The following is a 72,089-nucleotide window of genomic DNA, read 5'->3' on the forward strand; positions in this document are numbered from 1 at the left end:
ATTCTTCCTGAAAAAAAATTTGAGCCAAGAAATTTTGAATCAACAGCTGCCCAGTCTTGGATGGAGAAAGGCAGTCACTGCCTCTATTTGATGTGAGAAACTGATTTTGTCAACAGCTTGGTATTGGGTCCATTCTGACTTCCCAGAAACTATGTGTCTTATCTATCATGCACAGTGTTTGCAAGTGGTCCTGTCCCAGAGATGGGCAAGGCTGTTCAGACCTCATACCCCTGGAGCCTTGGGCATGTCTCAGAAGCACTGTGTCACTGTGGCTCTAGAAGTCAGGAGCCACCAGACATCATTGCCAAAACACGCCATATTTTCCTGTTATGCTGAAAAAGCCCATCCAGTACTGTGCCCATCTCCTGTTCTGAAACTTGTTTATAGAAGATAACTTGTTATCTTGTTGGGTTGTTTTTTTTTTTTCTGAAGACCATCCCCCTTTCCTGACAAAACCAGTACAGTCAAAGGCCTGAAAAAAAAAAAAAAAAGAAATTCTTTTACTCCAGATTTTGAATACAGATGTCTAATTTGGAGTTGAACTGGAAGAGAATGCTTAAATGGACTTCCCTCCCCCACCACTCCTTTCTCTTAAACTTTTCCAAGCCAAGTATTCAGGTATCTGTCTTGGTATTTTGATGGAGGAAAATTTGGTGTGAAAATTTTTATCTATCTGGTAACAGTTTTTAAAATTTCAAGATGGATTTCTCAGGGGAGGGACCAGAACACAAAGCATCTCAGTGAGCATCAGTGCCACTATGAGGTTGCCCTAGCTTACAGTGTAAGATGTAACCAATAGTATGTATTCTATTACCATCTTCACAAGCTGTTAAAGCAGGTGGGGCAGTGTTCATTATCTCCTATCATGACTCATCCCTGATAATTCCCTCCGGAACTGTCTCTGTTTAATGGGCAATCAAGGACCCACCACATGACTCATAGAATTACATCAGCCCATTGTGAGATGCTCCGCCCAGAGGGAGGAGCCAAGCATTCCCACCTAGATATAATCTGGGGTTTAGAACAGCATGAGCAGCTCTTACTTATGGGACTCCCAGAGAGCAAGAGCTACACCACTGGACCTTAAGGTGAAGACCAGATCCTTTTCTACAGGATCACTGCTTCAACAGGACCACTTCATCTGGACTGCTACCACCACCCGGACTAACAGGGTGTCAGGTGATGCCTTTTCTTGGTCTTAAAATCAAGAGTCATACACGGTTAGAAGGGGGAAAGGGATTTAACCTTGGTATTTATTTTAAGGATCCTTAGGTGCACACGTCCAGGTCATACGCATCGAGATGCACCCCGCCGAGTCTGCCCCCAAAGATCGGGTATAACATTATAGGCCTTACTAATTAGCATATCTATCAAAGATTCCCCAATGAGAGGTTCAAGTGAGCCCCCCTCCCCAAGGAACCTTCCCCTGGATGGTTCTATCTTAGTTTACAGAATGTGTTCTGGAGAGGACCTTGGGGTCTGGGGCACACTGATCCCTAGCTATGAAGCTTCTAAAATGTTTAGTCTCTTAGCTGAACAAACAAGTCCAAGAATGTAGGGAAAAAGCACTAGGAATACAGAAGTTGTAAAAAAGGTATAACAGGGATATAAAAGAAAAGGCAAAAAATCTTCATGGCATCAAGGTTGTATCCTGACTCTGACAGTGTTCTTGTACTATTACATTTATTCTAATTTTCCTATTAAATTATAATTCTGACTTGTAATCTCCCACTGGTTTGTTTTCAAACTAGCACAGAGGTAATTGAGACTATAAATGAGCAGTGTTGCTTTTCTGGAATATTCACTTTAGTGATCCTGTTTCAACAGGCAGATCAGGAAGAGGGGTCATTTGAGAATCAGTCATTAAAATCACAGTGGTGGAATTTCCAGATAAGGACAAACTGTAGAGACTGAGCCTCTTATTTTTGGAGAGGCAATGGAGGAGCACTTGTTTGACTGCTTTTACAGGACCAACCCCAGTGTTAGCATAAACACTGCAGTAATTACATGATACTGTTTTTTCCTAGGCACCTTATTGTAGGTTACTGGGGTTCTGGGGTCCAGTCGGGACGGCCGGACGTAGACGGTAACGGATGGAGACGAGAGATCTCTATAGGCAGGTCTCGGGACACAGCCGGTTTATTGTAAAGGGCGTGGGTATTGGGGCACTGCTCAGAGCTGCTAGACTCAGCTCTGAGCAGGCCCAAGAGAGCAAGAGAGTGAACGGGTGAGAGAGAGAGTGTAAGAGCAAGAGTAAGAGCAAGAGTAGAAGTGGAAGAGAGAAGTATGAGAAGGAATGAATAGAAGAGAAGAGAGAATGAGAATGTCTGAAGTCCTGGTTACAATACAATAAATCATCTTCTGTACTGAATATTCTAATTGTCACTAACCAATCTAATACAAGATACAAATCCTATAGCATTTACATACAGCCTATAAGAGTTCTTATATTACCATAGAGTGTTACATCTTAACTTCTAAAAACTACTCTTTGGACCCCTTCTGCTGAGCTAGTAGGGTCTGCTCTGACCCTTGGACCTGCCTGCTAGCAGAGGGTATTGTTCAATCAAGAGGGGATTACTTCAGTGGCCATACCATTGTTTTCTAGTTGTTCAGTAACTAAGACCTGGTATTTCAAAAGTGGCTTTCATTTCGATGTTGCCTGTAGTTTTCATATTCCCAAAATCTTTTGTCAGGCAATCATATTTCCAAGGCTTTCCTGTTTCATCTTCCCCAACACCTTATCTTTTTTAGTACAGATTTAGTAGCTCTTTATTGCCATATTTTTCTGTTTTGTCTCCATATTTTACCTCCTGCAGGCTATTGAAACTACATGCTGCAGGCAGAATTATTTGCTTCTTCCCATGGTGCCTATCTTATGTGAGACCTGTTAATGTCTTGTATTTTTTACATACCCAGCAAATGAATGGGGATCCACTTTGCAAAGAGGGATCTGAGACACAGCTATTAGAGTTTAAAAAAATGCATTAATTTTGAGTACCCAGTTAGAGACACTTTCAACCTTACTTTTTCAAAGCCTTATACAACAAATTCTAACTCAAGCAAAAAATCTGAGTGTTCAGTGCTTTGATGGACCTGATCTCAGAGTTTCATAACACATATCACAGAAAATGAGGAACAATTTTGTTCCCAGATGCTGGGGCTGGATCACCTCAAGTACCTCAGCTGCAGCTGCTGGACTGACTCCTGCCCTGCATGTGTCACCACAGCCCGACTGGGACACCCTGGCCATCATCCCACACCTGCTGATTTGAAGCACAAGATGGGTGCAGCTGAGGTCTTCAGCCTTCTCTGATGCTGTGGGAGAGTCTGATTCCTCCCAATGCCCAGTCTCCTCACACAGTTACCATTTCTGACCTGACTTTCTCTCTCCTACTCCGCCTTTCAGTCTCAGTGTCCCCGCACTGATATTTCCATCCCTGACTCTGGCCAAGCTCATCTGGGGCCAATGAGGCCAGGAATGCCTCTTTCGCTCCGCAGGGAAGGACTCACAGAGACTGGGAGAACTGGCTGAACAGATCAGCTGTTACAGAGTGAATATTCAAAGGAGAAGAACTCATTAAGATACAGTTACCAAGACCCTGAGCCAGAGGGGCTGGATTATAGTTGAGTAATCAAAATTGCATCATAGTGCTGCTCTTAATACTGAACAACAGCTGCTCTTTTTGTATTTTTTGGGTTTTTTCCCTAAATGTTCTCTTCTTTCTCAGAAGTAGCTAATCTATTTTGCCTGAAACCTCTGAAAAAAATTCAGCTTAGGGTGGGCACGTAGCACTGACATTTACAGCCTAAAGCAGTCACGTCTGACAAAGTTAAAAGCAACTGAAAATAGGGTATTGTAATAGGAAATACCAAACTTAATAATAAGAAGCTCTATCACCTCTGCCTATTGTAATGAATGATCCAGAGAAGGTAATTCAAAGGACTCTTGTTTGCCCTTTCTCAGAAGATGAACAAGGCAACATTAAATGAAATGGAAAGGCTAAAGGGAAATACTTCTCACAGAGCATGCTTCACCTGAAATTCACTGTCAAATGATAATGCTGAGAACAAGAGTGCAGCAATTCACAGAAGAGTCGGTTCCACATAATAAGAACATCTGCAATTATTTGATAAGACACATTTATAGAGGACATATTTCTTTATGCTTGAGGACAAATGGCAAGTGCGAACTGCCTGAAGAAGAACCTTTCATAACAGATTATCTGGCCACTGGGATTATCAGATCTGCTTCTCCAAAGTATTCAGCACTGCTGTTGAATATGTTTTGACTATGAAGTATTCAAACCTACCAGTTCATTCATGCCAACCTAAGCAGTCCACTCAGACAGGGATGGTTGGGTGGTGGGGTGGTGTTTTGGGGTTTTTTTTCAATTTAGGAGCAATTTAAAGGGAGATGAGTTGCTCTGTTCAAATGATGAAACACAGATACTCTCATGAATTTAATAATTGCAGCTTTAACATCAACATTCAGTGTTCCCAGTATAGACTGAGAACACAACTATTTATTTAAAATATAAACTCTTTCCTTGATCAGTATCTCACCAGTGCTTTTAATTTGTAACATATGTCCTATTGAGCAGACATTGCATGATATAATACATTTCAAAGGAAGAAAAGTCAAAACCACCTTTCATAACAAGTGTCTAAGGGTAGCACACACTTTAATTGCCAACTTGCCACCAGATATTTGCTGTCACTTATCTAACATACTACTGAATGTTGTCATCAGTGCTTCAGATGTCTATTAATAAAACAAACAGTATGATTTCCCTTAGAAGCTGTTCACCCTGCCTAGTCTGATATGATGGAAATGTACAGGCATTTTATTTAGAACTTACTCTTCAGATACATCTCATTGTACTTGTGCAATAATGAGCTTTGTATAAGCAGCTTCATTTCCTGTGAACCACAACAGCTTACCACACACTAGGTGCGAATTCACAATAAAATCACTCACCATTGTCAAATTGTAACATATATATTTTTGCATATAGGTTTTTTTAATCTAGTAAATCTTTAATTGCAACTAACACTGGCTACAGATAATCCTATTCTTAAAAAAAGAAGTTCTTCTGTGGGTTAGTTTAAATTAGTCTTATCTCAGCAGTTCCAGCTGGGATGGAAGTAATCTGAATAATGAGCTCGTCTCACTAGAATATCTCAGTGTTCTGGTGGGCTTTGAAAATAATACTTGTATGAAACTCAAGTTAGATATAAATCATATAAATATTACAAAATTATCACTTTATTATTGTCATGAGATTTAAAAAAAAAATTAAAAGCACAAATAAACCAAAACCAAAACCACAAGCAAAAAAAGAAAAAAGAAATATCTACATATCTGGGATATTTATCTAGTTTTGGATTTCTCAAACTTTTATGTGTGATATTTGTCAAAAATTGATAGAATAATAAAATATCTTGAGCCGCATGGGACTCACATGAATCACCAAAGCCCAGCTCCTGTCCTTGCACAGGACAACCCCAGGAATTACATCATGTGCCTGAGAGCCTTGTCCAAGCACTTGGTGAACTCTGTGCACTTCAACTCTGGCACTTGTTCCAGTGCTCAGCCACTCTCTGGGTGAAGAACCTCTTCCTAATACCCAATCTAAATCTGTTCTGATTTGGACCCAGCCTTTTTCCCTGGGTCCAAATCAGAACAGTTCATGTGTCTGTCATAGCCTCTGTTTCTCCATGTGCTGGGGCAGAGGGCTCCTTAGTGTAGTGGAAAAACTCCTTCTCTGAGCCAGAAATTGCCTGCTGCTCCTGATTTTGACAAGATATGCAAACAGGATGTAGCAAGCAGAACCAGTGAGTGCTGTGTCTGCATGCCTGCTGCAACCTGGAAATGAAGTGAGCCCTGAAACTGTAGAAGAATGTTGAAACCCCCATAATTATTAATTTAAAGGCACTCCGGGAAAAAAAAAAATTGTTCCATTTATAAGGTCTTCAGAGGACACTTTTTTTTAATGACAGAATCAACTGTTCCAAAAAAGCAAAAAACTTGCCCTATCAATTCTTCCAGCAGGGTTTTCTTGGGGGTTTTATTTGGTTTGGGGTTTTTTTCTGCACTGAATAATCAGTGTAGTAATTCAAGTCGCTTAAACAAAGCTGAGTAAGTGCAGCAAGGGTGCTGAGACTAAAAAAATTCTTCTGCAGGGCTGCATAAGCACCAGCAATATGGGTACCTCTTCACTGCTGAGAGAAAAGTCTGTGAAAAGCAGCTGTAAAGGCAGATAAACTGGGAGAGGACTGAGGCATTCTGGTATTTTGCTACTTCATGTTACCTGGTCTCCCCCTCAAGCCTAAATTATTTGGTATTTTCTTTAACTGGCAGTAAAGTCAATTGAATTTTAAAAATTTTAATTATATTGACATTCAGTTGCTCATTTTAAGGATATGATAAAAAATATCTGGAGGAAAAAGGATGCAGAATTAACTTACAATGCCAATACTGCCAAAAGAAAAAATAATTCTTTTCCTGATGTTTGAAAGGAGAAAGGAGTCATCAATATTTTACAGACAATAGGACTGAGCAGGACATTATATGTATATATATATATACACACATAAACAGTTAGACCTCTCTATCTGTGAATATGTGTGCATATATATGAGCGTATCTATATCTGCATGAGTATGTATATGTCTATACACATAAAATGTATTAAATCACTGGAAAAGAGAGACACTTAATTTAATAAGTGAGAGATACTCTGCCTGTGAAAATCCTTTCCTTCTAACCTACCATGACCAGCAGTCCAGGATAATTATCTGACACTGAAGTGACACCAATGAGAAAAGAGAATTAAAAATTCTCCTCTTCAACTGCAAAAGAAATATGCATAATGATGGATATATTTCCATTTTTCCTGAGGTCCTGGCTAAAGAGGTTCTCATCGCTGATCATTTAGCTCTACTACAACAGACTAATTGCAGCCATTTCAATTAAGGTAGTTCATGTGTTTATGAGGCACACAAAGGCAATAATTTTGGTGAAAAATAACATACCAAGTGCAATTTTTGCATGGATATTACTAACCCAAATTATTCCAGCATTTTGGGCCCTACAGGAACAAGGAGTTGAAGGGAGGAATAAGGTTCATTTTGGCACCAGGATTGCACAGGCACAGAGGGGACCACTGAGGACCACACATATAGGACAGAGTTAAGATCTATAGAACTGAACCAAATGGATTGAAATGGCTTTGCAAGCTCTGAGAGCAGCTGGGAAGCTGAGGGAGGGAGGTGGCAGAGTGTGCAGCAGGCAACAGACACCTTGTCCCTGCTGAGGACTGGTAACTCCTGAGTCCTTTCTCTCCACCAGCCACCTGCCTTTCAGCTACCCAGGGTTGCTCCAGTGTGATTCTAAGCTACATTCAATGAAAACCATTACTGTGTTTGCTTTTGCCCATCATATTCTGGCTGCTAAGCAGACCTCTGGTTATATCAGTTTACAACACCACAGCATCATTAATCAGTTCTGTTGCCTGTGATTTAGAGCAATCCAAGCGAAAAAAGTTCGGAACCCAGTTTGCAAAAGCTTAGGTATCTTCACAGAAAGGGACCTTACAAAGCAGAAATACTGCCCAGTGCCCCAGTGGAAGCTCAGATATCCCTTGCTAATACAGATGATTTGCACTGTAAAAAATGCAAAAAAAAATCTTTTATGGAAGCATCAAGAAAGACTATAGATAAAACTATCCCACTGTGTCACTTCTGAGAAATCTGTACAAGATGTCTTGTTGCTACTTCTGATTTTGTGTAACTTACAGTCAACCCAGTCCTGTTCCATCAGTGATACTTTCGATTCAGCACATCAGTTGGGATCAACCAGCGCAAACTCACTCGCGTCAGTGGAACTGTGGCAATCTGCATTCACCATCTGGCCTAAGGCAGTTACCACGTCTCCTATGTCAACAGTTACAATTTTACTTCTGTTGGCTTTACACATCGGTGACATACCAGCTGCTAGACAGCACAGCTTGTTTTATTTCTGATTCTTACTGCATATGGTGAAGTGCCTGGGTATTTTCGTACAGTTTGACATGCTTTGGAAATGCCAAATGGCCCAGTCTCACACAGTTAGCCCTACTCCAGCAGCCTGCCCAGAAGCATCATCTGAGGTCAGACTCAGCTAAGGAGGTTTGGTTTACTATATGCTGCAAGTCACCTGGATTTGAACAGTTCTCCATAAGTGTAAGCTTCATGCATGACTGCATGGCCAAATGGACTCTACAGTCTTCTGCAAGGTGTAACTTACAGTCAACCCAGTCCTGTTCCAGAAAGTTTCCCCACCACCACCAGCAACATGCCCCTCAGTCCTAAATCCCAGATCAGGCCATCACACAAGATTATCTTGCTGCCCAACTAATACTGACATTCAAAATTGCAACTTTTATGGCAGATGAGAAACCTGAGAAGTGTTTTATCACCATGTTTCATAATGATAATGAAAATATGCTTAAAAATCAGCTGTGTCATTTAAGTGTGGACAGCATTCTTCTTACTTCCTAGGAAATATCTATGACTCAGGACCACCTCCATCTGGAGTATCCTTGTACATGTCTACACCAAGGAAAAAGAAGACCGAGGAACAATCTCTGCAACTGAGGCCAATTTGCCCAGAGCTCTGAGATGTTAAAAGTACCTGAAGTGATGCTGGGGCCATATGGGAGCTTGTCAGACCATATTTATTAGATCAAGCTGAAAGTGTGTGTTGCACTCTCTGGGGTGGGGTGCAAATACAGATGAATGGTTGATGGTTCACCTCAGGAAAAGCTCCTAAAATGCAGAGGATCTCTACATGGATACCCCATCCTCTCATTCAAGTTAACCCATCATTGGGACATAGGAAGGTCTTTGTTATTTCAGTTCTTTGCTGTAATTTCCATAATGAGCTGACATCTTTGAATTTGTAGGTATATTAGCTACTTTCTGTTTATTTTATTGCTTCATTGCAATTTAAGGAATGGGATATAAGAGATAAATCAATCCCCTCTACAAAAGGCCACAATTTGGCTGTGTACCACTCTCCTAGTGCCAGCAAATCCACAAGAGGATGTGAATAATAACAGAAATGTATGAATAATGAGAGAAATAAGGGAAATAGCTTCATTAAGGTAATTTCCCTGGAAACAGTTATTGCTTGAAGCACTGTAACAAATGATATTTTGTGTATACCACAATTTAAGGAAATTATTTAATGATTCCCATGAGGGTTCTCTGACTTTAAAACAAACACATTATGTCTTAGTCTGTGCCCAGAGAGTTAATGGTAAAACAAAGCCGTTTAGCCTGGCTTTCACTGACATTAAAAGCATTTTGTATTGCCCTGCCGGTTTCAAGTAGCCAGACTTCTGCCAGGCTTAAGAATTAGGAATTGTACTTTTGCACATTTGGAAGAAGTCCAGAATGTATCCCAATACCAAGTACATTTTAAGCCGCTTAAGGCGATTTTATGTGATGAGAACAGTGGAAAGGCTCATGAAAGCAAATGACTGCGAGGTACAACAGCTCCACAGATGCTCACTCAGCCCCAAAGTTACAGCAGCATTGTGACATTCTAGTTATTTAGCTATTTTCCAAGATCAGAGGTCCCCTTGGGCACCAATACCAGTGGGACTGACTCAGGTATGGTGTTTGTTACTGCTCCAGAGAGCAAAGAATAATATTTTTGTTACAGAGTGTATTAGCTGCAATAAAAAAAGACTTGGTATTTGGAAGACAGATGTTGGAACCATGAGTTCTGGTGAAAGAGGGATTTTTTCCAGATTTGTGGGGAGTTTCCTGCAAAATAAAGCAGTACAAGGTTCCTTTCAAGAAACTCAGTCCTGTTCATCCCATTTGCAAATTGTAGAGGGTCCCAGGAATGGTTCTGGTCTGGGCCAGCTGGTACCCAATGTCCCCTGGCACGGCTTGGGAGACAGCAGGACCAAGGCCACCTAAAATGGCTGGCAATTTGGATAGTGCTGTCCCTTTTTGGAACACCCCCCATAAGTATTTGATGCTGTGCACATAGACTATTTTAAACTACTTTGTTTTACATGTTTAGACATAAATTGCTTGTACAAATCAAGACAGGTTCCCCCATGCCTCGTATCTGCAGGTCTTATTCTCCCTCCCTCTCCACCTTTGCTGCTTGTCACAGACTGATGTCAGTACCTAGTAAAAGGGTATAGACTTGGAGATTGAAAATAAAACTCCTCCTTTAGGGTATTTTGAAGGAAAGCAGCATTTTTTATTGTAGGTTGTGATAGAAATGGACAGACCCACTCTTCGTCCTGACTGTATACTAGCATCATGCAAAAGTCCTCAAACTGAAAGGACAAATTAGCAATATTATTTTGGAAATGCCTCCCAGAAACAACGAAAACCATAACATACTAAAATAACATACTACAAATAACATACTACAAACTATTCTATTAATACTTTCATGAATATATAATGAATACTTTGAAATCATAACACCAAAACAGATTTAGTAAATAAGAAGCCTTTAAAACACCATAGAAGATTAGAATGATCTTGGAAAATCAGTATCTTTTCCAAAGGACTGAAAATTTGTCTATATTATGTATTGAATGAGTTAGAAACTTTATAACCACAAACCCCACTGTTTTCTTTCAGCCTCTTTGAGACAGAACAGAGCCAATTGCTCAGAAGTGTTTCTCCTGAGCTGTGTTCAAGTGGCAGTGATTTACATTTGAAGTGTCCATGCCTTACACTTCCAAAAATACACATGAATTTAAAACTGAATTTAAGTGGTCATGTCATCTTCTGAATTAGTAATTTTTTTCATTATAGCACCCTTCTCTGCTCAGATGCAAAACAAGTTAGTTGCAGAGTAGCTAACTTTTGCATATGTGGATTGAAATGCAAAAATGCCTGCATGCTCATAAATGTCATGTTCCTGTTTACTTACATTTCCACCTTCTCAGGCTAAATCCTTGTATGTCTCACTGCACAATATGAAGAACTGCTCTTCTACAAAGGGAAGCAGATTTTAATTCTGTAATAATCTGCCTAAACTCTACATCCTTGCATCCAAAAAAAAAAAAAACGCCAAAAACCCCACAGAAAGCCCCCCCAACCTGACACTATACCAAAGGGAATAGAGAATTCCCGGATTAGTGTAAAAGCATGCAAAAAATCTTATGAAAGATGCTTCAGCATAAGAATTACACAGCTTAATCCAGTTTTATTGTATTCTAGACAGTAAGAGAAAAGCTTTGATGAAAAGGGTGTCCTTTGTAAAACTAAAAAAAAATCTTTGTTAGATTTTCTATGTTATTTTGAGAAATTTCTTCTAAATTTTATTCCTACTTTAATTCCTGTGAGAACTTACAGCAGTAACAGGAGCAGGTTGCCCTGTGGAGCGCAGAGAGACCCTTACTCTTTATTACCTCTCCAGCTACATTAATCTGTTGCTCAGGCTAGGGAGAGAGAGAGAGAGAGAGAGAATTATTCCCAATATATCATGGACCTTGTTTAGTCTGCTCTTGGAGGTGACTTGGTACATCCAGGAGAGCTTAACTGGTGATGTATCTCTGTCTCAAATATATATAAGCATTGACACATTTATGGATGTCTGAAGAGACAACCTAGCAGAAGGCTGACTATCTATCTGTATATTCTCAGTAAAAGGACTTTTAACATTTCTCTCAAGATATACAAACACCAAATTTGGGGGTGAAGGAGCTTTGCAGACTCAGTTGTGTGGATTGACTTCTGTAGCCTCTGACTCTGTAGATTCAGAGGTTTTTGTTGGCTCCATGTTGGGCCTTAAGGAATTTCAAAATCAGTCACCTGCCATCCCTGTTGTTACTTCTTTAATGTTTCATGCTAAGGCAGTAACAAATAATAGTTATCTGTAAGGGGCACTCTTGACTAATATTCATGAACTGCCTTAAGGATGGTCTCTTCATAAATTAGCCTCAGAGGAGGATTATTCAAAAGACAGCAGCAAATGAAGCCTAAAACATCCTGAGTAATGAGGGGTTCTGAGTAAAAAGCAAAAATGTTATTAATGGCAAAGTCCATTAACACCTAACCAATATTAAGAGGGACTATCAAATAGTAAGACTTATCCCTCCCTTGAAAGCAATTGCTCTTAGAGGAGCAATGCTACAGCAGGCAAAACATTCCAAAAAGAGATTACACTGCCTTGTAATCACAATATAAACACCCTCACTGAAGGAAGAAGATGTATCATAAAGCAGCCTGAAGTGATGTTTTGCTAAAGTGGTGAAGTCTAGCAAAAAAAACAAAAACAGGCCAGCTGATCTCTTGTGAGATTTAGCTGTTTAGAGCCTTACTCTATCTAATCAGACTATCCTCACTCAACAGCATGACTACAGTAAGTGGCTGGCACTTCAAAACCTGTTTAATCATCAAGAGTCAAGACAAAGGGTGTTTCTGGGGCAGACAGTACAATTTGCTGACAATTTTCCATAGGAAAAGAAAGGGTAGAAAAGCAGCATGGATAACTTCGATAAGGAATAGTGCAGATAAAATTTCTGTCTACTTAGGTGCTTTGAAGTTCATTCTTCTATGTGCCCCTACATGTCACACAGGCATCAGCCTGTGTGTTTTACTGACAGAAGTTAGTGTTATATAAGTTTCCACATAAGTACAGTCAGGCCGACTCTGCACTAAAAAGATTGTCCAGAGGACAGTAATGGCTTTTTTAACTATTCAACACTTCTTCACACTGTTACAATGTCCATCAGCAATCTTCACTTGCTCCTTTTTCAGCTCAAGTTTCATAAACAAAAATATTTGGAGCATCAAAAAAAAAAAAAATGCACCTGCTTCTGACTTGTACTGAAATTTTATTTCCATATTTACTGTCCTCCATCTGGGAATGCAAAAGAAAGGTAGAAAATAAACTGAATCCATAGCATTGGTTAGACTTAGTGGTGTTGAGTAGTTTGGGAGGATATAATTAATTTTATATGGGATTTTGAGGTAACATTGTGCTATGAGGCATGTGTGCTCGCAGACCTTGATCTGCTATTTCAGCATGCAAGGTTCTTCTCAAAAACCTTTGTAGTAAGCTTCCCATTCTCCACCTATGATGCAATCACTAAGTTATATATCCAAGAGATCTTGGTCTCCAACTATCTTCCCACACTTCAAATACAAAACAGTCAAGTCATTCTATCAAGACTGTCTTTGCATCACAGCAGAATCATATTTCTAAATAACAGTGTTTTTTTATCATCAAGGGCTTACTTCTATTTATTTTCTGACTGAATCATTACAAATCAAACTGGCAGTAAATTTACTCCTGTTGAGAAGCCTTTATAGAATCATTCCATTTTCTATAAACATGTTTAATTTCTGTAAGTGATAGCAAATGATTCCTCTGATTATATTTCAACAGTTTTTTCTTTCATTTTTCTGCCTCTCAGAGCTGTTGATTGAAATCTGGAGGCAGGTGAAGAATGACTAGCTCACTCCAAGTGTTTGAAATGCAATATAGGCTCCATGGTGACTCATTAAATTAGGTAAGAATACATGGAGGTTTTCCCAAATTGCAGGAAGCTGTCCTAGTTATTATAAATGATAAATATTGTTATGAAAATAAATGAAAACTAAATCATTGCTTTTATTCCTCAGGATGTTCACAAATCACTCACAGTAATGAGTTAAGATTAAATACCTCTACAGTCTAGCAGATCCAGAGTGTCTAAACTTTAGACATGAAGTACCCATGTTTCTTGTCTGCTGACAGAGACTTTGTCTAGGACAGGATTTCAGGGCTCACTAAATGGCCCTTGCCCACCAAAAGTTTGGATTAAAGTGGTGTTACTTCCATTTGAGAAAAACTGGTACCATTTTTTTCTTCTGAAAAATTGTGCTCCTTAGGGATATGGACTTAAATTGACACTAGGGATCATTGCTGGTGGCCAAAACTTCAGAAATGGGCATGATTTATAGGCAAGCGTGAGAAAGAAAGTTGACAGCTCTGCTAGTCCTAGTCCCAATAGGGATGCTGGCTCTGTGGCACCTCACAGATTTCCCACATGGCACCCATTCAGAGGAAGCTCCACAGGAAATACTTTTATTACTTCACTTTCTGACTCCATTTCTACCTGGTCCATAGGGATGAGATGCACTTTCCTCTCAAATCATTCAGCCAAAAGCTCGATCATGCCCAGCTCGTTCTGATGGCTCCTGACCTGTCCCCTGCCTGGTTGGAGGGTGTCTTAGTAACAGTAACATAGCAGAGCAAATTTATGTGAGCAGAAATTTATCCCTTTTTTTTCCTGCATAATAGAGAGCTGTAAAATTAATATCACTGCTTTTAGCAAGGCAGATAACATCTCTGATGTCCTGCAGCGCTGCAGAGTGCAGTCACTGCATCATTAAACCCTGTGTGGCAAAGGCAGGTGATGGTTCACTGAAAACAGAACAGGACTTTTCCCCTCTTCTGCATCTGAAGCCCCTGGACAACAGACACAGTCTGTAACAACTTCTGTGTGGGGCTGCAATGAATCAGGAGGACTTGGGAACAGTGTCAAAGCAGTGCCCAGGGCTGGCAGTGGGCAAAGGAAAGGAAGGTTTTCCCCTCTAAGGACTGAAAAGGAAGCTAGAAGGGGTTGCCATAGAAAGGGAGACAAACAAGGATGATTTGCCTACAGTTTGTTCCAATAAGATCAAGGACACACTAAAACTTCTCTAACAGGGAATGAAAGAACTGTCAGTGGTTTAAACATTCAAATAAACACCTTTTACAATTTCGGTCACAAGGAATTTTCTGTGACTGGAAAGAGTAAACAGTGGCTCTCACAGAAGATTATTTCTAAGTTTGTGAGCTGAGGCTCATGAGACATTTAAAATACAGAGAGTTTTCCTTTTTTACTCTTCTTCTGAGCCTGGGGGGAAACATATAATGTAAAACCTTTAAGTGCAAAGGTGAAAAGCATGCACACAAAACTTCCAGAAGGCATGGACAGGGGGACTCATATGGAAGTGGACAGTGGCTTTAAATGTCTCCAGCTTCACTGTAACTAGGCAAGTAATTTTTAATTTTGAAGAAGAGAAATTGAAGATTTTAAGAAAACTTCCAGCAAAGGTCCTTGACTATAACTGCCAGAGGTTTGAGGCAAAATCTGGCCCTTCATCTCTGTTACAACCTGCCCCAGAAGGTGAGAGCAATGCAGGCTCTTGTTAATAGATCCCTTGGGGTGGATTAGAGTGAAATGACACTGAATGATCAGTGTTTGTAGAAATATATATGTAGAGTTTATTTTAGAACAATTTGGTTGCAACAGAAGTTTCACAACTGAGCCACTCACAACTTCCATTTCTTTGGGACTGGACTGTGTTTTGAAACTGACCTCAAGTGGGAAGACAGCTTCAGATAAAATTGTCCCAGGTTAAGGAAAGGAAAGAACATAGAGATGGGATAATCCATAAGAAAACAATATTATCTTGATCCTAATTGTTCCAAACATGCCATCAGTCTGCCTTACCCATTACAGGAAAATCATCCAACATCTTTCATGAGTGTTTTGTGGACAGTTTGTCACAGCAGTAACAACGGGGTTTCCTGGAAGTTTTCAGACAGTTTGGAAGCCAGCTGAGTTTCCAACATCCAGTTATATCTAACTGAACAAAACCTCCTTCAGCAGATCCCTGATTTTGCAGAGGTACCAATATTTTTGTCAAAAGCTATGATGTTGATTGACAAAATGAGAAATTTAAAATTAAAAAAAAAGGGGGGAAATAAAAGGGATTAGATGAAGGAGCAAAAATTCACTCTGTGATAAAGTCTGCAGAATCAGTGTGGTCAATTCATCAGAGACAGGAAGCATTCAAATAATTATATAGCGGTAAGCTTCCAACTAAGATTACAAAGAGCATTTCCTAGAAAACAGCAGTGGAGTCTGTATCAGTTAAAGATGCACAGAAGATGCTGGCCAAGAGAAAAACTGGCACACTTAATTGTTTTAGCTTCAGAAGTACTGAAAAGTTTACAACATTTCAAAGAAACTATAGCTGCAGATGAATTAATTGACATTTTGTTCAAAAACACTGACAGAAAGACAAGGAAAGATGACACTTGTATGGATAAAATCAACTGTGAGTTTCTAGCTGCTGACTGAAAGAGAGCTTTGTCAGGGTGACTGACTCCGTGTGTCTCTGTTATTAAAGAAGCACCATGGGGAAAAAATTAGGGAAATAAATGATACAGAGAAGCAAACTGTCATCATAGATTTTTCTATCTGAAATAGAGCAATAAAGAAGATCTATCTAACTTTAACTGTACCAAAATTCATCTTTTAACATTAGAGTATGGTGGAGTTTCTAAACTGCACTGCACCTTAGACTTCAAGCAACTCAGCAACCTCGGATGTTCAAAGCCAGATATCCCTTAGCTTACACCTTTAGTTTATAAAAATGGCACACAAAACTGATCTTAATTTTCAGTAATTAAGGAGGTCATTAACTAGATAAAATTCATCATGGAGAATAATCTGTGGGCCGTTGTCAAGTGGATGGGCCCAGATTCTTCAGTGCTGCCCAACAGCAGGACAAGAGGCAACAATCACAAATTGAAGTTCCATCTAAATACGAGGAAAAACTTCTTTACTGTGAGGATGATAGAGCACTGGAAGAGGCTGCCAGAGACGCTGTGAAATCTCCTTCTCTGGCGGTACTCAAAACTCACCTGGATGTGATCCTGTGCAACCTGCTCCAGGTGAACCTGTTTAGCAGGGGGCCAGGGCTACATGATCTCCAGAAGTCCCTTCCAATCCCAATTATTCTGTGATTCTGTGATTTCTGTCATTCTCTAGATAACTTGGGAAAAATTTGAGCTCTGCTCTGCTTTTGAGGCTCCCATGCCTTTGTCTAAAAACCATATTCTGGAAACTGCTTTCATTGTCCTTCTTTTGTTCAGGGTCTCTTGGATCAAAACATGATTGTTATAGATAACGCTGATGCAACATACAAATACATAATGCAACATCAGTGTGGCAGAGAAGCAGAAGTACTCTAGTACTCAACTTTTTGTGCCAACAGCATCACTAGGATGAACAATATAGAAACCCAGAGAAGCTTTGGCAAAATGATGAATTAACTGACATAAAAGAAGCTGCTTAAGATGTTTGGCCATGACATGGCAAAAGAAGACACTTTTTAAATGCCCTGTATTGAAGCATGAAACATGCTCTGAAAAATGAGAAAGAAAATTGAAGGGAAAGTATCACCTAATAATACAAGAAGAGAATGCACAAAGACAGAAGGAAATTAAATGAACCAATGAAAAGGACACACATCAGAAGGAGGGCTAGCAAGATAGCAGGTCAAACACAGATTTTTTTTTTAAAGGAGAGTTGGGATGAAGCTTTTGCAGCACATTCTCATTTAATGTATGACACAAGAGAAAAGATGACACAGATTAAAAGTCCTCCTTTGGAAGGGGGAAAAGAAATAGCAATTTTAGGCAAATATCAAAGGGTGTAATAGCTCTGTTTATATTGAATGAATAATGTTCTGCAAAGGAGTCCATTTACATAATGTAGAGGCAGTTAGTATGATTTATAGCCCTGCCTTAAAGGCAGTGGAGTGAAAAAAAATGTTGTTAAAACCCCTGAATTTTCTTGAAGGAATAATTAGTGTTGAAGAAGAAACTTGTAAGAACATCATGAGTTTAGAGACTGGGAAAAAGCTTCAGGTGGACATGTGTTATTGCACAGTTAGATGGGGTGCTGCAATGACACTTTTTCCCCAGTACCATTATGGGGAACAGGAGGAAAGCACCTTACAGCCAGAGTCAGATCCCATGAGACCCTGAAGAGGACAGACTTTCCCCCCAGTGCTCTAATGTGTGGTGCATGGATAAGGATATACTCTCCATCTTAAGCAGTAAACTAGCAGCCATGTGCCCTGCTGCATCTCCCCAAGTTGCCTGCCTGCCTGTACTCTAGCTCATGCATCATATTTTGCTTGGTAACTTCCACACCAAAACCAATCTGGATGTAAAAAGTGTTTCTTCATTTCTTTCAGCTCCTGTTGCCAGCCGAACCTGCTTCTTGAGACCTCAGGTCTCAGGTACCAGTAGTGATAGGAGCACAAAGGTGGATGTGGAAAACACATGGCCCAGCAAAGGGACAGGCAGGACTTCTCTTGTGACAGCTGCCCCCGTTTTTGCAGCTTACAGCAGCTGCAGAATGACAGCCTCGTTCCCTGCAGAGATCCCAGTGGGGGAGAGAGCTAAATCAGTGAGCAGCACAAGGCCTGAGATTGTATCAGGATTCAACAGTAAAACAACTTTCTCGTCACATTTAAATTACAGAGGGAGAGGAGAGAAGTGCAGATAACTCAGAAGAGCCTCCTTTACACCAGTGTGACAGGGCAGCCCTAAGTTCATGGTAGGAAAAGCCTGACACAGAGGGTCTGGCAGAGCTTTGAGAAAGAGTTCCCTGCGGGTGAGTTCCCAGCTCTGGGAGCTGTGCTGATCACTGCCTGGGAGCTCAGAGGGTACACATGGCATGAGCACTTGCTGCTGGGTGCCTTTAGGCTGAGCCTAGAGTTACATCTCAGCTTTGCTGCTGGGATCCAGGGCAGTTTTATTCCCAGGCTACCTCTAGCCTTATTTTGCTCTTGAAAAAGGACTGCTTTTCCCACAAAGATATTGCCCCAGCACTCTGTGATTGCTCTCTGTGCTGATCCCTCGGCCCTTCTCCTGTTCTACAGCTCCAAATGCAAGTGAGTTAGCTTCCTATGATTGGCACAGGGATATTCCTGTGAGTTCTGCACAGCATGTGAAATACTCTCCTTTCTGAGAAAAACTGCTCTGCTACTCACCTTCCAGCTGAGATGGAATTCATGGCATGCCTATTTTGTTTTGAATCAAAAGAGGTGATCACGTTTTGATTTGCCCATGGATAATATTTAGTACAGGCTTTTAAAGGGAAGACTTTTTGCTTTGTTCTGCTAGACACTGAGCACTCCCAAATTTTGAGCAGCCTGGTGTAGTGGGAGTTGTCCCTGCCCATGGCAGAGGGGTTGAAACTCGATGATCTTTAAGATCCCTTCCAACCCAAACCATTCTCTGATACTATAATTCAGTGACCTAAATGTGAAATCATAATCCTCTGCACAACAAGGGAACCATCTTGATCATGTTCTGGTGACAGTCACTGAGAAATTAGTAAAAGTTGGAGCTAAGCATTCTTCTTTTCAAATTCAATGTTCTATTTACTTCTTTGAAAATGTGGAGGTTGAGTTTCCTCAACTGAGTGCAAAATAATTTCTGTCAAACAAGTACTTACGGAACATACTTGTTCATGTATTTTTGAGAGGTGTAAAAAAAGAATGAGAACATTTTTGTGAAAATTGCCATAGACAACATTTTACTGTTTACCTTTGAAAAAAACAACATTAAGGTAAAGACTCTACCTCTCATAGTGTCAAGAGTTTCTGCTAGCCACGGGTTAGCAGGTTGGTAGTGCGTGTAAAATCAATACCAGATAACTTAATTGTTGACTAATCTCAATTCACACATTCCTAAGGATAAGTGTACTATAGAGTCTGCTGGGATTTTTATCCTGTTTCGTTAATGAAAAAGGAAAGATTCCAAGATTACCCAGGCTGTTCACTTTATAGACTGTCCTTTAAAGAACACCATTCTGTAAAATTGAGGAAAGAGAAATCTGATACAAATTTGATACAGAAGGTAGTCGGGTAATTCATAAGTTGAGCTCCATTCATAAATGTGTTAGCTTTATAAAGGTAGAAGAATATTGACCCTCTCACACACAATCTAACTCCTTATCTCTGTCTGGTACTGTAGTCAGGGCATTTGTCTTTTGAGCACTATTTAAACAATCTAAACTCATTAGGGACCACAATACCATTACTTATAGGGAGCAACATCTTACATAATGAGCAGTCTCACCAGTCTCACCTATGGAATAAGATACTGGCCAAAATCAGTACAGGTTGTACAGCAAGGTCCTGAGTATGTGGTAGCCACAGAAGAAAGAGCAGTAAAATGTCATGGTATTATTATGTCAGCAGGAAAGGTCTCATTGTTCCCAGTCCAATTCTCTTTATTACTGAACATGTTCCCGTTACACACTTGCTGTGGGATTTTCAGGCTATTTTAGAGTATTTATGACTCAGTTCTGAATCTTCATAAACATGGATCACTGTCAGCATGGGCTCAAGCGAATTCAGCATTTCCAAGGAGAAATAAATAACTATTAAGAAGCACACTTCGCATTTCACACGTCAATTCAAATACTGTCTCACATCGGTCAGATTACGCACTTTAAAACCTGCCCCAAGACACTATGGCTGCACTTGTAAATAGGAGCAGAAGCACTCAACAAGCTGAAAAGGAGTCACTGAAACAGAGGGTATGTCACTGGACACAAAGCTTGGCAGACACTCATAATGGAGCATGACAACATGAAAGCTTTGACTGAATGCAGATCATGTTCATGGTTGTTCATTTGTGGGGTTTTTTAAGGAGAATAATCTTTGCTTCCAGAGTGGTTAAGAGTCTTATTTATTACTTCATTCTGTTCACTGTATAACAGCACTTCACTACTATTTCTTTCTTTGAATCACAGAATCACAGGATCAGTCATGTTGGGAAAGACCTCTGAAATCACTGAGTCCAACCCACGACCCAACACCTGCCAACTAGACCGGGCACTGAATGTCACATCCAGTCTTTCCTTAGACAGCCCCAGGACAGTGACTCCACCACTTCCCTGAGCAGCCCATTCCAATATCTAATCATCCTTTCTGTGAAAAAATTCCTCCTAATGTCCAACCTAAACCTCCCCTGGTGCAGTTTAAGATTATGTCCTCTTGTCCTGTCGCTGGTTGCCTGGGAGAAGAGGCTGATCCACGTCTGGCCACAACCTTCTTTCAGGCAGCTGTGGAGAGTGATAAGGTCAATCCCTCAGACAATACACTTTGGTGCTCTGAGAGAGCATTTCTGCCAAAGGAAACACACCAAAGCTTGGCAATTGTCTTGTAGGAAATGGGTTAGATTTCAGCTGTGTCTCAGTTCATTCTCACTGTCTGCTTCACTCTTCAGTGAAAGAAAAGTGAGTTGCTACATACTTCAGAGGGCTTTGCACCAACAGCCATGAATTTACTGGATGATTACATGGATAAGGATTTGCTTATCTGTCTGAGGCCAGTGTTCCTGTAAATTGTTAGTAAATAACAGCAACCCCATAATTAAGCATTTCTCTTCCTTTGATAAGAATTGCATTTGTAAGAGAACGTACTTCATTTTCAGGACGTAAACCATTAAAAACCAGATGTTTGTATCTTTACATTTGCCTTAGGCTGTGATGCCTAAACCTAAGAGGAAGACAAAAACCAAAACCAAAACCAAAACCAAAACCAATGTAAAGGAATATATAACATATCCTGCATCTATCCCCATGCTGCACAGGTGGGGCCCATAGCATTAATCTAAAAATCTGAAATCCTTTCTGCTACTTCTAATAAATTATGAACTTGGGGAAGATGAGGAGAGGAGTAGTTTTTTGAATCCTGGTATCTGTTACAGAAAAGGTGGTCTTACTTCATCCCTGACAGGAATCTGCAGGGAGTTTCCCAGCTTGCCAATTCCTCTTGATTAGGGCCATTTGGATCAGCTCCAGTGAAAATGTTAATTATTCTATTGAACCAAATACAGGAAGGATAAGATCGATTTGTTGGTTGGAGTAATGACTGCTGCGTTTGTGGAAGGTGCAGAGCCAAAGGCATTAACAAAGAGTGCAAGGCTCAAGAGTGGGAAGGAGATGAGAAGCCAGGGTGAGAAACGTAAGGAGGGCTAGCCGTGGCAGGGGCTCTGTGTGTGCTTTGTGCCCTCATTCTGGCAGTGAAGTGGCAGTCCTGCCCCACTAGAATATGCTTACCTTCCCCATCTTCCCACTTGTTCACGCCTTCAGTGTGCAGTGGATGAACAGCACAAAATACAGAAGCATCTGAGCTGGCAGTGTGCCCTGGTGGCCAAGGCAGCCAATGGAACCCTGGTGTGCATAAGGAAGAGCACTGCCAGCAGCTCAGGGAGGTGATCCTGTCCCACTATGCAGCCCTGGTGGAGCCACATCTCGAGTGCTGTGTCCAGTTCTGGGCTCCTCAGGACAAGAGAGACATGGAGATCCTGGAGTGGGTTCAGTAGAGGTCAACAAAGATGATTAAGGGATTGGAGCATTGTTACAATGCAGATGCTGTAACGCACGTATCAAACAACGAGGCCCGTGGAAAAGAAATATACATGGACTGATTCTTGATAGATGTTTCAGAGATGTTTATTTCTCCAGCTGCATGGCCGGGATCTGCCAAGGAACTCTTACAATCATGGTACCCGAGGGTCCTTGCCCGTGCAGGGGAACACAAAACAACCAATGGGGAATGAGGCTGACCAGGGGCAGGGAAACCCCGTGCCTCCCCCCCAGGGCCCCTCTCCCAGGACCCCACGGCAGGGGGGAAGGGACCCCGACATTTCACCCGTTTATTTTTAACAAAAAGAGATTTAAAACTTAACATTGAAGACAACAAGGACAGTTTCAAAACAAAACAAGCCACCCTCCTGAGTCTTTATATGTCCAAACAGATTCTCTGGAACATCTTAAGGCTGACAGAAGGGAGACAGGACTCTCCGGGCATGCTTTGTGGGAAAACTGAGGCAGGAGAGGGTTTAATTTCTTCCCTCCCCCTTTTCATCCCCCCCTCGGCATCGGAGAGGAGTTGTAGGGAAAGGGAATTGTATAGGGAAGCCATGGGGTGAAAAATGGATTAGGAATAAACTGGGGATGGGGTAAATTTAGGAAAAGTTCATGTTGGGTATAGGGTAAAAGGGGAAAGTGGGATTAGGAAAGGGAGACTGTAGGAGGGGGCTTATAATGGAGATATTGTCTAACATGACTACAATTTTTAGCATATATACTGCCTTTCACAAAAACACCATCAGGCCCAGTGACCTCTGATGCTTGTAACCCTTTTCTACCTTGCACAATTTTGAATTCCACCACCTCTCCATCTCCCAAGCTTGGGATGCATTTTTCAGGGTTATTCTTTTTAATAGCAGTTCTATGAACGAATATGTCTTGCTGGTTGTCACATTTTGTTATAAAACCATAATTTTGTTTAACATTATACCATTTTACAATTCCTAAAACCTTAGCTATGGTGATTTTTTCCTTTTCCCTTTTCCCGAGTGGCTGCTGTTTTCTGTCTCGCTGTGTTTTTGCTTTCTCTTTCACTTTTGCTTGCTCCCATGTTGGAATTGTTGGGGCTGCTCGTGCCTGCATGCTCTTCCCGGGGTCGCATTCGGGGTCACATTTGGGGCTGCGTGGGCCGGGCCGGGCTGCGCCGCTCAGCTGCCTGTGCGCTGTCTCCTCTGCTCTCAGCTGCGCTGCCGCTGCCTGGGGCTGCACCCATGTCTCAGCAGGGCCCCGAGCGATGACTCCCCCACGCCCTGCTCCAGCGCGTGTCTTGGCTGGGCGCGGCTCCGCTCCACCATCGCCGCCAGCTGCCACCTACGTGCCGCCCCTCTCGGTCGGGTGTTCACGGGGCTCGCTCCACCACGCGCTGCGTGGGGCCGGGCAGGCACCACCAGGTCGCCCCACTCCCGCCGCGCCTCGCTCTGCTGCCGACACTGCAGCTCATGCCACTCCGCCCGCGTGCAGGAACTGCCTCGCTGCTGCTCGGACAGCACTCGGTCCACGTGGCCTGGGTCTCACAGACTCTGAGGCAGGCTTCCCTTCGCCAAGACACAGCTGACATTGCTCAACAGTCTCGGTAATTAAATAATATTCACAAAAATATTCTTCCATCAGCATATATTTTGACTCAGAAATTAACTGTGTCCAAACGGTCTTCCAAAAGTCTTTGATAAGAATCAGATCCCAAGAAACACAGAAAAAATTCTTAAACAACCATGCCAGGAAGTGTTTCAGTTCTTTTCGAGCTTGAATTAAGCTAAAATTTACAAACCGTTGTTCAAGAATCTTTTCAAGTTTAAGATAAATGCCCATATGCGGCTCTGAGAGCCAAGAGTCTTTCCACGGTTCCTCCATAGTTTAGATACGGAATAGCAAAACAAAAACAAGAAGAGAAATCCAGAGTTTCTAGGGTTTACTCACAAATCAGTCTCTTAGGGATCGGGGATCGTTCTGCCCGCATTATCCATCATTTTGTTACAGTGCAGATGCTGTAACACGTGTATCAATCAACGAGGCCCGTGGAAAAGAAATATATATGGACTGATTCTTGATAAATGTTTCAGAGATGTTTATTTCTCCAGCCGCATGGCCGGGATCTGCCAAGGAACTGCCACAATCCCGGGACCCGAGGGTTCTTGGCCGCGCAGGGGAACACAAAACAACCAATGGGGAACGAGGCTGACCAGGGGCAGGGAAACCCCGCGTCTCCCCCCCCAGAGCCCCTCTCCCAGGACCCTACGGCAGGGGGGAGGGCCCCAACAGAGCATCTCTCTTAGGAGGAAAGGCTGGGGAAACTGGGCCTGCTCAGCGTCAAGGAGAGATGACTAAAAGGGGACCTCATCAATGTTTATCAGTATCTGAAGGGAGGGTGTCAGAGGATGGAGCCAGGCTCTTCTCAGTGGCGCTGAGCAATAGAACAAGACAACAAAAAGTAAGAATCTTTGAACTCCACTAACAAGTTGATAGGTGATTTCTCAGAGTGGAAAACTTTTGCTCATAGCTTTTTATTGTGGCTTAGTTTATCCTCATGGAAGACTGAATGAGCACCCTTAATAACCATTCTGAGTGAAAGAACAGCTTGGGCAGTGAGGTGAAGTGCCTGCACCTGCTGTGTTGGCCCAGACAAAAAGAGCACTTTGAATTGCCTTTACACACACAGAGCTTACTGTCGAAAAAGGTATTTTCATTTATCAGTTCTCTCACAGAGTTTTCATAATAACATTTTCTAGCTTTTCTGGTTCTTTGGTCTCAAATTAGAGCTATTCAGATGGGAAATGTAGGGTGCCTTCCCATGTATGAATGTCTTGATACTTTTTGGTCTTCAGCTTAGGTAAAGTTTTTATGTCAGAAAAATGGCTGTGGTTAGACATTGGCCAAGAGTGTTCCCAGTGCAGCCTATTGGCGTTAATGGAAAACCCCCCATTTGACTACCAAGGTTTGGAAAAGAACCACAAAATCTGTACTGAGTTTTCAGATGTGGCTGAAAGTTTTACAGCTGTGCTGGGTTGAGTCTGCCTCAAAATTGTTTTAGACACTGTTGGGGACATGGTTTCATTTTACCTTCATTATATTTAACATGCCTGAAATGGTCCATTTGCATTGTACATTACAGAGAGGAGCCTCAACTGTTACTGCTGTTAAATGTCTTATCAGTACTACTGGGTTTTTTTCATCTAAGGGGCAGAATGGTTTTCAGATTTGGATGGCAAAGCATTTAATTATTTCTACTCTTTCTTCCCAAGCGTTTTAAATATTAATATGATATCTGTGTTCTGGCACACCTGAAAGAGCAGAGTGGATTAGGCAGAAAAGTTTAATCTCACAGAAGGTGGGTGAAGGATAGTCTTGTTTTCAGTCACTGCTCAAGCTCCCGGAAAGGATTTTCAGTGTGACAGCATAATTGGTGTGTTACAGATAATTGTTGATAATTCAGAGTCCTCTGATGACTTTCTTCTGTGTGTCCAATACCCTGCCAGCATAGCTGTTTTTCTGAGGCTAGCTAATCTCCTTTACTTTTACTGACAACATCTTTGCAAAATAAATGCCTCCTGAAAATCTTTTCTTTCCTGTCAGATTTGTAAGGTGGAAGTTGAGGACCTCCATGTTCTTCATGTAGTCCACAATGTGTTTATATTGCCTAAGGTTTAAAGTCCTTTGCTAAATAGAAGTGAATAATTTAATTTCAGCAGCAAAGTTACTGACAGCTGGAACAGTTCATTTGCCTTTTCTAGAGCTGCATATCTCATCCAAATTAACAATACAAGTGCACTAGAATAATGGGTAGATTGTGAGGTGGATAAAAAGCACGCCAAAGTTATAAAAAAAGGTACGTGTCCAATGTACATGGGTCCCAAGAAAAGGGATCAAAGCAAAGTGTCACAACTACAGCTCCAGCTGAATGGCTGCAGAGCCATTCCTTGGTAGAGAATCCTCAAAGCATTTGTCAGATGCTTTGTCTTTTCCATATTCACATTTTCACTGAACTTCCAGGATGATACATTCACTTTGTACTTGAATTCTCTTCTCTTCTAACAATGCAGTCTGACAGATAATAGGATTAGTTCCATGAAATGCAGAAAAAGCAATAGTTGTATTGTATCAGAAGCCCCTTATTTGGGATTTCTATGAATAAGATGTTTGCTGAAGCACAATGATATGCTGAGAAAATTATTCAAAAAGTCATTTGTTTTTCACACACTTGTCTGTCTGCCCAGAAAACCAATAATTTGTTTATTCAGTTAAATAAGATGGGACACTGACTTGCCAAGACACAGGAATGAGTGCTTAGAGCTGTCAATACATTCATGAATATATAGTGTTTTACACTGACTTTGATTTGATTTTAGCTGAGGGCTTATGCGTCTTCCTGAAAGATTTTTTCCCCATGGTATTCATGGTGAGAACCATCAGGGCTGTAACTCCAGGGATCTTCCAGCTCTCTTATTTCATGTGGATAACATCCATAGTAGGAAGAACAGCTGTATTTTATTGGAATGACATAACTGAATTGAGGTCCTACTAAATCATATCCATTGGCACATTCTCTACAAACCTTCGGCAGTCTGATTTCTGAGTGAAGTTTAGGAACATGTTTACAAATGTATTCTCCATAGATGGAGTGGGAATTGCACACTGTGCCTTACTTCTTTACAAAGGATCAAGAGCTTTCTTCTCCTGGTTCAGGGCTGACTTTTCCAGTGCACTCACAGTTCTGCATCTCAATTTTGTCTCTCTCTGCAGTTGCCATAAATTCAGAATTGAATTTGCTGAATGCTGTTATGTGTCTTTTTTTTGTGTGTAAATCAAGACAACAAATCACAGAGTTCAGGGAAGTTATGCCATTAGAAAAGCAGTGTGATATCAGAGTTGGCTGTCTGTCTCATTGCAAGCAAAGCTATACTCCAAATCAGACTAAGCTTTACCAATTTCACACTTTCAGGTTCCCTTCTGAAGCAGTATTTTTCTGGGGATAAAAACCCAGTTATTTCAGCATTGCAATTCTATTTCAAATCCTTTTATCCCTCTGTCTTCATTGTAGCTAATCTAATTGCTTGTTGCAAATGATTCATTTCCCCCTTTTTTTTCCTTCATTAGTTTATCCTTCGTTAGATGCTCAGAGAATACCACAATACCATTCTGAACACCCGTCTACCTGTATATTTTCAGAAGTTGTTTATATGAAGCACTCTCCTATTTTGTAACCTTTATTAAACCCAAAGTTTATGAAAGCTTTCATGGAGTCCAAGCACACATGTATTGTCTGACTACCCTTATTTACAGCCTCGCTGACTCCTAACTTAAATAGTATTAGGTTTGAGAGCTATGACTTCCGTCTATGAATGTTGTGTTGATCTTCCCCTACTCTTTGTATTTCTTCACATAGCTACTGATTTTATTTTTTAATATGCTGTCTTCTTCAGACATCAGAAGCCTGGTGTCGGCCCTACAGCACCCTAGCTCCCTCTCCACACTTTATGGACATCAGTGTAACATCTGCACCGCCCTTCCTTCTGCTACCATTTGTCAGAGCAAAGCCACTACTTGGCCAAAAAGCTAGCATTGCCAAATTCATAGGAGGTGTTCTGAGTAAGGGAACTACACTGGCAGATGGCTTTGCTTTCCAGAAAACCCAATTCTTCCCTTGCTTCTCAGACATGCTAACCTGTGCTCTCATATCAAAAATACAGCTGGAGTTAAGCAATTAGGATCAAGTCAGATGCTCTGTTGATATGCAAAGCCACTAAAACGAATCCTGTGAATGGGTGTTGGGGACAGCCCACGAAACTAAAATCAGAGCTAAATTAAACTGAGACAAGAGCAGAAGCTCTGCTCAACTTCTGCCCTTTTCTCTCCCTGCTGTAGGAAGATTCTCCGAATCTGTCGCTTGCTGGCTTCTCGCTCCTGCTGAGGCCGGAGTGCAGCAGAGCGGGGCTCTCGGCCGGCTCTCGGTGGCGGCGGTGTCAGTGCCTGCGGTCGGTGCTGTCGGTGTCGGTGTCGGTGTCTGCGGTCCGTGCTGTCGGTGTCGGTGCCCGGTGGGGCGGCAGCGGCCCCTCACGGCCCCTCACGGCTCCCCACGGCTCCCCCACGGCTCTCTCACGGCTCCCCCGCGGCCCCTCACGGCCCCTCACGGCTCCCCACGGCTCCCTCACGGCCCCTCACGGCCCCTCACGGCTCCCCACGGCTCCCCCACGGCTCCCTCACGGCTCCCCCACGGCTCCCCCACGGCTCCCCACGGCTCCCCCACGGCCCCTCACGGCCCCCACGGCTCCCCCACGGCCCCTCACGGTCCCTCACGGCTCCCCACGGCCCCGCACGGCCCCGCCCGGCAGCGCCGCCGGCTCAGCGCCGCCCTCTGGCGGCCGTGCCCCGCAGCGCCCGGGACAGAGGGGGGCCTCGGGAGGCTCAGCCCCGGGGAGGGGGCGGCGGGGGCGCATCCGACCTACCCCAACAAAGCGCAGAAGGCTTTGTCAAAGCAAAACTGCCCTCAGAGCTTCTGTAAGGGTCCAGGGAGCTCCCTCCTCCAGATAAGTCTCTGGAGCACACTGCGGGGATGCGCCCCTCGGAGAGATTCGCGCATGGCTTAACCCCGAGCATCACCGGGGGCTCGGGGCCTCTTGCTTGTCACAACTACAGCCTCTTCCCCTTGTAACTTAGAAGGCAAATCACTGCCCTTAAATATTTGAGATTTGCTCTCTTTCTCATGTGAGGGAGTATAATAGAAAACAAATCAGATACCAGCTGCAGACAAAAACAATTTGTTTAGAATGATTGTTACTGCATGACTCTACATTACATGATTTTCTTCTTGAAACATCCCTCAAGTACAATACAAAGATGGTAAATGGTAATATTACCTTGCTGTGTTTCTCCAGCACATTTCTTTGTGAGTTATGCCAGCTAGCTTTGGAACCATTTGTTTAGAAAAAAGCTTAAACAACCTTGTTGATGAAGGCCTTCAACATATTTTTCTTCTCTAAAATACATATTTGACACTGAATTGTTTCATTTGTTCCAATCTCCCAGAGTACAATTCTTATTATTAATAATAACAATATTTCCGTTTTTGTGTTTTTCTGTAGGTGGGGAATTGTACCTTCCCATGACAATGAAGATGGAAAAAAAAAGTACATCTTACCTTATAAAAGGAAAAGAACATCATGCATTAAGCAATAATTTATTGCACCACCTACTTGTCAGTGACAACATTGAGAGAAAAAATATTCCAACCCCAGGAGCCCAAGGATGCTGGGATAATGCAGGGAAGGAAGGGAGTGAAACTGGGTGTGAATGCATCAGCACTGCTCAGCCCAAGGAAGGGCTGGCATGTCCTAAATGATACTTCTGCAGGCCAGGGGTCAGGAAGGAAGATTTAGTCTTGTTAAAATGGCACCTATATTTCCTGTGAAGTGACACAGCTGAGATGCTGATGGACACAGGGCTGATGCTCATAATTCTAGGTCTCAGCATAGATCTTCTGGCCCTTAGTATCCTGCCTGACCTCCCTAGAGTTAATATTTGAATAAACTCTCTGGCTGACTCTGCCCAAGTTTCACCCACCAAGTGAAGTCTGAGGTACCTCCTAAAGGTCCCAGTGGAGCTCAGTGCTGTCTGGCAGCAGGTCCTGAAAGGAAAGGTGTTAGTAGGAAGGATTTGTAACCTTGAGGTGGTGTTACAGGCCTGGGGCTGCCTGTTTTGCAGTGTGTATGCCACTCCATGCTCTGCTCTCCTCAGCGGTCTTGCCAGGGAACTGCTTCCACATCCCTGCTAAGGGCCAGCAACTGCAGGGAAGAGCTGGCTCTGCTGATGGCCAAGAGCAGGAGAGCTTTCAGGAAGTGTTTGACCAAAGTGCCATGCTATAAAGTGCCCAATTCAAAGTGCCCTTCAGGAAGAATTAGGAAACTCGGGACAAACATGACTTATGTGCACTTTTCTTGCCCTTCTGATGCTGCTGTCCCCAACCTTCTTGCACCCAGATCCCTTTTTTTCCCCTTTTATCTTGGAAAACAGATGCATGGAAGAAGAGCACCTTCTTTTACAGCTCCAGCCCAGACTTTTAATCTGGATTCATCCCTTCCACTGCACTGAAGTTTCATGCACAAAAGTCTATAATTCTTTAAGACTCCTCTAGCCCAAACTGTGCTACTAGCTTCACCTTACTTGGCCATGTATTACTTAGGATGATGTGTTTGATTTTACATTTAACCCAAAACCTTGGCTTCCCCTGCTTTTCTCATCTGCCTTCTCTTTTTCTGCATGCTTTTTTCCTTCTGCAGGATCTTTGATGGTTTCTTTTTGTCTCCCCTCAGATGTTTTGGGATGATCTTTCCTTTGTACCCTTCCTTGCCCCTCTGAGCTGTCCTTATCCACAAACTTATGTCTCCTTTCCATGCAGATGACTTTCAAATCTCAATGACTTTGCCTCCATCTATCAGGATGGGAATCTCAATCTGCAATATTTCCTGGGGAATTATTTGTTGCCATCATGAGCTCAGCATGGTTAAACGAGACATTAATATTTTCTCTGCACCGAGGTGGCAGCACTCTTCCTGACTGCTTTTCACTCGGTCCTGCTTCCTACTTGTTGCTCTCTCTGCATCCCCAGGTCTTTCTGTCTTGCAGGGTGTAGGTATGGGGAGGTGTGTGTCTGTATAAAGTATGTGAAATAAAACTTTTCCTACCTCTTTTTTAGCTAAGAGTTTTTGCCCATATCTTGCCTGCTACAGCATTCTTTGCTCTCAAAAAATGCATTGTTGCTTCTTGGAGGGCTGCCAAGATCCTTTTCCTTGCATTGGGCTCACATCAACACTCTCTGTGGATCTTTCCCAAATGTGCCCTCCTTGCAAGAGGCTCACACAGGCAGCTCTCTGCATTCTCAAGTCCCTTTTCCTCCCTCATTTACCAGGTACAGCCTGGTTCCTTGCTCCTGCTGGCCCACCCTGCAACCTTTACTCTTTCACTTACTGCATTTTCAGATGTTGTTATGGCTGTGTTACTCTTTCAGCCTGGCGGAATATTCCTGTAAATATATATCTGCATGTGTCTCCTTCAAACACTTCCTTCTCCATGAGCACACATCCAGTGTGTTAGGCATTTCAGACATCCCTTCCAGCCATGTCAGTTTTTGATGACTCTGTGTCATGATGAAGTGCTGGGAATAAGTAAGGGATTTGTGAAGCTAAATAACACACTGAAGGAGTTGTCTAATTTAGGATGAGCAAGCTATTTTCAAAGGCACAGCGAGAGCACTTCACATTGTGTGGCCTGCATCTTCATTTGCACTGTAGGCTGTGCATTAGCAAGGCTGCAGGATGGAGGAAACTTGACAACGCTTCATTTCCATTCTTCCATATGCAAGAAACCAGCACATCGTACCTACTCAGGGGACTTTTATGCTGTGAATTATATTCAGTTCCTTCCCCAGCCCCTCTGACCTCCAGTCATGCAGGTACAAGTACAGATCTTTGCTCAAGAAAAAGTTTATGTAATTTACTCTCTAAAGCCCTGATGTAAATCTGAAGCCTGGAATGAACTGGGTTAGAAAATCACCCTTTTGTGAACAGTTTCTGTTAACTTGGTGACTGAAACAGAGTGGTGAACACAGAGCATGATATGGGCACGTAGGGGTGACAGCAATAAAAATGAAGAATTTGCTTGAAGGCATTATAGGCAGGATGCACGACACTGCTTTGTTCCCTCTGGGAGATGAAGAGTTTGCGAAAGGAGAATATTTGGTAAATCAGCGGATGTTGTGCTTCACAAGCTCAGCAGTGAGTAATCCCTGGTTCACTGGTTCCTAGCCCCAGTAATCCTGTTATCAGGAAACAGCAGAACCCTGAGCACAGGGACTTCTCTCCTGACTCTTGACTGTGGATGCAAGTTTATCCATCTCCTCTGAGATGGGAAGAGGCTGCTAAAAAGGAAAGTCACACAAGCAACCATGACACCGCTAGCAAAGAGCCATGCTCCAAGGAGGTGATTCCCATTGCCCCCACATCCCCTGGGTGCTGGACATGCCTGATGTGGGGGATGCTGCATGGGCTTCCCACGCTGGTGCAGCACGTTGCTCCAGCTCTCTGAGGTGATGGCTGGGCCAGCCTCAGGGTCTGCTGGTGGCCACACCAGCATTCTCTGTCTTCCATCACCAGGTCATCTCCCATGGAACCTCACAGGGCCTCAGAATCCCCTACTGCATTAGATTTTCCAAAGTGGTGCATTTAGATATGTAGAACACATGATCAGTGTCTTTCAAAAGACCTTGGCACACTGGCTGTTTGGGCTTTTTGAAAATCTGCCTGGAGTTGTGACTGCAGCAGCTGCAGCTCTCCAAGAGCCTTTGAAAAGCGGGTCCTCGTGTACTTTTCTCAGTGCAAACTGCATTTGTTTGAAACTCTGGCTCCACTTCTGGGTGGTGAGCTCATAAGCAACGTAGGAGCCTAAATTTCATTACCTTTCATATAGGTTTAAGTGCTTTTGAAAAGTTTGCCCATCAAACTTTTACAAATCTACTTCATTGTGCACAGTCAAGGAGTAAGAAGGTTGTCTTTTTGCAGCTGTCATTTGGAGGTTGGAAAGGTTGAGAGATGAAAAAAAGGCATCTATTGAAAGCATGTGGGGAATCTCTCACTGTCCAACCAAAAACCATTATAATGCAGGACCAGGCTCATGAGCCCTGCATTATTCCATTCACAACTCTGCCAACAGCTTGTTAAGTAACTTTGTGCCAGTCACTTCTGCTTCTTGGAGGTTTTTTTTTGGTTGGTTGGTTGGGTTTTTTTTTTTTTGTTTGTTTGTTTGTTTTAATGCATGCAGGTTACTCCAGTGGTGAAACAGGGGTATTGATGCTTACCTTCCTCTGGAGAAAGGCTTGGGATCTTGAAATGAACACAGAGGTGGCATGCTCATACAAATGCCCAGACATTTTGCCCGCTCAGGGAAGATAAATGCTAGAGTGAAATTATTAAAAAGGTACACTATTTATTATAAACAAAATCTCTCAAATGAAATTTATGACAAGACAAAAACATATCTAGGAAACATCCTCAGCATTTTTAAGTTACTTCTGCGGGACATCTGCAGGCCAGGCAATGGTGAATAAAGCCTGTATCCTTCATCTTCCCTGAAACAGTCTATTTACATTTGACATAAATAATGAATATTTTTAATAATCTAAACTGTTTCAAGCATTATAGAATCTGGTTTTGTTTGGTTTAGGGTTTGGGGTTCTTTTCTTTTTTTTTTTTTTTGTCTTTTCAATTTCTCATTCTCTGTGGTCAAAAGAGTTTGTCCTAAACCTGAAACCTGGATTTGTCAAAAGCAAAAATGAGAAACCTGTAACTTTAGACTTGAAGTGCTTCCTGGAATGCACTATCAACCTTGCAAAGATAAAGGTGAAGTGCACCCTCCTAGAGGTCATGAGAGCCCCTTCCTTCACTGATGGAGACATCTGGGATATGGTGATGTGCCCCATCTCAAAAGCGTGATCAACATCACTGTCTGCTGGAGGATCAGCAGGATTTCCAGCATTGCTTCTCGTTTCTTGCTTTGCTCACCCCACATAGTTTGCCATGTAAAGGGAAGAGAGATTTCAGTGTAGAAGAGTCTAAATGGTGAAGAGTGATGACTTAGTGGCTCTGTTAGAGGATTTTTGTCAAACTGACCACTTTGTTTTCCATCTGGAAAAATAAAATTAAAAAATTTAAATCTGGTGGGTTTACAAATCCCAATGTCAACAAGCCATTTGAATGGGAAGGGAGACAACAAGTCCCCACCTCCTACTCAGGGCAGGTCACTACCAACTACTGATGAGGCTGCTGGGCACAGGGGTCCATCAGGTTTACACCAAATGGCTGCTCACACTTCCAGAGGTGTCCTCTCCACTTTATCCCAATGCTCAGAAGGCAAGGTGTGGGGGGAGGGAGGGGAGAGGTGTGCATCCCTTTGTCAGGCAGTCCCTATCACCAGGCTCCCAGATATGCTGGGGGAAGTCCTGGGAAAGGTGTCCCACCATGGTGTGTGGCAAGGCTGCTTCAGTAGCTCCACAGTTCCTCTCTGTGCCTTTGGTATGTCCTGCTGTGCCAAACAAGGCATTGCCTCCAAATGGCATCCATCCAACCTGGCAGCCTTGCCCAGAGCTGGCCCTGACCAGCAGAAGTGCCCGTGTGCCCCGATCAGAGTGTGCACAATTGCTCTGCGTCCTCTGCTTTTAACGGTGGTAACCTCCAGCCTATTCTTAAAAGCAGGCTTCTGTCTGAAAGGAATACCAGGAAATTTGGCTTCTCCTCTGCACGTTCAAGCTCTCAGCACAGCACTTTCATGGGTGTTTGGCTTGAAAAACTTATGTAAGGAGCCCTACTTAAAGTTAAGGGTACACATAAGTCCTTTGTTGACTTAGAGTGGACAGCAGAAAAACAGCTGAAAACACTGACCCATGTCACAAGAATGAGGCAGAAAAACAACTATTGAAGACTCCTGCTTCAAATCCCACCCTGGGACGCCACTTTCAAACCCCTGGAGATTTTCCAGATTGTGTCCTGAAATGCTTCTTTTATGCAGAAACCAGTGATCAAACTTTAATGCCTGCTTTGAATCACCTCCCCTCTCACTACCAAGTAACTCTAGCAGTTGGTGAAACATTCTTTTGCCTGCAAAAATGAGCAGTGGCAAGAGAAAATATAAATTACAGCTTCATTTAATTCTGCAGGCTGGTTTCCAAATTAACTATGTATCTCTGCAGTCCAGAAAGGCCTTGTATATATTCATGAATAGCCTGTTATAAAGCAGTAAGGCATCAGTAATAATTATATCTTAATTCAGTTCTAAGAAGGAGTTTTTCCAGACTGTTATAAGCCAAGCAAGTTTCTTTCTGTTGCATCTCAACATGCATTATCTGTGGATGCCAATATGATGGGTACCTCATAAATAGAAATTATTGCATAGAGTGGTGAACTTTGTCCCTCAGTATTGTTACGTCCAAATTAAAAAATTAACAAAAAAAGGTGCAGAATTCAGGCTTCCCTGGATAACTTCAGGCTCACACTGCTAGTGTTCATTTGCCTACCTTAACGACGATGTTGGGTTTTATCTTAATTGGCTTTATTAATTTCACTTGTCTAGGGAGGAGAGGGGAAGATGAATTTGGCTTCATATCATCATTCTCTTTCACTGGAACAATTGAATACCGGAGTGCAAGGAAAATAAGTGTGCTTTTAGTGAAGAAGGTGGGATGGCTTTTCTGAACACATTGTTTGCAGTATGAAATTAACTGGGTTGGGCTTTGTTTGGTTGGTTGGTCTGTTTGGGGTAGAGTTGTTTGGTTTTGGTGGGTTTGGGGGTTTTTTGGTTTGTTGGGGGGGCTTGGGGTTTTTTGGGGGGGAGATTTCGTTTTGGGTTTTTTTGGGGGTGAGATTTTGGGGTTGATTGTTTTTCGGGGGAGGGGGTGGGTGGCGAGCCGGTGACGCACGTCAGGAGCCCTAAGTGAGCAGATGTGTATTTTTTCACCTAAAGAGTTAAGGGCGGTGCTGGCCGCCCGCCCTTCCCGCGCGGCGCTGCCCGGAGCATCCAGCAGGCGGCCGGCGCTTCCCGGCGCTTCCCGGCGCTCCCCGCCGCCCCCGCCGCGCTGCCGGCAGCCCGCGCACACCGTGGGAAGCAGCGCAAGGACTGACGTCCAGAACATCCTGCCTATAGGATCCGAGCCGCCAGCCGAACCCCGCTTTCCCCTCTCACTTTAAATCCGGCTGGCGAGGGCAGGCACCGAAAGCGGGAGAGATTGGCAATGCAGCGTGGCAGCAACTCCCGAAAGTTCTTGTTTCTGTAACTCCCTGCTTTCGGGCTCGGAGCTGCCGGGCAGACCTGAGGCCGGGAGTTTAACAAGCCCCGTTTGTGAAAATGCCTGCCACTTGCTGGTCTTTGAATTTGATAATTGGCCTTCCAGAGCTGAGGAATACTTAACAGCAAGACAAGTCAAGGAGGAAAAGGCAAGTTTCACAATTCAACAACGCAAAAACGTGTTCTCCTTTCACCTTATGGAAACAGGACTGTGGAGAAAGCTGCAGGTGCTTTTCAATTTGGTTATTGACAAGATGTGTCACAAAGTAATATGACTTTTAAACTTTTCTGACTGTTTAAAGCCAGCAAGGAGCCACAAAATTAAAGCAAGAAATTAATTTGAGGACTTTCAAAGAAGAAAGCTGTTTTCTAAGAAGAGCAAAGTAGGACGATGGCATCTGGAGAGTGCCTTCTGCTAGACCTAGAAACAGATAACTTCATTTTCTACAACATCTCTGTCAACCAGAGTGCAAACTTCTCCCTCCATGGGGAAGATTGGTTTTACCCAGCGTTCCTCTATGCCATCCCCACGATCTACGGGATCATCATTCTGATAGGTCTTATCGGCAATATCACTTTGATTAAGATCTTCTGTACTGTGAAATCCATGCGAAATGTCCCTAATTTGTTCATTTCCAGTTTGGCTCTGGGAGACCTGCTGCTTTTAGTGACTTGTGTGCCTGTGGATGCCAGCAGGTATCTTGCTGATGAGTGGCTGTTTGGCAGAACTGGATGCAAACTTATCCCCTTCATACAGCTCACCTCTGTAGGGGTGTCAGTCTTTACTCTCACTGCTCTCTCAGCTGACAGGTAAGCTTGGCTGCTATTGCCTTGAAAAGAAGCCTGCATAATTATGACCATAAAATGCACAATTACAAATTCGTATTTTCAGGTAAAATGTTTATTTTTAATGTAATGAGGGAAGAAGAACCACCTCAGGTAATTTCTGGTAATTATTAGCATACATCTTGAGGAGGTTGGAGACTGAACACAGGATACTTTTTCTAAACTAAATGTTTGTGCAATTTAGCTAATAGTCTACATTAGTTCAAATAGAGACAAGAGCAGATCAAGCTAAAGACCAGAGAGAGAAAATACCATTAATGAAGCTCTGCTAAAAGATAGCATGTTCATATTTGCCCAAAAGATAATTGATCCATACTTCATGAAGTGTGAAGGCACTGGAGCAGCAATTTAAAGTGCAGTGAGAATCAATTCTTTCCAGTGGCTTGCTTCCTTAAAGTTAATGATATGTGAGGCAATATTTCGTAAAATATTTTTCAGATATTCAAATGAGTTTGCCTGAAGCCAGGAATCGCAGTTTGCCATAGCCTGTATATTTCACATGGTTAAAATGTTTGCCCCTTAGCCAGTCAAAACTGATCTGTGCTGTTGGTTCAGAAACTTCATCTTCCAATAATGTTTAGTAAAAAATAATGTGTATTAAATATGCTGGTTTATTTTCTGGATGCTTCCAAAAGAAATTAAAGAATACATTGTCACCATGATGAAGTGACACAGAACCAGTGAGTGAAAAATTATTTCAGTTTTGTTTTGATCAAAAAAGACATGGGGGATTGCATCCTTGCTCACAAATAAGTGAAACTAGGATTGCTGTGGGTAGTCCCTTGTATGCCACTGTTTCTTGCTAACCTGCTTTAAAACACCAGACTACTTTTGTTCATATTTCAATTTAGTTCACACACATATTTCAATATAGTATTTGCAGTCTCAACAAAAGCAGATGACTCCTTAGTGTTTCAGAGACAGAATAGTCAATATGTTTGTCCACTCCTCCATGTCAGGATATATATAAAAATAGCACTGTCTGTCCCAGTAGCAGATGACAAACACACCTATGTGCAGATAAAAGTCTTAAAGCAATATGTTTTAAAGTGCTGTGAAAATAGGAAAATACACTAGTGGAGGACCACATGCACTTTTACTCATGAGTTTGATGTGGTGTCTGGATCCCCCCAACCACTCTGAAGAAAATGTTGGGAAAACAATAAGTATCTCTCCAGGAAAATACATCTTTCCAAAGCTGTAATGTAAGTTGTTTTAAGGGGTGTAAGGAACAGAAAAATGCATTGTAAAGAAGATTATGTTAGAGAGATCTATTGCTATCTGATCACATGCTACACAAAGTAAACATTGCAAATGCTTTTACTGAGCAGCATATGAACAGCACTTTTTGCCCGAAGTGATAGAACAGAACAGAAAACAGTAGCTGAGACAGTTTATCTAAGACCTAAAGCTTGGGGTTTGGTGACTTCAAGCTCTGAACTTCAGCTGTATCTGGAACCTGTTAACCATCATGCTGCACGGGTGATCAAATGTTCCAATTTCCAAGTGGTCATTTTACCCTCTTCTAATGCATCTGTGGTCCACTGCAGAATGAGATAATAATGAAACTTGTAACTTTGTTAGGTCTATGAATCTAATATGCTGTGCATTGAAACACAAGTGTCCCTTATCTGTTATGTTTGCTGAAGTTTCTATTTTGATAAATTAACAGCAGTGCTGGGTTAATTTTGTTACAAAATAATACAGTCTATATTTTGTCAGCTCACAGCCCGTTAGTCTATTTACTTAAAACTGTCACCCTGAACTACAGACCCCAGTATTAATCATGTCAGAATCATTAGGGAAATAACCTTAAAATGTAAAGGGAAAGCTTTCAAAATGTGAGTTGAATGTGAATCAACATGGTAATGCCCGTTGGGGGCTGTGGAGGATGTGGAAGCCCAACACCCTGCTGCAGGTGAGTTGCTCAGCCTGGAACGTGGTGTGGTTTCATAGACACCCATTTCTGATGACAGACATGGCACTGCCTGAAGGGAAACACCTGCAGAAGAAAGGGGCATGGTGGTGAGATGGTTAATGTTCGGTGATGTGAACTCCACCTGAGATGCTCACATGAGGCATGTGAATGTCCCTGTTCTCATTAATCAAAGCCATAGATAGACATGTGAGAGAAAAGCCTCCTAAACCTACTCTGAGTAGCATCACATGGCATGGTCTCCAAGGAAAGGGAGACTTGTCAATTTACTACAGACCTTTTGTCTATAATTCATCATCTGCAAAAAATTATCATACAACCCTCTTGGTTTCAGCATCCTTCCATTGACAAAAGCAAGCGGGAACAACTTCTGGCATTACTGACTGTATCATGGTGATGGCTAGAGAGACATCACAGGGAACAGAAGTCTGGTGTGTGAAGAAAAGCATTGGAGTGTGATACAAGAGGGTCATTTCCAGAGACATGACCAATAGAACACAAGGTGTAAAGCAGTGGGTAGGTGTGATGGGCAGATAGAGTATGTGAGAGCGTGAGTCACTTATGCTGCATTACAACAATGGTACAAATCATCCTGGCTGCGTTGGATCACCTTCTGAAAATGAGGAGCCCAGTTTTAATAGGTTTTTGCACTGACATCATTGGTGCAAGAGTATATGCCTTCCTGAGGTATACTTTTAGTCTTTCCATTTCCACTTTCCCCTGTGTTAGGAATCTCTCATCTGCCAGAGATGGCAACCACTTGGCTGAGTGCCAGCCTCCTGCATAGAGCACCTAAAGCTGCTCAGTGGTTTGACCCGCCAGGAACGAGGGATTGTTCTGAAGACTGGCTGTTCACTTGAAGACTTCTCAAGGAGAAACAGAGGGGCAAACTGCTGACCTCAGCTTTTCCTGCAGTGGGAGCCTCCCAGCCTGCAAGTGCTCTGCGTGGACACATATGGACACAGCTGAGCATGCCTGCACAGGTTTGAGCAGGAAGGGACAGCCAGAGGGTCCCTGGGTGCTTAGGATGGCTCTGTGTACAGTCATGAGATTCCATTCAGATTTTATCATTATTTCAGACAATATGTAAGAAAGGGCAAAAAAGAGTTTACAATATTAGAAAAGTATTTCCTGTGGAACCACTCCACTGGCTGCATGGTGCTTTCATCTGTCTGGCTGCATTTGCAGCGGGAGCTTGACACCTGTTTTCCTGCAAGTACATCAAATTTTCAGAGCAGCTAAGAGAGGGTTAAGGCATGTGCTGTGCTTACAGCCACCTTCCATGAGTGATAAGGCACCAGTGCTGAGTATACAAGAGCAGCCCATGCGTGTGCGTGATGTTTGTGTGTTTTAGAAAGACTGTAAATGAGGTTGGCAGGGGGAAGGACATCTGTCTGCCCTGCTGCTCTGCACTGTCAAGGCAGTGGTTTCTTCAGCTACTGCTCAGCTTATCCCAGAAAAAAGGGAGTTTGGGTTCAGCCCTCCTCCTTCACCTCCTCCTCAGTGCAAGGGTAAGGGGTGCGTGAGAGCAGTGACACCTGGGCTTCTAGCCCAGGCAGAACAGCCAAGGCTGTCTCAGCAAGGGACAGGAAATCAAGGAAAATCTTTGCACAGCAAGAGGAAAAGCACCTATTTAATTGCTGATGTCATGGGAGATGTCTTTATTTAATTGACTTTCTCCCGTGACTGACAGGGTTTATACATTTGCATTTGAATTAACCAGGCTGTCAAGCATTGATCATAGCTCCCTACTGTTAGGCCAGCATCGTAAAAGATCGAAATGCCCTGGTGCTCATGCAGCGAAACCTTCCTGAAGCAATGCTGTTTTTACAAGCACACAGCAGAGTAAGTGTAAAATGTAATTGGAGTTTACAAGCAGCATCTTTACTTTAAGCACCTTGGATTATGTGGATTTTAGTACTGGAAAACTGCAGCAGTGCCTGCCAGCCAGAGCTGCCTGCAATCCTGTGGAGGGAGGGAGTGACAGTGTAGTGAGATATGCGGAGTGATGTTACACAGGAGATTAGGTGGTTTACAGTGGTAAAACCAGCTGCAGACAGCAGGATTGCGGTCGTGTGGGAGACCTGAAATGAAGATGTTAGCTTTGGAAATGTGGACTTCAGTGCCTTGGGTGCCTGGATGGATGCAAGGATGCTGCAGGGTTCCCAGCTCTGCTGGGTCTCTTGGAATGCATCACGAACACAACTTTTGATGCTCCTCTGAACTCATACGACAGTTTGTTTATCTAAGACATAAAACTTTCAAACAACACTCCTAAAAATAGCAGCAGTGCAAGAAAAGAAATAAATCCAGAATTTCTAGAAATACACTTTAAAGCATGCAAAATTCTTTGTTTAGTGGACTCATCTCTTCTATGATTTAGATGTCTCCAGCCCCTACTATTAATATTACCTGCAATACTACAGTAGGTGTAATCTCTATTTGCCAGTTCATTTATTTTATTTTACAATCACTGGTTTATATCTCCACTAGAGAACTAAGGGAAGCATGCCATCCTAATGAAAAGCTATGAAAAGTCAACACAGATTTCCATTTAGTTGATTTACAGAGTGACACTTTTTGTTTTAAATACCATCAGTTGCAAAGTGCCAAGTCCATAGTGGTTATGAATTTATTCTGGGCATTCTAGTCACAGTATTCATGAAATACCTTCAGGACACTAAGGCACTATTTTGGAGCATTTTACTTGTGCTGTAATTTACTGTGCAGCCCCAGGAAGGTTTGAGCGGGTGGCAGAAAAAGCCACTCTGAACTACCAAGACAACATCTAATCCAGTCAATGCAAGTTGACAAAATGATACCCCATGTGGAGAGTTTGGGTCCACTGATGTGATCTCAGACAGAACATCAATCCTTCCAAGCCAGGGAAGAAAACTGGAGGGACTTTGAGGCCCAGCCCAAAGCCTTCCCACGCACTGAAGCACCGGGCAGCCCCATGTCCACCCTTGCCATTGGCACAGCGTGTGCTGCTGCCCTCCACATGCTGATTGATGCAGGGTGATACACACATAGCTCCTTCAGCTGACGTATAGGAGTCTTAGATCCTGGTTGCTGGCCACTGTGTCAATATAATCTCAACACTTTTTACACCCATAGTTTTAGCTCTCATTTCCTCAGCCCCTGAATCCATCTGCACCAAGAGCAACTGATCAAACAGCACAAACTTTCTGGGTATCTTGATTAACCAGAGCAGATGGCCAAAACACAATAGATGAACTTCTATAACCAGGAAGATTAGAGCTCCCATTTATAGCAGTGGGACTGGTGCGGAAATCTGAGTTGAGAGTCAGTGCTAATGTGCTGGAGACAGTCAATATTTAAGCAATCAAAAGGAAGAAAAGTCAGATTACCTATTGTTTACATTTCAGTAAAACCTAAAACCCCCAATCAGTTGTCATGGTCTCATAGTACGAGGTGCTGTACACGCTGTTATTAAGGAGAGCAACTCTCTGTGGAGAATTTGCTAGCTGTGTGTCCCAGCAGTGGGCTGGGATTTCCCCATCACTGCAAGGAGATGAGCTTATGGTGGACCCATCAGTTCATGTCTTACTACATGATGTTCAAATGTGGACAATGGCCTGGCTGAGAAAAGTAGGAGGGAGCTGAGCTGAAAAAGGAGAAGCAGGCACAACCATGATGTGAAACATCTAGTAACTGCTTTGCTCATAGACAGCCATTGCAATAACCTGTTTTCCTTTATTTTGGAAAGAGACTTCACCACTGTCCCTATGGAGTCCCCTCACCTTGTTTTTCAGCAGTTTGACACCCAGGTGCCCACCTTACCCAATACAATCTAGGACATCAAGGGCCATGAGCTTGTGTCCATAGCAGGCTCTGCAATCCCCGCCGACCCCCAATGTCTGCTGCGTAGGATCTCAGGCAGAGCAAGGGTTTTCGATGTCCCTGTGCCATGGGGCAGAAAACGGGGACAGTCCATGGCCCCCTCACAGTGCTGAGGCACCTGAAGGCATCCCAGCAGCAAGCCAGTTGCTATGCTGTCGATAGAAGCAGAAAGCTGGAGATCCCTTGCAGAAACTCCCCTCCTGATGCCGGGCTAGTGATCAGTTTAACTGGACTGTAGAAGACTGCGGAGCATCAAAGGGAGAAGCGTGGTCAGGGCTCTGCCCATCCTGTCCTCACTTGCCCTCTGGCTACAGTCAGTTCCTGCAGCTCCTGGGATGGCAGGACAGAAAACAGTACCATGACACCCTGAGAGAAAAAAATGTTTCTTCACACCTTCAGGCAACCCTGAAGCGTGAGACTGAGATGTGAATGCTCAAATGACCTGGGAGAACCAGAGACGTGGATGCAGGACTAGGAGATACTGCACTAGCCATCAATTCAGCAGTATTTCTTGCCCACATCTGTGCACAGAGGCTATTGAATATCTCACAGGATTTGGATTAGAGCAAATGTTTCCAGTGACATGAGGCTGCTTTCTGAGTATTCAGACTAAAGGTGCATATATCACCCTGCCCTCTCTTGTGTGTCTGGCACTCTGTTACCCTCTCTTCTTAGAACTTCTATCATATTTCAAATTGAAATTCATCTGGCCGCTAACCACTGCATAATAACCTAACTCAGAGCAAAACTGGAAGTCTGAGAGCATTGGGGTTGTTCAGTCTGGAGAAGAGAAGGTTATTGCAGTCTTTCAATACTTAAAAGGGTTTATAAGAAAGAGAGAGAGGGACTTTTTAGCAAGGCCTGTAAAGGACAAGGGGCAATCATTTAAAGCTGAAAGACAGTGGGTTTAAGTTAGACATAAGGAAGAAACTTTTTACGATGAGGGTTGTGAGGCACTGGAGGGAGGTTGCCCAGAGAAGTGGTGGATACTCTGCCTCTCAAAGTGTTCAAGGCCAGGTTGGATGGGTCTTTGAGCAGCCTGACTTAGTTGAAGGTGTCCTTGCTTATTGTGAGGGGTTGGGCTTGTTGATCCTTTAAAGGTCCCCTCCTAACCAAGCTATTCTACGTCTCTGTGACTAGAGCAGTCAGGGATAGCAATAGATTGTTCAGCCCCTACATGCTGCTGAAGGTTCATATAGTAGTGATGATGTCTTACGACACCTATGTTTACTGAAGCCACAAAAAGGACTTAAGCATCATATAACTGGCTTAGCTTTATACTGAATTACACTAAAGCCACGACACGATGAGAATCCCACAGGATATCTCATTTTGTCACATGCAGAAGAGTCACTCTAATGTCTTCTCTTATCTTTTCTTTCCTTAACAGAGCACTAGCTTTTTGCATCTCCTGCTCACTTGGCTCCTGTATATAGTATTTTACACATAACTGAGTTAAAATGGTTTCTTTTAGACTATGGCCATTTATCCCAATGAGTCTACAACATTCTCAGTCTGGTTAGCCACTGTGTCACCTGCAAACTTTTCCAGCAAAGGTTTTATAGCCTGCTCAAGGCAGCTGATATGCACAATAAATAACACTGCAGCTAGAGCCTGTTCGCAGGACCCAGGCTACAAATGGTTCCACATACTGCTTTTTACCACCATGCTTGATGCCCTGCTAGGGAAGCATGGGGCTCAGGGTCCCCACCTGGGACTCCCCCTTCCCAGGCCAGGAGTCCTAGTTTTAACCCTTGTCCTGTGGGAGTGGGACAGGGACTGTGTGGATAGGAGAGGGAGAACCACATGTACCCTGGCTCACATGTGCATATCTACGTGCACTGTCACTTGTGCCAACATGCCCATGAAAGCTGCAGCTCCTCTGTACACCAGCATGGCCTACACCCTATTTACATCCCCTATCATGTTGTGACAAGATAAAAAACCTGAAATCTGCTGTGTGTTAAACAAGACAGACTAATATTAATTATCACCTGTTAGCAGGATTAACCTATCTCTTATTCTCTCTACAACTGGCCTTGGGCAGCCCAAATATTTGCAATTTTCTTGATCACACCATCCAGTTTTTCTGAACACCACAACTTTGAAGCCAGTTCTCCACTTCTGAGGAAATTCACCACTTTTTCAAGATCTGTAAAAAAATTAACACCAGTTGTTCCTCAGCTGGTTTCTTTAATACTCCTAGGTGCAAATTATTCAGGCCTGCCGGTGTGAAATTAGTTTATGTTAGCAGATGTTGGCTCACATCTTCTTTAATACAACTCACAAGTTTTCTGCTACGTCTGTAGTACTGTACACATAGTATAGAACCACATATATCTCCTACATATTTGGTCCTGAAGACAAATATCGGGTTATTGCTTTTCACTTTGTCTCATCATTGTTCATATCGTCACCATTTATGTGTATGGCTGACTTACTGATTTTTTTTTATTCCTGATGTATTTAAAAATGCACATTTGTCAATTACAGAGTGACCTTTGATAATTTGTTGGCTCCCTCAGCTTCCCTTATCAGCCACCAACATTTTAAAACTCCAATACTTGCTGTCATTTACTTTTGCTTTTTTCCCATCTGTTGCATATTGATTTTTTTAATTACTTCTTTGAGGTTTTGGCATGACTCCTCATTTTCTGTTATCCAGGGCAGCTTTTTGCCTGCTTTTTTCATGGCAAGGTGGGAGACACCAGGGAGCAGGCTGGAAGTCAGCGACTAATGTATAGTTAGTGTTGCCTCTTTACATTTATGTTCTCAGTCAGTTGATTTGAAAGTTGCTTCTAACTTTAGGAAATGTGCTTCTCTAAAGTTAACAGAATCATAGAAACACAGACTGGTTTGGGTTGGGAGACCTTAATGGTCATCTACTTCCAGCCCCTCAGAAGTGGGCAGGGACACCTTCCAGTAGACCAGGTTGCCCAAAGCCTCATCCAACCTGGCCTTGGTTCTAAATATATACAGCTTTTTATTCTATTTCCACAAAATTAAGGTAAGCACACCACAGCTGCTATAGCTTATGGACGTGCTAATTTTTAGGTCAATGATGAGCTCATCTTTCTCTGTCAAAACAAGGTACAGTATTGATTTATTGTACATCACAGGCAGGACTTTTTGTGTTGAGAAACTGCCATTTTTAGAAACTCTAATGAATTTCTATAACTGGCTCTGTGGGATATCCAGCAGTTATGCCACCTGCTCAGATAACTCAGTGATGCTGTCTTTATGCACCAAAGGTGGTGCTTTCAGGAGAAATATGGCAGATTCTCTAGTGAAATGAGGGGTTCATGTCTGAGGCCCCACCTTTAGTTGCCCTGGTCAGGGTTCAATCCTCAGGCATGCAGATCCCCCACTCCCAAGCTGCTGACATCCCTAGAGACTTGGACTGAGGCAGCAAATCCTTGGATGGAAAGCATCCCTGGGGCTTGCTCCTTCTCATGCCTAGTGGCCCCGGTGCCAGCACCAGTTCTCCCAGCTCCACTCCAGATGCTCACCACATTGAAATCCCAACAACAGCATGTGTTCTGGTATCACATGACACAGAGCAAGCACATCCCTCTGGCTCTACCCAGGCACTGAGCCCATAAAAATGTGTGCAGTGCTTAGCTGGTGCTGGAGAGCTGTGTGGAAGCTTGCTGGTTTTGAAGTTGAAGGATGTTTCTAAACCGTGTCCTGGGGGGCACCAGACATAGCATCGCCAGCTGGGCCAGGGAGGGGTTTGTCCTGCTCTGCTCTGCTCTGCTCTGCACTGGGGCGGCCTCACCTCAAGTCCTGGAGGCAGTTCTGGGCACCACAATGTAAGAAAGATATTAAACGATTAGAGAGTGTCCAGAGGAGGGCCATGAGGATGGTGAAGGGTCTTGAGAGGAAGCCATATGAGGAGTGGCTGAGGTCACTTGGTTTGTTCAGCCTGGAGTAAACTGAGGGGAGGCATCATTGCAGTCTACAACTTCCTCATGAGGGGAAGAGGAGGGGCAGGCACTGATCTCTTCTCTGTGGTGACCAGTGTCAGGACCAGAGGGAATGGCCTGAAGTGGTGTCAGGAGAGGTTTAGGTTGGATATTAGAAAAAGGTTTTTTACCCAGAGGGTGGTTGGGCACTGGAACAGGCTCGCCAGGGAAGTGGTCACAGCATCAAGCCTGACAGACCTCAAGAAGCATTTGGACAATGCTCTCAGGCACAAGGTGTGACTCTTGGGGTGTCTTGTGCAGGGCCAGGGGCTGGACTCAATGATCCTTATGAGTCCCTTCCAATTCAGCATATTCTGTGGTTCTGTAAATGAATGGGTCCCATCCCTGCTTCAGACAGCAGGTCTCACATCTGTTCACAAGGAACTGTGAAGCTGGCCCCACTGAAATCTTTAACCTGGCATCAGGCTGAAGATCACTTTCTGAGAATAAATACCCTGGGTGCAAAGGGGAATTTTCTGGTAAGAAAAGCATCATCCATGCAGCTGTTGTTCTTTATTTCCTGCAGTAACCTTCTAATCCATTGTTTTTCATATGTATAGGTAATTTCTGAAATATTTTAGGCTGTGGATGGTTATGATTAGGAATAACACATGCACTATGAAATGACTAGTGTTTAAGCTCTCCTTCCCCAATATGTAGTGCAGTTCAGTGCTCTCTAAAACACCCTGTCTCAATTCTGAATTTACACATTCCTGGACTGAAATTCTGATTTGTCCATATTCCAGGATGATGTAGCAGTATGCAGGTATACAGATTGAATTTTGAACATATGCTTTAAAAGTAAGAACTATGCCACTTCCATCAATGCCTCCTTTTTCTTTTCATTTATATGTTAATAAAAGAGAATGTAGGCAGTACCTGACAATGTATTTAAGATTTGCCCATTAGAGATGTCTTTGTGCCCATATGCAATTTACTGAAGATTTTAATAACAGATGTTCACTCAAGAATCATGCATAATAATGATAATCTTAACTAAGTATGCAGAAAGCAGATAGACCCAGAATAGGTTGTTGGAGTGTGTTGATGGGTTAGACAGTCTAGCAATTTTGTGGATTTACTGAATTGTCTTCAGAGCTATAAATATTCATAACATCCATGGTGGAAACAATAAGGAAAGTTTGTGGTATTGCATTTGTCATAAATTTCTTTGGATATTTAGTAAGACTTTTTTCTTGCTTTCCAGGTGGAGCATCACACTCAACAGGGCTCCATCTTCTTCATTTATGCAGTTTTTCCATAGCATCAATTTTTCTCTGTTGCCTGAGGCTTTTTTGAATGGTAATTGAGCCAGTCCTTCATATTATGTGGGCAAAACAATAATGTGATGCTAGTAGAACATAATTACAAAATCTCAGTGAAAGGATTTTTGTTCGGTCTGTTCTCGGGCCAGGGCCAGACCAATGTGCTCACATTAACCTTACAAATGGGAACAGATGTTTGGGGATCAGAGGGACTGCAAATTGCACTTTTCTCCCCATTTCAGTTACAAGGGGGAACAGAAGAAGTATGGGGGACATGCTGACTGAGAGGCAGTTCTTCCATCATTACCGCAGGAAGTCGTGGCAATTTCAGGAGCTCGTTTCCTAGAACTGGGAAGAACTCAGTGTTTTCACTTCTCAGCAATCTACATGACTGTTTCTGTAAGACATCACTCCATTCCAGCCAACACCTGCTTTTTAAATTTAATTTTGAGATTCAAATTAGCTCAAATTAGCTTGAGAGATTCTCAAAATATAGCTCAGTTTAAACAGATTCAAAACTTCATAAGCAGATATCTTACTTCAGAGAGAAAACAGAAAGTGTCAGTATGGCACATCTTTCCACCAGCCTGATGCAGTGTAAACAGTGAGACTGGTAATGAAGCAAGGGTGGACAAGGCTTCTGAAATCTTGTTTGAACAGGTTTTAACACACTTGGTTTTTAAAACCATTATAAAAATTCAGGAGTGGGGCACAGGATCTATTTATGTAAATGGTGTAGGACATAGTAACAGATGATACTGTTGGAGGAAACTTTCCTTGACAGTTAGGGACTCCTGCAAATTCATTTTGGAGAGGCAGTGTTCCTTTCCTGTGGAAAAAGGATGGGTAGGCTTTTTTTTCTGTTATATTTCTTGCAGGTGTGAGGTTAAGCTGCAGAAAGATGGACGTGCTTGGAAGGACTGAGATAGAAAAGGGCAGTACTCCGTGGCAGAGCCTCTTTCAGCCATTTTTGCTCCCTACACTCCTGGCTCATGTACATTAGTTTTTTCTTGCTGGCATAAGGGAAGGGAGAAAGGCATTAATACAAAGCAATCATAAAAGAGGAGAGCAAACTGAGGCTGCCTATAGCACCAGCTTCTCCACACAGCAGAAAGTTACTTCCCTAAAAAAAAAAAACAAAATGGGGAGTTAGTCATATGGAGCTAAATTAATTTTAAATCCCAGGAAAACAAATGATTTTCCTCCCCATGTTTTAGTTGTTTTAATTTAATTTTTGTGGCTGTTGTAACAGGCACAAGTAAGTGGATGAAGGTGACAGGAAAAAGCTGTGAAGGAAGCACTGAGGCTGCAGTCTTTATGGATAAGGTCCTTTCTTCCCCAGAGAGCAAAACTGCAGCCCCTCTATGCATAGAAATATATAGGCAGTATGGCTTTGAGGGCAAAGCCTGTTTATGCTTCAGGTGGTGTGTATTTTCTTGGCTCAGCTGAGGAGCACAAAGATGGCTAAAATATTTTTGTACCAACAGAGAAACTACACCTAGGAAACTTTGACATCCATTTGGGGGCATATTTTGGTTGGTATCTTTGGACAGTATATCTGTAACTGTATTTTTCATGCTACACCTTCTTCTGTGTTTATATTCGAAGCTGCAGCTTTGCGGCTAAGTGCATGGTATTAACCAATGTTTGCATACTGTGAGCTTTAGAGTACATTAGGTGATGCTATCATTAGTTACATTATAATTAACACAGGGACAACAACACAGTTTTCCTGTTTCCCTGGCATAGTAACCTCAGCAGGAAAGTATTTACCACACAAAGACCTTGGGTGCATCACATTTTAGTGGTTTATGGTCATTTCAGTAGCTTCAGTTGCGAGAAACAATAACTCAATGAGCACGATAGAGATCCTAAGGGATGTGTAAAAGACATTTTCAAGGATTCAGTGGAGATGCACGTCCTGTGTGGGCTCCTACCAATCCACAATGAATTTTGGGGATTAAGTTAAAAAGTGATCAGGTGTTCCGGGTTGAAGCCACACAATCACCCACTTCCTCTTGAAGACTGACCTGGAGAATAGGGACAGCACCATGGTCACTGTGTCTGGTGTGGGGAGGATTTCCTTAGGGGGGAAATCCTCACGGTGCCTCATGAATTGCAATTGTATTAAGCACACTGAGGATAGCCCCATGAGTAATTTCTGTTTGAGGGCTTCTGTGAGTGAGACTGCAAGACAAGGAGCTGACTGGCATCTATCCTGGCTGGGAGGTCATTGGCAGCTGCAGTGTACATGGCTGCTTCAAGTTGCTGCTTCACAAGTGAGAACAGGGAAATTCAAGCACTAGCAGTAGTAAAGATCAGCATCCTTTTCATATTTCCGATCAGATCAGCAACACAGTCATTTTCATCTGGGCTGTTTGGCATGAGTTCTTCGCTGTGTCTTTTTTTATTCAACTGAATATTCAGAAGGCATATTTTTAAGTTTTGGCCTTTGTTGTAGGGCATGAATTGTACCTCTGGTTTTTAAGCTTTTCCAAAAATTTCTTTAAAAGCTGATAGGGAAAGTTTAGCTGAAAAAAAAATATATATATTTCAAATAATAATTAGAGACTGAATGTGCGAGCAGCGGAGGGGATCAGTTCAGTGCCATGTCTAGATCTACTGCAGACAGTTGAACATGCAATGTGACACATACTCTAAGAGCCCATGTTTCTACCTGGGTTAAAAATAATGCTGTGGCAAGACCTTTGCATGAAAGCTCAGCTCCATGATGTCCATGGCTTCTCTAAGGTGTATAGGTATATTCATCAATGTCCCCTTCAAAGTGGATTGAAATATTCACATGCTGGATGTTAAATATGGGAAAGTTATGTGCCTTAGGCTAGCTCATTGAAAAACAAAATGCAGGGGACAAAGCTGTGGAAAGCTTGAAATATTATTTGACATACAAACTGGAAATACACATGCTGAAAAGCAGAATGAGCTTCTACTCAAACCCAGTCTACCTTGATGAAGTTCTGAAGAAATGTCAAATAAATTATAAAACCCAGGCTTGACCCTGCCAGGAAAGTGGTGTGGAAAAGAAAAGGAGTGAAGGCATTTCTGAGCCCCACTCAGAAGCCAACCAGGAGGTGCAGCTTTTTCACACCCTGAACACCAGCAACAGGAAAATCTAGTGGTGTCTCAGCCCAAGCAGCAGCCTGGGGGGCCATTCCTCATGTGAATCCCCCACCCTCCGTGCCCTTTCCGGGAGCAGCCCCTGCAGCTGCTCTCCAGAGCCCGAGCTGTCGTGGGAGAGTAGAGCAGCTGAAACACAAACTGGGAGAGACCCACTGACACATCAGCAAGGTGACTGGAAATGGGGATTCCTACCAGATCAGTACAGATCAGTCACACATCAATACTCGGAGACTAGCAGAGATTACTGGAGATCTCTGAATAAATTAACCCACAATCAAGGGAGTCACACAGTCAGCAAAATAATTTAATTTGACTGTCAGGCTATTAAGAAAGTATCTACCTGTGCTTCTGCACCTGAGAACTTGTATTTTCAAAGTCTGTTTTCTAGTTTTGTTTCTTCTGTTTTATCTTTCTGTTCTTTCACTCCCGTGTCTTGAGTCTACACTGAACCCCTTGCAATTAAAACCTCTCTCAGATCTTTTACATCTGCTGTAGGAGGTTTTAAAAAGAAACTGAATGCCTAGTAATCAGTGCCAGCATTCCTAAACATTTCTAATTAGGATCTGTCCAAATTAAATTGTTTGTAAATGCCATCTCTAATTAAAATGTGCTAATAACTTGAAATGGAGTAATTTTTTGTCTATTCCAACTCTGTTAATGTTAATAAAAATCAAACAATTTTGCTTTCTCTGTATTCTTTAACTTATCCACGTTCCTGGAAAATAATACTGGAAAATATTCTCTCAACTGTCTATATTTTGTAAGAAAATCCCTGAAATAATCATGCTAACATTTCATGTTGATAAGCATACAGTAGACATCTGCAGAAAGACCTTTGAACCAAATAAATCTGCTAGTACCTTGATATATTATAAATTTCCTTTTGCATTTCTCTTCTTTAAGGTTTACTGAAGATTTTCAGTGAGCTAGTGTTTCTGTCAATAATCTATATCTGGACAATGAGACTATAAATTGAGCTATTTCAACAACACTCCTTTAGTAATCTGCCTAGCACTTCTGTTTTATGACTGCAATAGCCGGAGCATCATATTTGTTTAAGTGCCGTGACTTTCTTTGCCTGAGTTTATGATCTGGTGCCGGAAGATTGTGCTTTGTGGTATGACACCACTTAATCCCCAGTTTCAGAGTAGAAGTTAAAGAGGTGCTAAGCAAGCCTTAAAAATACTGTGTCTGGCCACTACAGCTGGAATAAAGGGGAGCTTGGAGCATAAGTGGTTAAACAGCAAACTACTGAGCACGGTATTCATAGTACATGAAAGCAAATGTCCTCTACACAAAACATCTGTATGAAGAAATATCTGCAAATGACAAAATAAATGTCCAGATACAGTCTTCATTAAAAAAGTATGTAACTATGTATGTAGTTATGTATACATGAATATAAGTATACGTATGTATATAAAATTCACACAGAGATATGGAGACACATATATACTTACATGAATGGAAAGTTAAGTATGCTGAGCAGGATATTGCATATAATCAGAAGTTGAATGCATGCTTAGCCTGCAAATAAAGCAGTTACCCAGTTAAAACAGGGCAGGACTGATGGGCTCCTCTTTCAGATTCTGAGCTTTCGGATAATGCAGGCTATAGCAGATGGGGAGTCATGGAGTGTCTGTAGAGTGTGGGTTTGGGCTGCGCGTGGAGGGGCCCTGGTGTGCTGCCTGGACTCGGGCAGGGTGTTGTGCTCACTGCCTCTGCTCCCACCCGGGTGCCCAGTTCAACTGTGTGAAGGAGCCAGGATGCTGGAAGGAGCTTAGAAATGGACTCTGAAGCAGCTGACGGGATGCCTGCCATGCCAAAGTGGGCTGGGACAGCCCAGGACCCAGGCACACACCGATCCCCAGGGAGCAGTGAGCAAAGGGGAGCCAAATGCACCATGGGCAGAGTGAGACAGAACCTGAAAGAAATATCTAGCAGTTTGTAACTGTTATAATAATGACCCTACATGCTAATTTGTGAAACCTGTAGATACTCCTTCCTAATTATGGTTTTTTTCTTCTACCATGTTTCTTAAATGCATATGCGAGTTGCAGTTTACTTGGAGTGTCAAATCCTGCCAGAGCAGGGCTCCAGCATATATGAAGCACTGATGCTTTCCATTCCTCTCACTGTGCAGACCAATTTCAAATAAGTTTAATTCTGTGATATTCTTGGATTCTAAAGTACAATTTTCTGAAAGGCTGAAATCATGAAAGACAAAATTTCAAATAAAAAAATATATCTACATATCTAGAATAGCAAGCAATAATGTGGAGTTTTTCCTGCAAGAAGCTCAGTTAGGTATTCTGGCTGCTTAACCTGAATGCATTGAGTTAGAGAAAACTCTTGCCAGCTACACCACCAAACAGCAATTAAAACAGGAAACATGCTCTTTGTAGCTTGAGAAAAAATAAGGAGGCCAGTATACTCACAACTTGAAATGTGTGGCAAAATCGCAGCCCAGTTTCCTTCAACACTATTCTGTGAAGGGGTTTAAGCTGCTGTACACTTTTGAAGGGAAGTCTATGATTGCACTTCCTGTCTTAATGCTATTTGGACATATATTAATGTCATTAATATTAATTAACATGTTAATGTCAGGGAGCCCTGCGCATTGTCAGGTCAATTACAAATTAAATGAACTCATAATCAACACACATGAAACTGAATGAACTGATGACAGGTGGCTCTGATTTAAAATGAGAAATCTATTGAAAACATTGAAATTTAAAACATCAGAAAAAATCCAATCTGGAGAAAAGAATGGCTTTGTTGGGGTTTTAATTCTGAACAGAAGGGAAAAGCAGGAATACTATGCTCGAATGTTTAGGCCAATAAACTATTTCCTTTTTTTTGTTTGTTTTTTTAGGTATAAAGCTATAGTAAGGCCAATGGAGATCCAAGCATCCCATGCACTGATGAAGATTTGTGTGAGAGCTGCTATAATCTGGATTGTATCCATGTTGCTTGCCATCCCTGAAGCAGTGTTTTCAGATCTGCACCCTTTCCATGACAAAGGGACTAATAAAACTTTTATCAGCTGTGCTCCTTACCCACATTCAGATGGGCTGCATCCCAAAATTCACTCAATGGCATCATTTCTCATATTTTATATCATTCCCCTATCTGTCATTTCAGTATATTATTATTTTATTGCTAAGAATTTGATCCGGAGTGCTTACAACATCCCCGTGGAAGGAAATGTGCATGTGAGGAAACAGGTAGAGATTTGACTTTCTTCAAAAATCCACATTCTCTGTGAATCTGGGAGGAGAGAGAGAATACAGGAAAATTTATACTGTGAAATCATGTATATCGTGCTGATTTTAATAGATTAGGTGGGGTAAAAGAATGAAAATGGTTGAAAGAAGCCACGATGCAGGGCTAAACAGTTAAAGCATCTCCTCTTTGTAAGTTCAGAGACTTTGGAAGAGTGGTTACCATGGCAAGCATAGCAGGAGACCCTTGCCAAAGCCTAGGAAGGTATTGACTAGGATACAGGGAAAGAGGCAGAGCTGAGTTAAGTGTTTACAGATTGAAGCAAAGGGGTGATATAGGAAAAAATCAAAACTTCACAAAGTTGCTTTGTCAGAGAGAAGACCTTGCCTGTTTCTAAACAGCCTGTTTACCTTGATACATTTATCTGACTTGCCTTACCTCTTCCTTTTAAATGAGGTGCGCTTCAACCTCAGCTAAACTGGCACAAATGGTTCTAAGCTGCGCAATTGTCCACTCAATTGCACCCAGCTGACACCTCCACCTTAGGCTGACCCAACACAATCATCTCACATAGCCTTCAGGTGCTGTGCTGAATCATTAGGGCTGGAAAGACTTTGGTTCTGCCCATCAAATGGTGTGAGATCCCTGAAATCCTTATCCTTTTTCCCTTCTGAATGTGCGTAAATCTTCCGCCCCCCCCGCCCCCCGCAGGCCATTCCTCTGCTGATTCAATGGCTGTTTTGATTAGTGGCAATAAAGTAAGCAGTACAAGCAGCCCTTTCCCCTTTTGGTTTTGGGGAGAGAGCTCTAAAGAAAGCAAAAGGCCAGGCTGCACTCTAGCACTCTCCGTCCATCATTCCCGTCCTGCTGTGCACTCAACTGCTATACGTCTCCATTTGAGATAACTGGTATCGATTTCTTTATTGCGTTGCTTCCTTTCTTTATAGTGCAGATGTGGCCTCAATAGCCCTATATCAAATTAAGAATACATTTAAAAAGCATATATGGTTAGCCAAGGAGAGCCCTTTCTCAAAGGATTTAATTTTCAGCCGTCTCTCTAGAGACGTTATCACCTGGTACATGTCAGTCCTTCCTGAGCTCAATGGCTGATTTTTAGTTGGTGCCGTTAAAGGGGCACAGAATAAAGTCAAAATGGGCTTTGTCATGTCTCTCCTGCCTGCTTCCTGCTTGCAGCTGTCCTGAGAATAGATCAGCCTGTGTAAGATGCTCAGTTTCTGATTTACCTGTGCAGCTTGGAAGGGGGATGAGGATGGGGAAGTGTCCTGGGAGCCTGGCCAGGCACTGTGGCCACACTGTTGCAGGAGCAAGGGCAGCAGGGCTGGGGCCAGGAGCAGTTGGAGGCCATTCACATCCTATTTAAATACAATAAGTGGGATGCAGCTAATTCCCTAGGAGTGTCTGAGGAGCATTACTGGGATTACCACAGAGGAGAACATTAGGAAGCCCTAAAAGGTCAGCAGTGTTACACTTTCCAATCCTGCAAACTCTGGTCACACTACCTCACACAGGGAGTCAGTGCATTTTAGCAGGTTTTTCTGGGCAACCCTGTCTGTCCTCTCCTTTTGGGCAACCTCCTTCATGGCTTTTGTGTTCATTAGGAAGAGAGATATGTTTTTCAGTGGCTTTGTTATCTTAGTGTGCAGCACTTGTGGTCAAAAGACAAGGTATAGCTTATCTCAGCTCCCCTCAGTTGAGAAATACCTTTGGGTTGAGTCCAAGCCTGTAGAAGTAAGTAAAACAAAAGTGTGGCTGGTCTGCATGAAGGTTATACTGCATGCTAGCTGGCTTTGTGAATGCACCTTTCCCTGACAAAGCTCAGATCATGCTGAAAGGTGGTCACCCATCGATTCACCACCTGTAGCTCTCTCCTGGTGGCTCCAGGGCTTTCAGCTGAAGGGTCCACCTCGCTGCTGCCTTGGTGTTTCTCCAAGTACAGAATATCCTCTCTCTGTTTCTCCATCTCCTCCAGACTCTGAGTGCTGCACTTGGTCTCAAAGGGCTGTGAGCTCTTGACAGCACTTTTGTGTACATACACCACATGGCCCTGTGGCAGAATGTCCTGCCTCTGAGCTCTGTGAAATATTCCAGATTCCCACATGATAACTGATTATAGTAATAGTAATAATAATAAGGTGATATATTAAAATTACATATGATTGTATATATTATGTGTGGATAACTAATGAAGATTGTCCACACTTTTGTTGCCAGAGCTGGGATTTTGCAAAGTGACAAGCCATTGGAATTTTATTTCTAAACAGGAAAGGAAAGACTACTTCTTATGTAATAAATTTTCAGAATTATTTGTTTATAAGGGAAAGGGGTTGAGGAGAGACAAGGAGAGTTCTTGACTGTGTTTACGTGCAGTCCAGATTTCCCTGCTCTGGACATGCCACCTGCCATATGTTAGCCTGAAAGCTGCAGCACTGGCAAAAATAGCCAGCCACTGGTCTGAGCTAGGAATAGCAGCTAATCTGTGTTTCTCTTTCTTCGTCCAGATTGAGTCCCGTAAGCGCCTGGCCAGGACCGTGCTGGTCTTCGTGTGCCTCTTTGCCTTCTGCTGGCTGCCCACTCACATCATCTATTTATACCGCTCCTACCACTACTCTGAGGTGGACACCTCAGTGCTGCATTTCATTGCCAGCATCTGCGCTCGGATCCTGGCCTTCACTAACTCTTGTGTCAACCCCTTTGCTCTCTACTTGCTCAGCAAGAGCTTTCGGAAGCAGTTCAACAACCAGCTGCTGTGCTGCAGAGCTCGCCTCCTCATCCGCTCCCACAGCATGGCCAGGAGCACGACACGAATGACCTCCCTCAAGAGCACCAACCACTCCCTGGCCACCTTCAGCCTGATCAATGGCAACCACATCTGCCACGAAGGCTGTGTTTAAAGGGCACAGTCAGGGACATAAAGTGCTGAGCACAGCTGCCAGGCTTTGCTCCGTGGGGATGGGGAGCAGCGCACACATGCATGCACACACGCATGCAAGGAGGTGTGGTGTGCTCAGAGAACTCAGAGGAGCTTGAAGCATCCAGCATTTCATCTTGGGATGAAGTTGAAGCATCCAGAATTTCACCCTGGACTGAGGCATCGCCGGAGCATCAGATCATTGAGCACCAGCCCACAGGATCTCCCTGGGAACTGCTGCTGTGCTTTCAGTGAGAGCAAAATGAGCACTTTAAGATCAAATCTCTTTTGGCTCTGCAGAATCACATCCTGCTCAATCCCAAATTTATGCAGACTTACAGCAGTGATAAAGACCATATGAGGTGCACACAATTTCTCAGAACAGTTGCATCCATCATTTCATGGTGTAATGTATTTTGACATAGAAAAAAATACATTTAAATAAGGTAAATTTACAAAGGAGTTCACCATAGGTCATTTACAGACTTTTCAAGTATTTATTAATTTTCTGAGTACAGTATTAATTCATGGTCTGAAAGATATCAAGAGTTTACTGGGGCATGTCAGTGGCTCCATTTGAAATGAGCAGTATCTTGCACCACGTCAATGTGAAAGCAGTAACGTGAATAAATGTGAGTTGGAATATGTTTACAGCTTTCAACTGTGTGAGCTTTTGCCATGTTGCGGAGGACACAGCAGGGCAATTTCCAAGCATTACTGTTTTGTTCTTCCTGTCTTCAAAGGTGTGAGATAGTGAATGATCCATCACCCAAGCAGTACCACAAAATTTTAGTTGGGTTTGGCTAAGGGCAGGCAATAGCAGAAACTGAAGTACAGCTATTTTTCTTGTAGTAGTGCTTTGTAAAACACTTGTTTTTCAGCAAAACCTGTCAACAATGCAAGGTCTGATCTCCAACCTACATTTTTTCCTGCTGTATTCACAGAAATCTGTGGAGACAGAGTGCCAAAACTGATTGGAGAATCAGGTCTACTGTAATGTTCACCCCAGAACAAGTCCTGTGCCGGGTATCATCTATTCTGGAAACAAGAGCACGGTGTCCTGCAGATAACAAACTCCTGAAGCACCTGGGCTATAAGACACGCAATGAAGCTGCACACCTGATAAATAAAACTGCTGCCAAATGAGGCCATAAACCAATCACTGCAGCAGACTATTGGGTTTTTAATGGCCCTTATCCTCTTTTATTAATTTTCTCCTTTTCGTTTCTTTTCTTCTTTGCCTCTGTTTCACGAGTTCTTTTACTCAGAGTTCAGATTGAAACGCAGGAGATGCCAGGGGCTTCTTCTTCTAATTGATGTTTATTATTTCTTATCTATAGCACAGCTGCACGGAATGTGCCTCTAAGTTAACAAGGTGGAAAATGGCCCTGAAGTTCTAACTTCCAAGGCCATTTAAAGTCCACACTATCCAATTATGGAATGCCAACTAATTTATTTTTACTTATAATCCAATAACTAATCATTCATGATCCACACTGCGGGTTTTTTGAACCAATACCAAACACCTAGATTTGTGACGAAGAAGGAGGAAAGAAGAACAAACCTATGCCCCAAATCCTCCATCTTGTTACTAGATCCCATAAACCTTATTTTTCTACATCTCTACATATTCCACCCAGTGACAAAACTTTAATTACACAGCAACAATCTCAGTGCTATTACATAATCTGGGAAGTTCTTCCCAAGGCCTCAGGTCAAATGCACTGTGCTTTTGAAGATCGTTACCTGTCAGCACTGAAAGACTGACATTCTCTGAACCCAGGATTCCAACATCTCCCCCTCCTGTTTGAACCATGAACACTGCTTTAACTGCTTTCTTAAACCATTGTCGGATACACTGAAGTAGACAAGGTACAAGTACCATGATGACTATGACAATCAAAACATACATGCCCACTCTCAAAAGCTCTCTCCATAGTGGAGCGAGGCTCAACCAATCAGACAGATCATCCAAACATGTTCCTCTTTCAGCTTTGAGTTTAGTGAGACCTTCTTCTAATTGTTGGATGCTCTTGTGTATTGATACAGAATGGTCAGAAAGGTTCATGCAACACATTCCATCAAAGTCTGCATCCGTGTCTGTGCACTAACAAAAGGAAATCTATTGCTATTTGCTATTTGCTAAGTTGCATGTCTTACACTTTGAACATCTGTTAACAAGTTGCTCAATGCGAGAGAAATGGCATGAGAGTTCTTACTTAGCCAACAGCCTAATTGATTCAATTGTTTCAAGGCTGCTCCTGCAGCAGCATGAAGTACAAAGAGAGCTGCAGCAAACCTTCCAAAATTCCAAGCTTTAAAATTACCATTACAATCAGGTGTCTATTGGTCAACAAATCTTTTTTCTCTATGCTTATGTTCTTTAATCATTTTTATGTTAGGTGTTAGTAAAGTAAGTCTCCCAATGCATGGTCCACCTTTGGGGTTTGATGGAATGGCAGACCAAACTCTATTTCCACAAATGAAAAAATCTCCTTGTGGTAATTGTAAAGGAACATTGTTGGGTGCTGTGTGCAAGACTAAAATTCTCTGAACCCAGGATTCCAACACTCTTTGATGATGATCCTTTTCATTACCACACCAAAAGATAAATGAAAGCTGGTAAAACTTTGTCCTGGGTTTGCTCTGTGTTTGTAGAAAAAGTCATGTGTGCAGTGTAAAAGCACTCAGCCCTGCATCTGCAACTGCTTTGTGATGCTAGTGGGAGCTGGTGTCTCCAAGGGCTCAAACAGGCTCTGATGCCAAAGACAGAGCTCTGAAAACTTCACCTGATTTTTCCTTTTGTCCTCCAGATGAGATTGGACATGCAGGTACATGAGCTCAGGATGTGGCCAGACCACTGTGCTGATGTGCTGCTAAGGGCAACACTGCCCTGTTCCCCCACCAGCCCTGGGCACTGACACCTGTGTCACCCCCTCCTGCAGTCATAAGTGCCCTCACATCCTAATCAGCCTGAAAACTAATGGGATAGGGTTATTTTATAGATGAGTCAATTCCCTTGCTTGGCTGACTGTGTCACTATGATGTTAATTTCAATTTACTGAGCTATCTAAGGTCCTCTTTTATTAAAATTTTCAGTGCTTTCCCCAGTCTTTACTATAAAGCCACATACAGTACCAGACGCTCAGTCTGCAAACATTTCAGAGAGTTTGGTTGAGTTTCGAGCTGTTTATGACATTTCAAAATGAGAAAAATTTATCTGGCCTAAGGAATTTTTATAAAATATTTTCTTTAACCTTGTAAGAATTTAATCAAAGGCAAGCAGGAATTACATACTTCAACAGCAACCACACCAGGTGTGCTACATGATGTGTCCTCCTGTTCAGTAACAAACAAGAGATTACTCTTGTTCTACAAGAGACTTCAAAAGTTTCTGAATTTTTTTTTTTCTGAGCGAAGGGGCTAAAATCATAAATCATGAATCATAAAAATGAGAAAATCATAAATATGGGGAGAAGAGCAGTGTTATAACTCCCTTAGGGCTAAGCTGAATCAATTACTCTGCCTCTCTGAGAAAGGTGCTGTTTTGAACACAGGAGAGTTAAGAAGATTTAGCACTGCAGATTTAAATAAGTGGTATTGATTTTACCCTTTTCTTACAAACAGAGGTAGTGACTCCTCCCAGAACAGGAAAGATGGTTATGGCTGTGGTCTGGAAAATGCTTTCCAGAAAGGCAGCTGCAGGTTGTTGACATGTGTCACAGCCTCACTCCTACCTAAGTTGCTCAGTATTATTTAGTGGTGACCTCAGCACTGCTGGTTGAACTCAAGGACCTTAGAGGTCTTTCCAACCTTAATGATTTTGTGATTCTATGATTCCTTTTAACTTGGTTTTTGTATCTGATAGGCATAAATTTAGGGGGAGCTCCATGTAAAATGCAATCCTTTCATCAGAATCTAAGATAAATACAAGTTATTTTAATATTTAGAAAATTAGATCTAGTCTTTTCAAATGAGATGTCAATTTGCATTAACATTCTTCATTTTATTCAGATCCTGGCTCCCTGTTCAATATCTTTAAGACAATTTAGTGGGTCTGTGGGAAAAAAAAATGCATTGAAAAAAGTTCCTTGCAAAAAGTATTTTGAAATGTATTTCACAAACTTGCACTCATTTTTTAATGCCTTTGAAAGAGCAAACCTGAGGTTGAAATTGTTTCTCTTTCATCCTCATATTAAAATAATGAAATAAATTCAGTTCAGCAGTTGAGGTCAGGGAAGGAAGGAAGATTCAAGAAAGTTTTCTGAAATATCCCAGCATGTAACTGAAATATTTGTAGCTGCAATTTTGTGTGTGTTTCTCATTCCTTGTCTCATTACCTTGGTTTCAAAAACACGATGTACTTTACACTGCCGCAGCAGCCTGGTCCCTTATCTAGAGCTCTCGCAGTGTTTGCTGGCACAGCTGCAGTGCTGATTCTTTCAACCTGGAGCGTTGTCTGCAGTGTTTTGTTTGTTTGGTAAATTTCAAAGTGCCGAAGATAAAACCTGTGCCCAAGATACAACTCAAGAAAACCTGTGCCCAAGATAAAATCCTGGCAGGCAACTCCAGCACTGTGCACTCAGGTACTGCCCAGTCCTGGGAAGCTTTGCAGTCCCTGGCTGTGACCCTGGGGTGGCTCTGCACCCCCTTTTCAGCTCTGCTCTCTCCATCAGCACTGGAAGCATTGCAGTAATGACTCAGACCATGTTGTTTAAGGAATGTTGTGTTTCAGTGACCCTGAAATCCCTGGCTCCTGGGAGGCTGAGGAATTTTCCTGCTGGGTCCACACACACATGTCTAAAAGTGGAAAGGTGAAATTTGCTTTGAACAAGGCAGCCCTTTGGGTTCAGTCTGCCCTGTCCTGTGTGACACATGGCAGTTGTGTCATTTCGACTATCTGCAGGTTGGGGGTGTGGGAAAAATGGTCCCTGGGTGAGAATGTGGGTGTTACACAGCGGGGAAATATTGCTGTTCCCCACAGGGCAGCTGTGCTTTCGTCCTGGGTCACAAGTGCTACTGGGCAGAGTTATTAAAAGTACATAGCTGCCATTTGCTGAATTGGTGTGAAATGCTAAATTAATGTTAAACAGGAATAAATCCAGTATCTGAAGGGGGACTACAGGGAAGCCGGAGAGCCACCCTCCATCGGGGACTGTAGTGATAGGACAATGGGTTCAGACTCAAAGAGGGGAGATTTAGGTTAGATACACAGAAGAAATTCTTTACTGTGAGAGTGTGAGGCACAGGAAGAGGTTGTCCAGGGAAGCTGTGGATACACCATCCCTGGAAGTGTTCAAGCCCAGGCTGGATGAGGCTCTGAGCAACCTGATCTAGTGGAAGGTGTCCATGCCCATTGGAGGGGGGTTGGAACAAGATGATCTTTATGGTTCCTTCCAAACCAAACCATTTTATGATTCTATATTATGTTCATGCTTATACTGAGTTATGTCCATGCTTACTCAGGAGAAATTAAATAGGATAAAACATGGTTCTTCATCAGGAATTTAAATTTTTCTGAGATTCCTGAATTCCCTTCATTTACACTGAACCTGGTGGGAGATGAAGATGCCAAGTAAATCACAGCTTTCAGCTGTTCTTGCTTTAGTTTAGGATTATCAGGTACAATTTCTCTCTAAAACTATTTATTCTAGGTTTGAAAAATCACCACAAAGGATGAAAAAGCATAGAAGCTTTCTAATACTGACACCAGGTAAACAATTCAGATTCCTCATCTCTGTCTACAAGGGGCATTTTTTTTTTTTTGCAGTATTTCCAAATATTGCCTTTTAGAAAATGTTTAAATATGAAAAATCAAAGATGTGTGATTCTGCTGCATGGCAACAATAGGTGCAAGCAAGAAAAAAATATCAGATGGTGGAAGAGTTTTACTTTTAAACACAAATATTTATTTATGAAAATACTTGTTGAACTCAAATAGTTATTTTTTTAAATCCAGGTGATGAGTTTTTCTTTGTTTTAAACAAATGAACAAAAATTCAAAGCACCTCTATGCACCTAACAAGAAAACAGGAAACCTGTTACTGATATGTGTAATCCTGATTCTCCCAATTAGCTTGATTTATGTGGAATGAATGTTATAGTTAAAACCCAGAAAAATTACACTTTTGTGCATGGTTTGGCAGAAATAATATACATTCTTCCTCATTTTTCTGACAAAATACATTTTTTTACAGCAGAAAACCATCTGTGGGTATTCAGTTGGGAAGAAAACCCTGTCTTTCAGCCTTCTTTAAAGGCAAGAAGCTCAGTGCTGCTTATCTGAGCAGTGAGCAATCCCCTGAATGCTAACTGCTCATTGTTAGTGCTGGGCCATGATAACAGGTAGCTTATCCTCTCCATACTGGGAAACCACAGCAGGTGATGGGCCTCTATCATTCACCATAAATCATTAGAGATTACTGATATTGCCCTTTCCAAGAGGAAGGTAGCAGCAGTTCAAGGATGCAAGGAAATATTTTGACGGCATTGTTCAAACCTCCACCTCAATGAAATATTTGTGCCACCCTCACTTCATTTTAATTTTTGTTTGTAATTTTTATGACACCATCTTTATATGTGATACTGTATTTTAAACCTGGAAAACATGGATGGAAGATAGCTGACTTTAGCTGATTTAGGTCTTCTGTAAATTGATATTTATTTAGGAACAAAATAGTTGTTGGGCTGTAAAATGTATTTTAGCTTGGGTGGCTACAGACTCCCCACCCAAGCAAGTTCAGCCAGCCTGCAGAGGGGCTCAGCAGATGAGCTGGACAAGCTGCTCTTGCTGCAGCCCTCCCTGACACAGGGTGTTTCTTGCAGGGGCTGTACATCTCACATGCACCACTACAGCCAGACCCTCCCCAGAGCCAGGAGCCCTGGGCCAGCCCTGTGCTCACACACCCCTTTCTGGTCAGACCACCTTGTCCCTGACCCCTCTCTCCTCCCAGAACAGCTGGCAGGGGTCCACCCCTGCCATCCTGCCTGCAGCTGGGGCTGTAAGCAGCTGGACAGCCTCCTGCAAGACCTCTGGAAGAGGCACTACACATCTCCAAATCATGCTTAGGCACCCCACGTCCTGTTCACTCAGGCCCAGGCTACAGATCTAGAACTTACTTCTCCCTTGTAATAGCTTCCCTAGGAAGCCTGAAGTTTAATTGTACAGGACGCCTTGAAAGTCTTGGCACCTTGAAATTGGTGGAGCTGGATGTGGATTCACAGTTAATGAGTCCTCACACAGGTAGGGCAGCTGTGCAGGTCATGCCACAAAAGGGATGAAAGAGTACCCCCTTGGAAAGACCCTCACTGCTGGCCAGCTGGATGAATATTTATGTGTCTACCTTGCACTTCATAATAATTGAGCACAGCAATTGTAAAATCTTTAAAGAATAGAGACTGAATAACATTCTGCTTAATTCTAAGATTGTCAATTAAGACTACATCTCATTTTATATTAAAATCACATCTAAAACTCATTTTATAAGTGCCTAATTGCTTGTTTATGGAAATAGCTACTTCAAATGATTTCTGTGATTAGCTTGACTGTTTTACTGTAAGTGGATATGAATTAAAGAGAATCAATCCTAGAATTCTTTTGAAATAAAAGATTGAATCTATCTTAATGCAAATTAATTACACTTAATGGTAAAATGCCTGCCTTATGCTGAACATTTCTTTGTAAGTGCTACTCTGTGTTTTCAAGGCAAGTCAGGTCCACCCAGTATGTTGCTTTGAAGTGGATGGGTCTGGGCTTTGTGTCAGCACTTCCAGCTGCAGAGTCAGACAGTGCATTATCCACACCAACATCTCCCTGCAGCTGGGTTTCAGTGGGGGTGGATTTGACACCAGGCTCTGCACTGAGACAGAGAAGGAAGACTATAACACCTGTCCATTGAACAAGTCTTCTTTGCAAAGCACTTCAAAGGGTTCAAGGAATTAAAAAAAAAAAAAGAGAGTGATGTTTCTATCTGTGTTTCATGGTTGGCCTAAACCCAAGTCAAAGCAGGTAGAAATGGGTGGCCCCCTGACCCTGGAGGTCAGCAACAAAGTTGAGTGTAGTCCCCAGGTGTGGGGTGCCACTCTCCTACCTGTAGCCCTGAAAAAAGCAGGCACTCAGCCCCGTTCTTTTATTCTTACCAACTGCTGCCCTATCACCACCATCTCATGTCACCTTAGGCAGGCTCTTAGGATTGTTTAACAAGGACAAGGGGTCTTTTACTCCCCATAACTCACTTTAATGAGGCACATAGGAGACCTCTTCAGATGGTGGTTTGGGTCTTTGCTCATTTGTCCCACTGGGCTTGTCAAACTCCCCACTGGCATGATAGGGGAACTGGCTGTCAAAACACTTCCAATGGCCATGGGGACCCTGTGGGAAGACTTTAGGCAACTTGCTCAAGCTCTGTTAGACCGTAAATCTAACTTAAGGCCTGTCTCCCCTGGGCCATGTGGTTACTCCTGTAGCAGACTGAATAGGGAGGAAAAGTCAGAATAAAATGTCTTATTGCCATAGATTCATTCAGAAGAAGGTAATAGCAAATCCAGAAAGTTCTCAAGCCAATCTCATGCCTACAGTACACTTCTGCTATCTATGCAAGAGGCTGAAGGCAAAGAGCAAGATGCTCCTTGGTCTGAAACACACTCATATGTGCCATGAAAGGGACATTCTGTCAGAAAAACATAATTTATTGGCGTCCAAAAGGAAACTTGGGAAAATTGGTTGTGTTGCTCCCTGTAAGGGTAGTGTTGCATTCCAGGGAAGAGGTAAGCTCTGTCTGAGGGACAGAGTCTGGGTTGAAAAACACTCTAATGTTATGCCCTCACTCAGCAGTTCCCAGTCTCCAGGCAGAACTCACCTCATTCCAAGAGGTGGAGCTCTTTGAGAGAGCCGTGAGCACTGAACTCCAGGAGGGCATTTCAAGTTCAGTTGTTTGTTCCTGGAGGAAAAATTGTTGAGCACTTCTAGTCATTCTGAATGTGCATTCAGGACCAGTTGCTGGCAATCTAGAACAAGCTAGGAATCAATTCAGGAAGCGTGGCAAGCCATTACTATGACATGCACTTAAAAAATATCTTAAAGACACCACACAGTATTTGCTTTTTATAAAAATTATAACAGCAAGATGAGAAGCAGTTCCATACCACAGATTGGCTTTATTAGCAGTGCACTCTGAGGACAGCTGAAGACACAACCCACTTCATTTAGGTTTCCAAATGCATGTGTGCAAAAGCTTAGTTCCAAACTGCAAGATTGTACACATTTCATAAAGTGTGTGTAAATTTGACATCTCCTATGAATATTACTTATTACTTTGTAAAGTAATGTATGTATGCATTCAGCTATCTGTATAAAATTTAAATATCTTGAATTGCTGTGCACAGAGGCAGTGCAGTTTATTTTATCTGAAACATGCTTTGGTTTCCTTTTCCAGAGGCTGTATAATCTGCTGTGAAAAATAATTTCCCTATTAAATGAAAATTTGCATTAATGTCAATGTCTCAGCTCCCTTGAAATAGCACTTAGAAGGAAATTTAGAAAAAAAATCAGAAAGTGAAAACATGTTGCAATTTGGATTTTTTTTTTCTGTGACTTTGATGTATTTTCTAGTTTTATACACCATGCTTTTAAAATTGCTCATGAATGGCCTCTACAGAAATATGGACTCAACGGAAGACTCTGTCAAAACATGAATATTGAATTGCACAAAACTTACAGCTAATAAAGCATGACAGACAAAATAGATTATATCTGTTGCTTTTTAGTTAGGAAAAAACACACAAGTTTCATAAGCATTTTTTCCACTTGCTTTTGTGTCAATTTTCAAACATTAGAAAGGGTTATTTTCCAGTGACCTAATAGACAACACCAGAGGCTGTGTCACCAAAAATCCCACCGACAATCCTCATCCCAGGTCCAGTTTGCTCCCATGGGCAACACAGGACTGGCAACAGGTGTGCAAACCCATAAGACTTGGCAGAGGTTTTTGAAATGTGTACTACTCCCATTTCTGCCACCACTGACCTGCAGCAGCAGTGGAAATGTGGATGCAATACCAGGGAACTGTGAAGGGAGCAGGCAAGAGAGGAGGCCACAGAAAGAGCAATGAAAAGCTGCAGTCAGCCTTGCCTATAAAAACAAAAGAGCATTTGTATTAGAATAGTTGAATACACCTAACAGTTATTGGCTGTGAAACTCAGCTGCATAATGTTGATTAATTAATGGAAAAACACAGAGGCATGTTATGAAAGCTCTCCTGGGATATGTTGGCATCGGTGGGCTTTGTGTCTGGCTCACTGGAAAGAAACTGAGTGACCTTTGCTTCAGCATCCATATCACTTTGAGCATCTGTTACACAACAGTTTTGGCCCTCTAAGAATCAATTGCAGCTCACAGCTTGAAGGAGATCTTGCTTTTGTGGAGAGTTATTGCACTTGAGGTCATCAATCCAATCCACTAAGTCTGTGGATCTTTTCCATCCTCATTACACACATTGTGAGCTGGATGCAGATATTAGGAGTGTAGGAGTGCTGCAGGAGGCAGAATGTCACACTAACTTCAATTTCTGCTGCTTGGCATTGTTTGATTCAGATTTATAATGCAGCTCACACTTCGTTGCATGTTTGACTTACTATTAATAATATTATTTAAAGCTTAAACAGTATAGACAACTGACAAAAGACTGTTTATTGGAAAGGTTCTCTTTCTATGTTTATGCTATCCCCCATTTAAAACTTCAATTTCTTTTTCTATCCTGTTGGCTACAGTTCTGTTATATATTATTATACAAAACTGCTTCTTATATTGCATTTTGTTCCAGGTGATCTGTGTATTATAATATTACACACTATGAAATAATCAAAATACTGCATTTGAGTAGGTATTTTTCACAGAGTACAAGTATCATGACTCAGACCTTTCACTGTGCATTTAGCATGAAAAGGTATGGAGTACGATAATATCCCATTAGTTTAATATTTTTTTAATGTAGCACTTTGCACAAATTGGAACGTCCCTGATACTCATTGGAAAATCTGTAGAGAAAAGTGTTGCAAGACATCTCATAGCACTGCACATAATGAAGTGCCTAGAGACTGCAAATTCTACGAGTCTGCAGTCTGGTTTCTTTCCACTCAGGCAGACAAGGCCAGTACAAGTTGTGCTGGCGCAGCAGCAATCTCATGACTTGAACCCACGAAGGAGTAAAGAAATTCTCTGGGCAACCTGTTCCAGCATCTCACCACCCTCACAGTAAAGAGGAATTTCTTCCTAACATCTAATTTAAGTCTGTGCTCCTTCAGTGTGAAGCCATTCTCCCTTGTCCTAGCACTACAGGCCATTGTAAAAAGTCCCTCTCCAGCTCTCTTTTCAGCTCCTTTAGGTACTGGAAGGCTGACAGAAGGTCACCCCAGAGCCTTCCCTCTCTAGGCTAAACAGCCCCAACTCTCTCAGGCTGTCCTCATAGGAGAGGTGCTCCAGCCCTTTGTCCCTCTTATATTGGGGGCCTCGGAGCTGGATGCAGAACTCTGGGCGAGGTCTAATGAGAGTGGAGTAGAGCGAATGAATCCATTTCCTCAACATCACTTCTGATACAGCTGAGGACACGGCTGGCGTCCCGGGCTGCGAGCACACACTACTGGATCATGTCCAGCTCCTTATCTACCAACACCCACAGTTCTTAGAACAGCTTTGTCATACAATACACAGAATGATAGAAAGAACCACCTTACGCTGCCTAACATTACTTCCAGATAGTAGAAATGTTCTGGAGCAGAACTGTACTTCTCTTTGTTTCTGCTGCATCTTGTCCAATGTTGACATTAATTACCAGTTTATATTGTATTTCTATTTGCATGGGAGATCTTGGGAACTCTCTATGGGAAAAACACATTTCTTTGCTGTTTCATACCACAGACTTAGGGATTTATTAAGATATTCATTAAGAAAATATGTCAAGTCTCTTACCTAGTAGGTTTTATTTGGGTTTATTAACTTTACTGGGTTTTATTAAGTTTTCTGCCACTGGCTTAAAGGACACCCTTACCAGGAAATGAAGTTAATGAAGCTTCCATTTCCATCTTGTACTTATATTAGGAAGATTATATGCACCGTCATTCAGAGCTGGTCAAATATAAATAAAGATATCTTTACTGGGAGTTACTCTAGGGTCCCTCAGGCCGCTTAATTCAGTTTAATTAATATGATCAAGAGCTGATTCTTATGCTTTCTTGTGTAACCTCAGCTTCTTGTTATTCCTTCTGGAACAGAGATTATTGGCCTTTGATTAAGGTAGGTTATTATTTTCTTTATTATACTTTTTAATTTATTTGTAGTAACTGTACTTGAATTTGTTACCCCTCAGGAGACACTCCAGTAAACTTGTGAGCACTGTTTCCATGTAAGAAGGGAACAGATCTGACAAGTCACTATATATTCACACAAACACACCAGATCTTAGAACAGGCTCTAAAATTCAAATTAAGGCAGAGGATCTACCAACACATTCTCTTGCACTGAAAAAGGAAATAAAGCATATAGTATTGGGGGGAAAAAATAAATGTTTGCTGATAGAAAAATGTGCTCTCCCTGCTCCCTCGCCAGCCCAGGATAATTTTCTGCAATGACACTCTCCAAAGTCTGCCCAGTACATAGATCTTTTCCAGGAACAAGAGGTGCAGGAAGGACCAAAAGAAACATCACTACAGCTGAGTTGCGGTGTGTCATCAGTTGAGAAACTTGAACTGAAATATTTCCGATGTTGGAGATGTTAGAGAAAGTGTTACCTGCAGCACTGGCTTCTTTGCAGACATTTTCTAGATGAAAATAAGGCTTCAAAGGAAAAGCAAAGATGGATGGGGTGAGTCTTCTTAAGCAATGCAAGATGTTTTTTGATAAAATCAGGCCAAGTTACTGTGCCGGGTGAAAAGAGGAAAGGGACAACTGGGAAAAAAAAGTGATGGAGATAGCTAAGAGAAAGACTGAAATTTGAAAAAGTGACTGGCCATACAGTCTAGAATTACTTTCAGTGAAAAAAACAGGGTCACCCTACTCTTCTTGAAGATCAAAACATCAAGACACTTCTCCAAACATTACAGCCTCTGCTATTACCTCTAACATGGGCACTGCAGAGAGCTAGAGTCTTACCTAGATTTGGCTGAACCCTGTTCGTTGAGAAGAGGCAATGACACTGATTTTCACTCCTTTTTATTACATTTATTACATGATTTAAAACAGCATAATTGTTATGCTGACTTTCTAAGAGCGCAGGATCAGTTTTGCATCTGAACATAGGTGTTGGCAGCATGTGGAAGATGTCAAGGTGGGTGCAATCATAATTTCCAAAAAAAGCAAAGGCACATGAGTACAGACAAAATAATGACTCTTTGCTTTTAGGTTTTGCTTCTCATTGCTAAACTAAGTGCAGTATAGACAAAATGCAAACACCAGAAGCAAACTGATCTGCGCTTTAATAGGCAGCATTGCCATACAAGATACATCTCCACAGGTATCGGGGAAACAAAGAGATAATATTAATTTTCATGTTTCTAAATGATGAGTTATAGGAAATCTTGACAGCTCCTTTACAAAGTAGTCTTTTTGATTAAGTATTTATCAGTGTTGTCAGTCCAATTAAACTATAATCCCGGTGACAAGTTCATCTTTTCCCTGTGTGCTGCAATGATTATGAGCTGGACACATGACACAACACAGAACACTCCTACCTTGCAGTGGGGGTGGATAGTCCATGAGCTCCAAAGAGTCTGTGAGAACCTGTTAGACTCTTCTTATGGATAGATACAGGGAGTTAAGCATTTTTTGGGGTTGACTACGGCCTTCTGCACCCTCCAAAGTGGAGAAATGTGGAGGCTGGTGGGCCTGCTGGACAAGGAACGAAAGGAGTCCTACAGTGGGATAAGTCCTACGTTCCTTTCCAGCTTATGGTGACTGAAAAGCTTCCCCCAGAATGCTCTGTTATATTAATGTACCCCAGTTCTGCTCCCCTGGTTGGCTCCGTTGGCCGCCACAGCCCTTGTTACCTGATATGCCCTCAGAGTTTCTCGATTAGTTCTCTTACCCTGGACCCCCCATTACTCTGCCCCGGGACTTCTCTGAAACCTCGCACGAGTGCAGATGCGTTAAATCTCTCCTGTAGAGCCCTATGCAAAGACTCTTCCTGCTCATTCATCGTTGGACTGTTTTAGCTGGCTATCTGGTGTGTGTTTGCAAGTGTGCTGGCTGCACCGAGAGGCTTCCTTGGAGACGCTGTGGGGAAGGTCGCGACATGATACCAGACAACAGAAACACGACAGAGAAACACAGGACTTTCTTGAATACTGAAGAGAGGCATGTGAGTGTGTGCCTTCTCCTGGCTGTGTATGAATGGTCCTTGCCTACTGATGGTTGTTCTTGTGTGTCTGGCATGGATGTGTGGGTTTAGAGATGTTTTTAAAACAGGGTTCTCAAAATGCAATTTTTAATTGTCATTTTAGCTATGTATGCGATGAGTCATTCCTGTGATGAGTGTTTTTTAATGGTAAATTCTCACCTTACAGGGAATATTCTTAGCCATAGATATTGATTTCAGACCACCCTGAGGCATCTTGAGGCAGCTCCCATTTGAAGTGGCAGATTCCCACTGAAGTCCTTTCCAACCCTTGGAAAGGATGCCACCAAGGCTGAAGACTCAGATCACGGTTCACACTTTTTTTCAGCATTGTTTTGGTGAACACATGTCCCTGATAGTGTTTAAAGGGCAGAGGATCAGCACTCAGGCTTGATGGGGTATTAGCTGCAAAGGCTTTTTGTAACTCTGAATCTCTAGCCTTTTCTGGTGTCTCATTCCAGTA

At 42.4% G+C, this 72,089-nt stretch overlaps 1 protein-coding gene across 1 annotated transcript; it reads left to right on the forward strand.

Moving 5' to 3' along the window:
* Window positions 1–35,823: 35,823 nt before the first annotated feature.
* On the forward strand, window positions 35,824–57,885 carry GRPR (gastrin releasing peptide receptor). Its single transcript, XM_010394441.4, has 3 exons — window positions 35,824–36,881; window positions 53,964–54,315; window positions 56,833–57,885. The coding sequence occupies exons 1-3, from the start codon at window positions 36,463–36,465 to the stop codon at window positions 57,223–57,225; spliced, it is 1,164 nt and encodes a 387-aa protein (XP_010392743.1). The 5' UTR covers window positions 35,824–36,462; the 3' UTR covers window positions 57,226–57,885.
* Window positions 57,886–72,089: the final 14,204 nt, after the last annotated feature.

This window comes from Corvus cornix, chromosome 1 (assembly GCF_000738735.6).
Source record: "Corvus cornix cornix isolate S_Up_H32 chromosome 1, ASM73873v5, whole genome shotgun sequence".
In the NCBI taxonomy this organism is placed as follows: domain Eukaryota; kingdom Metazoa; phylum Chordata; class Aves; order Passeriformes; family Corvidae; genus Corvus; species Corvus cornix.

What these genes read in the sequence shown, in the direction of transcription:
- GRPR (XM_010394441.4), top strand. Translation starts at nt 36,463, where the DNA reads ATGGCATCTGGAGAGTGCCTTCTGCTAGACCTAGAAACAGATAACTTC. An exon ending in ACTGCTCTCTCAGCTGACAG is followed by an intron (nt 36,882 to 53,963) that starts GTAAGCTTGGCT and finishes TTGTTTTTTTAG; the next exon opens with GTATAAAGCTATAGTAAGGC. An exon ending in ATGTGCATGTGAGGAAACAG is followed by an intron (nt 54,316 to 56,832) that starts GTAGAGATTTGA and finishes TTCTTCGTCCAG; the next exon opens with ATTGAGTCCCGTAAGCGCCT.